The sequence below is a fragment of the Eleutherodactylus coqui genome, chromosome 1 (assembly GCF_035609145.1).
Source record: "Eleutherodactylus coqui strain aEleCoq1 chromosome 1, aEleCoq1.hap1, whole genome shotgun sequence".
In the NCBI taxonomy this organism is placed as follows: Eukaryota; Metazoa; Chordata; class Amphibia; order Anura; family Eleutherodactylidae; genus Eleutherodactylus; species Eleutherodactylus coqui.
Genome location: NC_089837.1, coordinates 159,870,056 through 159,942,144, shown reverse-complemented (window position 1 = coordinate 159,942,144; position 72,089 = coordinate 159,870,056). Strand labels below are relative to the sequence as shown.

The window sequence follows — 72,089 nt, the reverse complement described above, 5'->3', positions numbered from 1 at the left end:
ACAAGGCCAGCGTGCCAAATCCGTCCCGCTGCCTCATGTTATGTGGCCCGCAGTGTGCCAACTGCCACTCACCACTGAAGCAATTACCAGTTGCGGTGCCGCAGCTCCCCAGTGGTTATCACGCTGGCAGTGCTGATCCTGGCACACACTCTGACTTCAGTGTGCAGCCGGGATCCTCCTCCCCTGAGCCCCTTGCTCCTCAGTTACGCAGGAGAGGACTGATGATAGAGTGCATCTGGGGCTCAGCGCGAGCAGAGGAGGAGCGGCGTTGACAGCAAGGAGGAGGTAAGTATATGGGTTGGGGGGGAGAAACTATTATTACTGAGGGGGGTTATTATTACTGAGGGGGGGTTATTATTACTGAGGGGGGTTAATATTTCTGAGGGATGGGTTAATATTTCTGAGGGGGGGTCATATTACTGAGGGGGGTTAATATTACTGTGGGGGGTTAATATTACTGAGGGGTTAATATTGCTATGGGGTTAATATTACTGATGGGGATAATATTATTACTGAGGGAGTTTAATGTTACTGAGGGGGGTTACTATTACTGAAGGAGGTTAGTATTACTGTGGGGGGTTAATATTGCTATGGGGTTAATATTACTGACGGGGATAATATTATTACTGAGGGGGGTTAATATTACTATGGGAGGTTAATATTGCTGAGGGGGATAATATTACGGTGGGGTTATTACTACTGAGGGGGTTAATATTATTACTGTGGGGGTCGCTATTACTACTGAGGCCACTGTGGGGTACCCTGTTACTACTTGGGCCACTGTGGGGGTTGCTATTACTACTGGAGCCACTGTGGGAGTCACTATTACTACTGGGGCCACTGTGGGAGTCGTTATTACTATTGGGGCCACTGTGGGCGTCGCTAATACTACTAGGGCCACTGTGGGGGTCGCTATTACTACTGGAGCCATTGTGGGGGTCACTATTACTAATTGGGCCACTGTGGGGGTCCTATTACTAATTGGGCCACTGCGGGGGTCAATATTATTATTGGGGCCAATATGAGGGTCACTATTTTTACTGGGTCCAATATGAGAGTCACTATTTTTACTGGGACCACTATAAAAGTCACTATTACTACAGCGACCACTACAGGGATCACTATTACTACTGCGACCACTATAGGGATCGCTATTACTACTGCGACTACTATAGGGGTCACTATTACTATTGCGACCAATATAGGGGTCACTATTAGGGCTCGTTCACACGGGCGTAATCGTATTTCAGTCACACAAATATACTACGTATTTGCACAATCAAAAATTGCTTATGCCTGCATGTTTGGGCACACAAAAAAAACGCAGATGGGCCCACTGAAATGGTGAGCAAATATGCAGTGAATACATAGGTTTCCTGCGCATTCACCACGTATTTGCGCGGCCCATTCACTTCAATCACCTATGGGGGTGCGTAGTACGCAACAAAATAGGTCATGCTGTATGAAAATATACAGTCATGTGAATGAACATATTGAAATCAATGGCTTCTATTCACTGCATATTACGTACACAAATACGCTTGTGTGAACAAGCCCTTGCTATACTGTCCTAAAATCGGCCCTTTGAAGGTCACCATAAAGCTAATGTGGCCCTCGGTGAAAATGAGTTTGACACCCCTGCCTTATGGGTACGTTGACACAGTGGAATTTTCACATGTACAAATTACACCCCTAAAAACTGCAGCAAAATCTGTGGTTCCACACGCAGATTTACCCTGTCAATGGGCAAAATCCACATATGGAATTCTGACATGTTTCCTTATTTTGTATTTGTATTTAATGTGTGATCCAAGACAACTCTTCTTCTACTTCCAATGTAGCCCAGAGACGTGAAAAGGATGGACACCCCAGCTTATATTTTTTTGTTAATATTATATTGCAAACTCTGCTGTAGTACTAATATAGTGCATGGGGATTAATTATTAAAATCTTTGCATTATCCTCCAATGTGAAGTATTCTAACATTCTGTTCAGCCATTTTTAGTTACATCTTCTCTTAAGGAAGCTTCGTAACAAGTGAAAGGATTGCTGTTATAACTCAATTTGTAAATGTCACCAAACTTCCAGAAGCTCCTTAAAGGGGTTTTGTCATTAAAACAAAATACTGTCCACTCACTGACCCCATCATAGTGGCGCTCAGCATGTAAGCACTGATGCTGCCTCTTCTGTCTTAACAGTAGCTTGTGCCAGCCTGGCAGAGACTGTGAGCTGCATCCTGGGGCACCAGGAGAGGTGAGTATGTGCCATATTTGTATTTGAGGTAAAGCTCAGCGGGTGGAGTTTTTTTGTTTTAATGACAAAATCCCCTTAAATACAACAATGGAGCTCATTATTTAGCTCTGCATCCTTTGGTTGTACAGAGCATTGTACACACACATACATACACATCTATATATATAAAGACGAAAACCGTCACTGACTGACTCACTGACTGATTGACTGACTGACTCGCCACTAATTCTCCAACTTCCCGATGTCATAGAAACATGAAATTTGGCAGGAGCATAGATTATGTCATAAATAGGAAAAGTTAATGGGTCCCAACTAGATTATTCAATTCTAAGCACAAAAGAATTAGCGTCCAAAGTTTACGTACAGAATCTAATTTTCTCACTTTCCGATGTCATAGAAACTTGAAATTTGGCACGAGCATTGATTATGCCATAAATAGGAAAAGTTAATGGGTCCCAACTCGATTATTCAATGCTAAGCACAAAAGATTAGCGTCCAAATTTTACGTACGTAATCTAATTCTCTCACTTTATATGTCATTTTATATAACGGAAACGCCGCATGGTTACCTCCACATGGTGCTTCCTGGGTAATGCAAAGAACCATGCAAAATGGTGAACACATTTTTTTCCTCGGTATCTCTAAAGTAACCATGACTTCATAAGATTTTCCGTGTGAACACCAGATAAACACCAGTACCAAATTAACTCGGGCAAGGCCGGGTATATCAGCTAGTACATTATATATACAGTGAAACTTCTACAAAGAAAACACCTTTTTGGCAACCCCTTGGCCAGACCAGATTTTCTGTAACAGTTGTTCAGTTCCACCATGTGCATATTATACATCCTGGCCATCTTATTTGAGAAGACCACCATTATGAAAGACAACTATTCAATACAAATTTGGGTAGTCGTCTCAAAGCAGGTTCACTGTATATACTATACAGTATTTATGATAGAGACTGTCTCTTACCTTCAGCACAATACACGCCAGTGTAGCCAGGATTACAATCACATGCGTAACTTCCAGCGGTGTTATGGCATGTACCATGTCCACATATATTACTTGACGAACACTCGTCTACATCTGAGGACAAATTAAAAACAATATATTGTCATTTCCATGCATTCATTATGGTAGAAGCAAAAACACAGCAATAGCAGATTATTTCAGAAAATCAACCTGTACGTCTATGCACTGTAATTACTCAATTAAGCTTCCTGTAGAGTGTTTTCACACGGGTGGAATTATTCCACAAGAACGTTGCTGAATATGCCCCCTTGTGGAATATTCAGCACCAAAATCTGCACTGCTAAATTGCGAATTTTAATGCCGAAAATAGCAGAATTCTACTGGTAGTTCTGCATCAAAATCTGCAATTAGCCATTGTGGAATAATTCTGCCCATCTGAAAGCATACTTACATGTAGCCTCATACCCAGAGATTTGATGAACATTTCCATGCAGGTGAGACAAGAAGCTTCATTGGTGCCAACTGATGGCTCTTGCAAAATTTGTACATTATGTTGTAATGCCTTGTAGCAAATATTGCTATGAGTGGAATTAACAATTACTGATAGTGGCAAGGATAAGCATTCTTTTATCAGCACTGTTTATCAGTAAATAATAGGTTTATTCTATATCATCCTGAGTTTCCTCCTTGAGTGTGTTCCCCCTCTAGGAGCGGTACCATACAGATAACGTGGTCTGTAGGACCGATATCATCCTGAGTTTCCTCCCTGACCTAAAGTCTACTGTCCTACCTGCACTGGTGTGTCTTCTGTTGTACGGTGCTAAAGCTACAAGTAAAGTTTTGCCAGGCCCTAACTGTTCCCAGGGACTGAGGGACTAAAAAGTTAATTGTGTGCGTGAAGTTAATTTATTTCTCTGCCAAGGTTCACTCCGGTGAGTAAGGAACGGTGGCGTCACACGTGACATATCTACAGTTCACCGCACGTTTTCCCTATTCCAGGGTTGTCCGGAAGAGGCCTAGTGGTACTTTTGCCGAGGTCGCCTGTGTCCCTCCGGGAAGGAGTCTGGTAAGAGCTATCGTAACAAATGACAACTCTAACCCTCCCAGCTCCTCAGCGTGGGGCTCGTGTCCTAAGTGGCCTGCTGGGTCACCACAGGTCGGTATTAGATAGGTTTACCTTAGAGCGACATCTCTTTAAAAGAGCTAAGACTTTGCTGAGCTGATTTTCACACAATCCAAATTCTAGTAACATAATAGTTCCAGAACCTCCTATATATATTTAGTGATAGGGAGATTTAACAAAGTCTAACTTGACTATGAAAGCTTTCTTTGGCAATCTGTCTTATCTTAAGTCATTGAAAAGTTATTTTCACACATCTCAACATATACCATTGAAAAGCTATTGAAGTGGCAAATAAGAAGTGGCATAGAACATTTTCTTAACAATTAAGGCTTTGCTACATCTGTGTGAATCGGCATTAGAGGCGGCATGTTCCTCTCAAAACTGCAAGCAATTTGGATGCGGCACATGAGGGCTTTAGAACATGTGAAAGGATCTTTGTACTATTAGACACATTTACTGTAAGATGAAAAGGTGTCTATATTCTTGGTGTTATTTTGAAAAGTTATTAGCATTCTAGTGAGATATTTCCTAGTAATAGCATGCTATATGATGGCATCTTTTTAGAACCATCTGGTTCACTGCTATTATGAAGAAAATAATCAATGCACCTTCTGAAAAATAATAATACGGGGCAGGTGATAGATAGGTATATGGAGTATTGGAAAAAGGAAATCACCATTGCAGTCTTACCTGTATTACATGTCCCTCCAGTCCATCCTGGCTTACATTGACAAGTATAAGAGCCATAGGTGTTATGGCAGGTGCCACGAGAACTGCAGGGGTTGTTTCTAGCACATTCATCAATATCTATTGATAAAAATAGAAATACTGACTGAAGTATAGTACAAAATTATATAATAATCAAAGATCCAAGCTCCACTCGCCAGTGCCAGGTTACACAACAGTTATATACAGGGCATAGTGTCTCATTTCATTTAGAAGCACTTCAACTTTTTAACAGTACCTTGAGTACAGTTTGCTCCCTCCCATCCGCTGTAACAGAGGCAGGTGAATGCATATTTTCCATTCTGACAGAGGCCATTTACACACGTAGAATTCTTGCAAAAATCTTTTTCTAGTAAAGAATACAAAATGTTTTTTTATTTGCTATGACATTCTATAATAGCAGGAACAAGAGAAGAATATGGAAGCAGCATACATCAGAAGCTAGCTGGAGCAGGATATATGTATACCGTTGAATTTGTTCTAGGAAAGAGCACATTTTTATTGTGAGGAGTTGCTGACTATTAATAGTGGTATAACCATGTTCTGGTAACATGCAGAGTCTTTTTATCAGAATCACTAGGTTTTTCATGAATAACATAACTCTGTTCTACTCTCTACTAACAAGCTTCCTCCAAAACACTGCATTACCTTTTGCGGTATATCTTAGGGTTCAACCACCCATCACTGACTTGCTGCAGATTTTGGTGCAGAACTGCAGCAGATTTCACATCTTCAATTCGAATTTAATTGCAAGGGTTAAACTGCTGTAGATCTGCAAGAAAATCTACAACAAATTAGCAACATGTGAACGCACATTAGAGTAGTATTACCCAACCAGTTGGTTGGGAGCAACATGTGCCTCATGAACCCATACCATGCGGCTTGCCATAGGAGACCTCAGTTTTTACCACGCTCCCTGATTACACTACATTTTCTATATTAATATTACAAAGATGGGGGCGTGGCCTGGACGAGCTAGAAGATGGTGGCGCAGTTACTGCTCTCCGTGCCGAGCCCACCTAAAGCAACTAATATACCAGCTTTCAGCTTACTTTCTAGGCTCCAAAGCACCTTCAGTTTCTTCTCCTCCCAGCGGTGATGTCCCGACGCCGTCCCTCCCGCTCTCAGCCACGGCGCCTGGATGATTTCTTCCAGCCGACGGTGGTCCCGCGCGCTCGTGCAGACAGTCTCCCAGCCTCCCCCGCTTCGCTGTCAGAGAGCAGAGAGGAGGAAGCAGCTGGCTCAGATCCAGAACCAGCCGATGGCTCCCCACTGCATCAGATGCCGCAGGAACGGGTGAGTGATCGTCCTGGCTCCCCTACACAGAGCCAGACAGGGGGGGAAGAGACAGAACCCTGGCATACATACCCCTGCTAAAACGGCAGTGACCACCTCAGTTAAAGGGAAGCAGGGCACATCTCCATCAGCTAGCCCACTTAAACAGCGCCCCAGAACAGAGGAAGAAGATCCCTTAAAAAATCAAACAGCTTCACTGAGAAATTATATAACCTCCCTACCATCGTCTTCACAGCTAGCCTCAGAAACCTTTATTAACGAAATAGTAGTCGCTTTAAATGATTTTTTCCAAGCCAGTTTTAAGACTCTCAACACCTCCCTTAAAAATACTATTGAAGCTATTGGGGAAAGAGTGTCCCACACGGAGAATAAATTGGGAGAAATCACAAAATCGCATAATGCTCTAATCGATGCACATTATGATCTGGAAGAGGAAGTAACTCAAAACTAAACTCGCGAATATAGAAGATAGAAATAGACGCAACAACATAAAATTCCGAGGAATTCCCGAATCTATCACAACATCTGAAATCTCCAACTACCTGAAGAAACTGATGACTACTCTCCTCCCGGATGCTACCACACAAAATTTAATTATTGACAGAGCGCATAGACTACCTAAACCAAAATTCATACCCGACTCTACCCCAAGAGACACTATTACAAGGATCCACTTCTACCATACAAAGCTTTAATTTCAGCCGCTCGCAAAACAAATCAGCTTCCCACTCTTTACTCTGATATACGTCTCTACGCTGACCTATCGCAAACCACTATGAACGAAAGAAAAAAATTCCTTCTGGTCACCGCAGCCTTACGACAAGCTAAGATTCCCTATAGATGGGGTTTCCCAACTAAAATTCTAATCCACAAAGAAGATACCACCTATGTTCTTCAAAAACCTGAAGATGTTGAACACCTACCAAAACCCTGGGGGGTGAATGTTCCGACCTCACTGTTAAGAAAATTGTAGATCAATGTATCAGTTAATTATTCTATATTTCATTGTAGAGCCTGATACTGGTATGAGTAGTGAAGGAGTTAAACCAAACTCTTCTATAGGCCTGCATGTCTTCTGAGGAAGAAAGATTAGAAGATAAGACAGTCTACTAAATCACTCATGTATGTTTATAGAATAACATACACAGGGAGAAGTGACTAGACTGTAGGGCACCTTCCCAGGCCTTCCTTTCTCCTGAATTTATGACGGTCTTATTGTATGTAATAGATACACTTAAGGAGGTGTAACTTATGTTAATCATTTTTTGTTTTAGCCTATCATGTATTATTATTAATCTTGGAGGTATATACTTTTGCTGTGATGTCATTTATAGTATATAATCTTTGACCACCTTAGAATAAATTAGAAAAATCACTTTATACCACATAGCTGGTTTGATTTGAATTTCTCCTGGGCTCAGACTTCTGCACGGGATCTGGGATTGTCTTCTCTTTGATAAACACATAAATTCTCCTTACATTTTTGGTCCTTCGAGCCGGAATCACTCACTGCAGAGGGAGAGGACAGCCTGGCTGTGAAAAGGTGGGTCTGAAGTACTCTCCGATCATTAAAAGACCTCCGTCTTGCTTAGACGTAATTAGAGGCCAGTCGGGCATCCTGTCTGAAACAGTGACGTTTTTCCGAACTAGCCGGAGAATTTGGAAGCCTCCCAGATAACGTGTAGTAAGTATAACAATGGTTAAACTTCTCTTCTCTCTTCTTCTTCTTCTGTATACTTTAGTGTTAGTAGAATTTACAATGTGTATTGTAAATGAGAGGCAATCATAGACGAAGGGACAATAGCAGTAGTCTATGTGAAATGTGTAAGGTAAATGAGAAGTATAGACGAATGGGTTGCCAAAGGGGCAATAGCAGTAGTCTATGTGAGACCATAGCCATTGTGAGAAGGCTACAGGAAAGAATTAACTCCGTGCGACACGTAAAAAGTGGTTAGATGACGTCATGGGACACAGGGGTGTCCAGGAACTTTACTTCTTATCTTTCTATTACTTTCTCTTTGATATTGTGTTATAGAGTAACTAAGAATATGAAGAGGGCGGCCGCCTACTAACATAATGTACTATTTGTATTGCTGTCTTATATTGCATGAAGTGAATGTGTGAGTGATTGAGATGAGTGGAATAAATAAATAAATTAAAAGTCCTAGTTGTAAAGAATTATGTGATAAAATACGGACAAAATCAGCTAAAAGATCAGCAGAAATACGGATTATCCGCTGCTGAAGTCTGGTTAAAAGAAGCCCCAAACTGTCACGCCCGTATAAAAATAGACGCCCGACAGTTTGATGAACAATTCAAAGGGTTAATGAGGAGTTCCAATTGAATGAAAAATAGAGAGAGCAGATAGAAGAATTCTATGGCCAGATTGGAGTTCTGTAGAAGGCAATTGGAATGGGAGGGGAGGAGATGGTGGACCCCTTCCACATGATAATCAGGATTTAACAGAGAGAACAAACAATTTAATTCAAAGATGTAGGAACAGGTGGGCTAGAAGGACAAATTGGGTGGAAATAAATAGATGTACTCAGAGAGATGATGAGGATGTAGATCAGTATTATCACAGACTGAAGGAAGTATTTGATATCTATAGTGGACTAGAGGCACCAGAGGGAAATTAGGAAGAGAGAGATGATCCGAATGCTGCATATAATCAGCAGTTAAAGAATGCGTTTGTAAGTGGAGTGAAGAAGGGAATAGGAGGTTATATAGTGAGATACATGGTTACCTTGAGGATGGGATCGTTGCAGGATGTTTTGCAATATGCAAAACATGCAGAAAAGTGTTACAAAGAAAAGGGTGAGAAAGTGAGGTTTTTTTTTTATATGAGAAGAATGTGATATGATGGTTCAAGAAAGTCAGAGAGGTCATTGGACAGCGAGAGGATGTGAAAGTAGAGACAGAGGAAGAAGCAGAGGTGGGATGCAGCTCGGGGATTTAAATGTGTGTTGGAATTATGGGAAGTCTAGTGATTTTGCCCGAGAATGCCCTGAGAAACAATGTTCTCGGGCACCTTGGGGAAAAATGACTAGGAGGGGTCGATGTACAACACTTGGAGGATCTCATGGCAATTTCCACTGCCTGAGATAGATCTCCAGGTGAATGGGTGGATGATTACTTTCCTGGTGGGCTCAGGAGCCACTAGGACATTAATACATCCCAATGATGTACCTGATGTAAAATGTATTAATAGTCATATCCTGGTCAGAGGGGTTAATGGCCGGACCCACAGGGAATCCCTCTCTGAACCAGTTATAACAGACCTAGAGACAAATAAGCCTGTGAAATGTCAGATTATGTAGTCTTGAATATGTCCAGTAAATGTGTTGAGATGAGATATTATGATAGAATTAGGTATACCTTCACCAGAGTACCTCAGGGCTGCTGTGAATCTCCAACAATTTTCTCCCAGGCTATGTCAGCACACTTAGCCCAGTTCCAGCCTCTTAGAGGTAGTCAGCTACTACTGTATGTTGGTAGCCAGCAGCAGACAGTGGAGAGAATTGTGGGGGGGCACAGTTGCACTCTTGAGGTTTATTTATGAGCAAGGCCATAAAGTAAACATGTAGAAACTCCAATACGGTCAGCAAACGGTTAAATATTTGGGGTATAACCTGTCAGATGAAGGTAGGCAAGCAATTCTGGATGTCCCAAAACTATGAGCAAATGATGTCCTCTTTGGGAATGACAATGTTACGTGTGCTGCTGGGATTTGTTGTTCTATTGTGTTTCCAGCAGCACAGCACTCTCAGGGTTAATGATTGAGCTGGCTGGGTGTGGTACTGTCTGCTAGCCAATCCCCTGGTCAGTCTATATGGCCCCTCAGGCAAGCAGTCATGAATGCTTGTCTGGTGAGGGTTGCAGTGTGATCAGGTTCATGTCCATTTGTACGTTTATATTCTGTCAGTTTTGTGTTAGCTTGCTGTGTGTCCGGCAATCTGTGTCCTGTCCTGTTGCAGCGTGCGGTGTGAACGGTGTCCGGTTCTGTTGGACTCCTGGTTAGTGTAGGGACTAGCAGTATAACCAGGAGCCGTGAAGTGGCCTGCTAGTTTCAACATATTGTACAACATGTCAACTAATACCTGGTATTTATATTCAGCTTCCAATCTGGTACTAGTGGTTACATGTTGTATGTGGTATATTCTGGGTCTGTCATGTGGCATGTGAATGCATCCTGTTCTGGTGTGTGGCTCCTAGGATCAGCTAGGGCCCAGATCCGAAGACCGCTGGGCTGCCCTTATTAGGGCAATGTCCCCGCTTAGGTAGGGCCACTGTCATCCTCCCTTGTAGCACAGGGTCAGTTGCCTGAAACCGGTGTGAGTCCCGTGTGACCCTGATAGTACCAGTATGTGTCCCCTTTGGTCATGATCATGTGGGTTCCGTGCTTTGCCTGCCCACACGATCGTAACAGACAAACTTCTGCAGATCCTGGATCCCAAATTCTGCATCTCTGACAGCGCTTCTTACCAGACTCTGGTGGGCACATCAGTCTGGGGGGCTGCTGAACTACAGCAAGCCCTTTGTGCTAACTGTTGACTCAGGGGAAGGATATATCACCTCTGTGTTAACTCAGGAACACGGTGGGAAGCAGACTAGATCCAGTGGCCGAGCGCTCCCAGCCTGTGTACAAGTGGTAGTCAGACCTTCTGCCACTATAGTGCTGTCCCCACACACTGAGTACCGCACGCAGTTAGTTATACTCATATCTCAGTCCTCGTAGACATCCCCCTGCAGGACACTACTGCTCTCAGCCACACCTGACAACCGAGGGATGTACTACGCTCCATCCATCTACCTTACTGCCTATTTCTTCAGACGTTCCTCCATACAACTGTCTAGGAGAGATGGCACATGAGGTGTTACTCAGACCAGATCTACAGGATATACCTCTTGTAGATGCTGAATACACTCTTTGTAGATGGGCTGTACATCTCCGTTAAAAAAAAAAAAAAGCTATCTTACCTAAATTGTTCTTCAGATGTGCAGCAGTTTTGAGCCATGACCTGTGTCATGTCTCAACAGGGGGGATGGTAGCACTCATATGGACAGTATTCACAGCCTAGGGGTTTACAAACTACTCTAAAAAAAAATTTTTTGTCTTGTATTATTTGTGCTAAACAATGCAGAAGGGAGTATAAGACCAGGAGGGGGCGCCGTCCTACACATGGGGGATGCTGGGAGAGCTCTGAGTGTAACTTTTATAGAAGGAGTGACGAGCGCCATACTGGTAGATCTGCTCCCTGACCTACTGACTGCAATCCCTGCTAGCTGTCATAAACCGCTCCTGCAGTCATACTGTTTCTGCCGTCACACGGCTAAATGTCTGACCATTTTCTATGTGTATAGCATCTCTCACTCTCTACTCCGCCATACTGTGCACATCTCCAGCCCCTTTACCTCCTGTACCCCCCATTACCTGTAGTATGTAAGCTCGTTGGAGCAGGACCCTCACCCCTATTGTTCGCATCGCCTGATTACTATGTAACCGTGGTTCTGTGATGTTTGTCCTTCTGTCTTTCTGTATCCCCCCTGTCTATGTAAGCGCTGCGGGATATGTTGGCGCTATATACAAAGATTATTATAGATGTGTGTCAGATAAGGGACTTGTTGGCATTGCACACAAAGGGGTAAGGCGTGGCTAGATGCTTGCCTGGCTTGATCGTACTCCTAGTCAGGCCACGTCCCTGGCGGCCATCTTAGTGCTAGTCATGGCCTGCGGCCATTTTAGTACCTGCTGTAAGACCTTCAGCCGCCGCCCAGGCGCCATCTTGGCTCCTTACATCCCATAGCTGTACCTTCTACCTGGCATCCCAATGCTTGCACTTGTAGTACACAACACCAGTGATTAGAGCCTTCTCTGAACTGCATAGGAATAGTCAGCAGCCTCCATCACTGTCCTCTGTGTGTTGATGATATGTTGTCTACCTGAGGTGTGCGCTATAAGATGGGGTCAGTATGATACTGCGGGATATTTAGTCGTAGCAGAGGAATATGTAAGGTCTCCTTCAGATAAGTGTCAGGTAGTGAGGGGACAGGTTGCTATGGGTGACGGTAGTGAGGTGACAGGTTGCTATGGGTGACGGTGTTGCTGACAAGGACCAGGGATAGTAGGCAGCAGGACAGAAGGGATGATTACATGATGCAGACAGTCCTGGGATCACACAGTGAAGGAATGAAGGTTTACAGTAGTATTAGATGAAGATGACAGACAACGGCCTGAGTGCTGCTCTGTGTGCTGGGGTCAGCTCACAAATGGTTAAATCATCTGTTACATGGGAATGCTTCTTTCACCCTCACCCCCACCTTTCAGCTTTAGAGTTCCGTGAGAAAAAGGGAGGGGGGAGTGTGACTGACTAGCCATGCTCTGCTTGCTTGAAATGAATAGACTTGTAATGAAGATGATCAGGAATGAAATTTAGTATAAACCTGTGTGAATGGGGAATGTCCATTCTTGCTGTTATTTGTGTACATGTCAGTTCTGTGATTGGTTTGCAGTGATTTTGATTGTTAAATGGTGTTTTCAATGTGATAATGTCATGTAAGATATAATAATAATGAAGTTGTTGATAATGTGAGAGCTGAGTGTCCCTATTATGGGAAGGATAGCACAAGGATGCTGCAGTTAGCTGTAGGAGGCAGACACAGCTAAAGCTCTGTTTATCTTACTCATCACCTCTCCTTGATAAGAGAAATTCCTGAGGGGGGGGTTGTTAACGTTGGAGGATCAAGCGACTGCAGATGATTGGAGTAGTAGTAGTTGTGTAAATCTTAATGTTATGCAGTAAATATTGTGTATAGAGAATGTTAATAATAATTATAGGAGATAGGAAGACTTGACCCCACGATAGATAAAAGTTAATGACAAGTCCTCACGCTGTGATGAACGTAAAATGTGTGATTAAGCTTCTTCACTGTACCAACCCCCCACAGATAAGTGATCCATGTTATACATTGAGTTTGCTGTTTCCACCTGTGAGCAGGGACCAAATACCTGCTGTTGCCTCTGATCCTGGGGTCATGCTTGCTTCGCGCTACCTGGTAATGGGACTGAGGCAGACTACGGGAGACTGCCTGAGGGATGCTGTGCGGAGAGGAGAACCGTAAGGGCACGCTGTCTCTGGGATATGGCCTGAGCTACAGAGAGCACGCACAGACGTGTGATGGTTGTGTGGTGACCGGGCCTAGAACAGGTGCCAGGTACAGCCCCTAACAGGATTGTGCTTGGTACAACTGATAATGCCTGTGTACCTCATGACCTCCGAGGGCAACAGCAAAGGCCGTGTCCGGAGAACTAGGAACACCTCTCCCAAAGGTTCCTCTGACCCATCGGGGTCCCAAGGGGGGTACCGGACGAGTATGGGACGAGAAATCGGATGGCTGCAGGGGGTTTGAGTCTCTTCTCGTATGGTGGGTAACAGTGAATAAAGATGTAGACCGGATTAATTACACATACTATAACCAACAGAGATTTGTTAATTATACAAGAGATGCAATCAGGGGCCTAGAGGAACAACTAGGACACACCTTACACTTATTGCATGGCAAAATAGAATGGCTCTTGTTATGTTACTAGCAGAGTTTGTAAAATGATTGGAGGATATTGTTGTACTTTCATTCCTAATAACACAGCACCTGATGGTAGTGTTACTCGAGCACTGGAAGGGTTAAATGCATTGTCAAATGAACTAGCTGATAACTCTGGTATAGACAATCCATTCACAGACTGGTTGGAAAACTTGTTCGGACACTGGTCACAAGTCATATACTCCACATTAGTCTCTATGTCAGTATTTGCCTCCATTCTAGTGCTCTGCGGTTGCTGCTGTATCCGAGGACTGTTACAAAACCTTATTATTATTAACACTTCCATCACCAAAACTATGTTTCAAAATATACAAGATGACGAAGAACAAGATGGCTTACTGGGTCAGGTGACCACCTCTGTCTGACAAGTGATGGGTAAAAGTTCTACGAAGAAAGCGCCATTTTACTTTGATGATTTTGAAGTGTGACATTTTGATTCCAGTGCGTTCTGATTGTACCGGAGGATTGCTCTAAGTAACTGATGGACACTTCGATAAGTAAGATTTTATATCCTGATGGACAATCATTTATATATGAGGAAAGGAACATCAATCTCATAATAAATCAAGGCCAAGCTTCTCTTGGGGGGCGGGCCTAATTTTGAGTACAATTAGTGGAATGACTTCATATATATATATATCAATGTAATACTTTTATATGAAATAATTACATACTTAGTATTGAAGTGTGAACCCAGGCCTCCTGGTAATAAAGCTTCGGGCCGTAGCCAGGGGGTCTGTGGTAGAGTCATTATATATGTGTATTTACTGTGTTGACATATTGATCTAAAGTGGGGAATGTTAAGAAAATTGTAGATCAATGTATCAGTTAATTATTCTATATTTCATTGTAGAGCCTGATACTGGTATGAGTAGTGAAGGAGTTAAACCAAACTCTTCTATAGGCCTGCATGTCTTCTGAGGAAGAAAGATTAGAAGATAAGACAGTCTACTAAATCACTCATGTATGTTTATAGAATAACATACACAGGGAGAAGTGACTAGACTGTAGGGCACCTTCCCAGGTCTTCCTTTCTCCTGAATTTATGACGGTCTTATTGTATGTAATAGATACACTTAAGGAGGTGTAACTTATGTTAATCATTTTTTGTTTTAGCCTATCATGTATTATTATTAATCTTGGCGGTATATACTTTTGCTGTGATGTCATTTATAGTATATAATCTTTGACCACCTTAGAATAAATTAGAAAAATCACTTTATACCACATAGCTGGTTTGATTTGAATTTCTCCTGGGCTCAGACTTCTGCACGGGATCTGGGATTGTCTTCTCTTTGATAAACACATAAATTCTCCTTACACTCACAACGTTCCCAACCTCCCCCAAGGAAGCGACAAAAACAAACCCAAGATTGGATCCAAACTTGAGATATAATGCGGAACTGTTAAATTTTTCACATCAACCTTTTTTAGGTGCTTTCGGATGGCTCTCCATTAGGCGAACTTTCGGTCCCCCATCCATTTACCAGGCCTGAGCAGCCTACTAAACTAACTGGTTTTATTTTCTACTTTCAGTATAATTCTAAAAGAGAAATATTACTGTCTTTTTCCTTTGTTCTTCTTCTTTTCTCTTCAAGCCTTATACCTCCTTGCATTGCTATGCTACTGAAATTTGATCTCTGCATGATTGTTGGAAAGAAATGTCCTTTACATAATGAAGGAGATTTATCGTTCTTGTTTTTGTTTGCCTTTTCAATATGGTCCTTCTAAAATCTCCAGATTTTCCACATGTTTTTAAGCCTAACATAATCTACCACGATGTCAGTTAAAATACTGTCTTTAAATGTTAATGGGCTAAATTCACCATATAAGAGATCCTCACTATGGAGGGAAGCACTATCCACGGATGCTGAGATTGTGCCCAAGAGACCCACTTTGCTTCTGCTGCCTGCCCAAACTTTTCCCATAAAAAAATCCCAAAAGTTTTTATGGCATGCTCTCCAAAAAAACAATCCGGAGTTCTAATAGCTTTCAAAAACGCTCTACAAATAGATATCATTATAGATGAGTGAGTATACTTGCTAAAGGCAATTGCTCGAGCGAGACTGCAGGTTCGATTGCCGGCAGCAGGCACGGAGCTGCGGCGGAGAGCGGGGCGGAACGGAGGGGAGATCTCTCTCTCCCCCCCGCTCCCTCCTGCTGACAGCCGCTACTCACCACTCCCCCGCGCCGGCACCAGAACCTGCAGTCTCAAGCGGGGGAGATACTCGCTAAAGGCAATGCTCGCTCGAGCAATTGCCTTTAGCGAGTATACTCGCTCATCTCTAGATATCATCTTTCAGGAAGCTGATGCTAAAGGTAGATACTTGATTCTAACAGGCTTTCTTATCCATAAACCTTTTACCCTCGTCAATTTATATGCACCAAATAATGCCCAACTACGTTTCTTAAATAAGACCATTAAAAAAATAAGCTAACACGAGATGGTTACCCTCATAATTTGTGGGGATTTTAATGCTGTACCAGACAAACTGCTAGACTCCACTAGAGGCTCTCTGAGAACGACTCCCTCTCTACTCCCTTGGCTCCACAACAACGCATTATTCGATACCTTTAGATGCCTAAATGCGTCCTCTAAAGAGTTCTCTTTTTATTCACCAAGACACAAATCTTTCTTGAGAATAGATCTAATCTTGGTAAACAGAATAGCTCTCTCCCATATTAAATCGGCTCAGGTGGGGCTTGCCACCTGGTCCGACCACGCACCTATTTCTATTTCTATTCTTTTAGGGGAAGAGGAGGGGAGGCCCAAACCCTGGAGAAACAACGTGTCCTTAATAAAACTTCCAAAAAATCAGGCCATTATTTTATCCGCCATGAAAGAATACCTTGACCACAATTTAACTCCTGAAGTATCTCCAATAACTATCTGGAATGCCCATAAGGCCTTTATTAGAGGGATTTTAATTAAAATTAGCACTCGACATAAGAGAGAAAAATCCCAACAAATAAACAGCCTCCTAACTCTAATCTCTGTAAAAGAACATCAACTAAGTAGTACTCCATCTGATTCTCTCCACAACTAATTATTTACATTAAGACAGAAACCAACTTCTAGATAATTACGACAAAGAAATGAGATCTATGCGAGCAACCTTCTATACATCCAACAACAAACCCTCACGCATGATGGCCAATCTAGTCAAGAAAAAAGTACAAAGATCAAAAATCCCATATCTACTTAATCCTCAAAACCAATCTGTAAAAGTATATAATCCTTCACATATTATGGAAATATTTCGTCAATATTACCAAAAATTATATAATTTAAGAGATGATCCTACTACCCCTCAACTTAACGCCGACACCATCGAAGACTTCCTGAAAGGCGTAAATCTTCCTTCACTCACGCAAACTTAGCTCAACCTCCTTAACACCCCTTTAACGCCCTCTGAAATTATAGATACTATTAAGTCTCTGAAAACTCATAAGGCCCCAGGCCCTGACGGATTTTCTAACGACTATTATAAACACTTCCCAGCCCAGCTCACACCACTTCTAGCTCGAGCTTTCAACCAAGGTATTGAATCTGGTTCCTTCCCCTCAGAAATGCTGGAGGCCACAATAGTAACTATTTCCAAACCTGGAAAGGAACCCACCTCTCCCTCCAACTTTAGACCCATATCTCTCTTAACCCCTTAGTGACGAAGCCTGTTTGCGCCTTAGTGACAGAGCCAAATTTTGGAAATCTGACATGCGTCGTTCAACGTGGCATAACTCCGTAAAGGCTTTACATATCCCAGTGATTCTGACATTGTTTTTTCGCCACATGTTGTACTTCATTTAGATTGTAAAAAGAGACCGATATAATTTGTGTATATTTATTAAAAGTACCAATATTGGAAAAATTTTGAAAAAATTGTCATTTTTTCACATTTTCAACCGTAATATCTCAAATATGTCCAAACATACTGTACAAATTTTTGATAAGATGTGTATTTCCATCTGTTTACTTTATTCTGAATGCACACTTGAAAAACTTGTGTTTTTTTTAACCATTTAGAGGACGTACAAATTTAACATTACTTTTCAGCATTTTGAGGAGCACTTTGTTTTCCTGCACCAAGCCAAGTTTGCAGAGGCTCATAAGTGTCAGAATAATAGATACACCCACAAATGACCCCATTTTAAAAACTACACCCCTTAGTGTATTCACTGAGGGGTGTCATGAGTATTTTGACCCCACCAGTTCTTTTCAGGAATTAGTTCAATTTAGGGGACAAAAAATAAAATTTCATATTTTTGCAAATATGTCATTTTAAAGACATTTTTTTCCTATAGAGCCCATGAAAATGAGGATTTACACACCAAAATGGATACCCCCGTTTCTCCCGTGTTCAGAAATATACCCATTGTGGCCCTAATCTTATGTCTGGATGCATAACGGGAGCCAAAATGAAAGGAGTAGTCGGTGTCTTTCAGAACATAAATTTTGCTTGAAGGCGTTTTAGGCCCCATAGCAATTTGTAGAGCTCTTGAGTGGCCAAAACCAAAGAGAACCCCCACAAGTGACCCCATTTTGAAAACTAGACCCCTTAACGAATTTATCTAGGGGTGTACTGACCATTTTGACCCCACAGTTTTTGAATGAATTCAAGCCAAGCAAAAGGAAAAAATTGTGATTTTCATTTTTTTGTCAATTCTGTCATTTTAAAAACAGCTTTTTTTGTACAGCACACGCATGAATGAAGCCTTTCATCCCAAAATGGATACCCCTGTTTCTCCCGTGTTCAGAGACATACCCATTGTGGCCCTAATCTTATGTCTGGATGCACAATGGGGCCCAAAATGAAAGGAGTAGTCGGTGGCTTTCAGAACAGAAATTTAGCATGAAGGTGATTTAGACCCCATTGCACACTTGTAGAGCCCTTGAGCGGCCAAAACGACAGAGAATCCCCACAAATGATCCCATTTTGAAAACTAGACCCCCTAACGAATTTATCTAGGGGTGTACTGTGTATTTTTACCCTACAATTTTTGAATAAATCTAAGCAAAGCAGTAGGAAAAAAATTACAATTTTCATTTTTTTGGCAGTTGTATCAATTTAAAAACAGTTTTTTTTGTACAGCACACATAGGAATGAAGACTTTCACCCCAAAATGGATACCCCTGTTTGTCCCGTGTTCAGAACCATACCCCTTGTGGCCCTAATCTACTTAAAGGACGCATGGCTAGGCCTATAATGGAAGGAGCACCCGTTGGATTTTAGGGTACAATGGAATAAATTCCAGGCCCCATTGCCCACTTATAGAGTCATTGAGCGTCCAAAACTATAAAGACCCCCACAAATTACCCCATTTTAAAAACTAGACCCCTTAACGAATTCATCTAGGGGTGTACTGCGTATTTTGACCACACAGTATTTGAATAAATTTCAGCAAAGCAGAAGAAAAAAATTACAATTTTCATTTTTTTGGCAATTTTGTCAATTTAAAAACTTTTTTTTTGTACAGTTTACATAGGAATGAAGACGTTCACCCCCAAATGGATACCCCCGTTTGTCCCGTGTTCAAAAACATACCCATTGTGGCCCTAATCTACTTACAGGAAACATGGCAAGGCCTGTAATGGAGGGAACACCAGTTGGATTGCAGGGCATAACTGAATAAATTCCAGGCCCCATTGCTCATTTGTACGGAATAAAAATTGACTCCCTAAAATCCCCCCCCCCTCCATGCCCTTTTCGGCGTTCCCCAAATCTTAGATAAAAGTAATAATGTGAACTGTGTAGTATTTCCAAAGACGGGTAATTATGGAGGCTGGTTGGGATGGGCACATGGGGCAATAAAACCGGGTATTCCCCCTCCTCTCATGCTTTTTGGGAGTCATTTTTTGACCTCAGTGGCGGGGATGGGGTGTAAAAAGTTGCGCTCTGTGAGTCTCCGTAAGCTTGATGAGGTGCGGCGGTCTCACACAGAAGGCGCTCAACAAGCTGCTCCTGGAACTGCAGGAAGGCGAGCGTTCCCGGGGCTTCTTGTAAATTGCGTATTACAGGTAGCGGTCTGAATAACGCCGGGCTCACACAGCCGTAGGTGGATCCCGCCTGTGATCCCGGCTGTGACCCTGCGTACGGCCGCGTAATGTACTGTGCATAACTGCGTACTTACAGGGGTGGTCATGCGCAGTACACTTTTTTTTTGTTGTTTGTATTTCCCGCACCGTCGCTTAGCGATGACGGGGGTACCCGCAGCCCGTATACAACGTAGTTGCGTATGGGCTGCGGGTATATCCATGACCATGGAGCACAATGGGCTCTATGTTGCGGATATCCGCGGTAAAATAGAACCTGCTGCGTTCTCTTTTCTGCGAGTGGATTACGCAATTCCAACCCGCTAATGTGAGCGGAATTGTGTAATCCAATGCGATTGATCTGCGTATTACCGCTAATCAAACGCATGCGGAATCCGTAATTCCTATCCGGTCATGTGAGACCGGCCAAAGGTAGATCGCTACCATTTTTTCACGTGACCGGGGACCGCTCACCGAGGCCACCCGTCACTGCTCCAGGCTCTCGGTGACCGTTGGTCGCCGAGAGCAAGGAGATATTAAGTTTCCTGGGCTCCCCGACTCCTGCACATGTGTCCGGTGTTTTGCCAGCGGTCGCATGCGCAGAATACGGGAAAGTTCACGGAAGAAGATTGCGTCGGGGTGCAAATATGGAGGCCTCCGGTAAAAAATTTTATCTCCTCTCACCGATCGCATCAGTGAGGGGAGATGAAGCTTCACCTTTTTTTAACTTTTACGTGATCGCCATTATTCTTTGGATAACGGCGAACACGTGACCAGGAACCGCTCACCGCGGCCCCCCGTGAAATCTCCAGGCTCTTGGCTAAGTTTTGTAGCCAGGAGCAGGGAGATTTTAAAAAACCACGGCTTTTGCGCGTGCGCCTGCCACATTGGTGACGGGCACGTGTGCAGAAGCTGGGTTGAGGTCCGCGGATAAATCCGCAGGCCTTAGGTACGTCATTTCATCCTCCCTCACGGATATGATCCGTGGGGGGAGATGAAACGCAAGCTTTTTTTTAACTTTTTGCACTTTTTTTTTTTTACCTTTTACCCCTTTTTTTATTTTTTTTTTTTTACTTTTTGCACTTTTTTTTTTTACTTTACATGATCACTGTCATCCATTGGATGACAGTGATCATGTCCCTGGTGACATCCCTCTGCTCTTGGCTACACATGGCAGCCAGGAGCAGAGCAATTTTGAATTTCCCGGGGCTCGAGCCCCTCTGTGCACGCGCCCGATGTCAATCATCGGGCGCGCATGCGCAGACGGGGATTTCGGGTCCCGGGACATCGGGACATCGCAGAGGACCGGGGGTGAGTATCTTCACCTCCCCTCATGGATCCGATCCATGAGGGGAGGTGAAACTTTACTTTTGTTTTACTTTTTAAACTTTTTCGCGATCACCGCTATCGCAATGGATAGCGGTGATCGCGGGCCCGGGGACCGCTCACAGTGGTCCCCGGTAACACCTCCTGGTTCCCGGCTACCTTCAGGAGCCGGGAGCCAGGAGATTTTAAATTTGCCGGGGACACCCGGGCTTCTGCGCGTGCGCGTGACGTCATCGTCAGGCGCGCATGCGCAGAAGGCCGCCGGCGGGTCCGGGAGGACCAGATCTCCGGGGGACACCGCCGACAAGCCGTGTGAGTATTTTCAGCTGCCGTGATGGATCCAATCCATCAGAGCAGCTGAATTACTACTTTTTCACACTGTTTTATTTACTTTTTTGCGATCGGCGCTATTCATTTTATAGCGCCGATCGCAATGCCGGGGGGGACTGCCCGCATCCTGGGATGACAGCTCCATGCTGTCGGCTACCTGCGGGCACCGTCAGCATGGAGCTGTCACGTCCTCAGGCCAGTGGGCATCAATCCAAAGAGGATGCATAAAACTACGTCCTCTAGGATTAAGGCCCACTTTCTGAGGACGTAGTTTCCCGATGGGGCCGTCGTTAAGGGGTTAAACTGTGATATAAAATTATATGCTAAAACGCTAGCGCAAGGACTTTAAAATATTTTACCTGATATTGTCCATTCTGACCAGGTGGGCTTCATTAAGGGCAGACAGGCCTCGGACGGAACTAGAAGAATACTCAACCTCTTATACAAACTTGAAGCTACACATTCCCCATCAGTCCTGGTTGCCTTAGATGCTGAAAAAGCATTCGATAGGCTTCATTGGGAGTATGCTTTTGCCACTTTACATAAATTTGGATTCTCAGGCAATATATTTAAAGCTATACGTGCTCTTTATACCTCCCCTTCAGCAAAAATCTTGGCAGATGGTATGCTATCTGCTCCCTTTTTCATCTCCAATGGCACTCGCCAAGGATGCCCACTTTCTCCTTTATTATCAACCCTAGTTATGGAACCCCTAGCGGAACATATAAGAAATAACCCCAATATTCAGGGATCATATGCTGGCTCTAGACAACACAAAATCAGTTTATTCGCTGATGACATCTTACTCACATTATCAAATCCTATTTCTTCTTTAAGAGCAATCCAAAAAACGCTGCTTAAATTCTCTGAAATATCCTACTACAAATTAAATACTACCAAATCACAAATATTAGGTATCGAGGTTAAAGAAGATCTGAAAAATTATATACAAAAAGAATTCCCTTTTCAGTGGCAGTCTAGGAGTGTTCCGTACCTAGGTATAAATTTGTTTTCCCACTTCCCACCTCATCTCAGTAAATTTCCCTCTATTACTTGCAGACATCCAAAAAGAAATAGATTCTTTGCGCACCTCTTCTCTATCATTGCTAAGCCGGGTCACCACATACAAAATGTTGATACTACCAAAAATCCTCCACTACTTTCGAACTCTACCTATACCAATCCCAAAATCTTCTCTACATAGCTTTCAAAAACAACTATGCAATTTTGTATGGCAAAATAAAAAACCAAAAATTGCATTATCTAGCCTATCACTAAACAGATTTCAAGGAGGTTTAGGTCTCCCCAACCTAGAATCCTATCGTAAGTCAACTGTCCTCAGTAATTTAACTTCCTGGACAAGACACAATTCTAAAGTAAGTTGGCCTGCATTAGAACTTGACTTTAATAGACAAAAATCCTTCAAGCTTCTACTGATTGCCTCCATTATTGGAACTGCCTACCCTTCACTCCTGAAAGCTTTGTGTATTTTCAGACACTCTACCCCAATGAGAGCATCTGTAGAAGCTTGGATAGATCTGTTTCTTAAAGCTGAAAAAAAGATAACTAACCCCCTTTTAAAAATTCCCCTCGAAACTCTGGAATTTTTCATCCCCAACTTGTATTTGAGACCTTGGACTAACTATGGCCTAAAATATATTTCAGACCTCTTTTTCCCGTCTGGACTTCTCTCCTTTCGGGCCTTGCTAACAAGAAATCATCTCTCAAATCCAGATATCTATAAATATATTCAAATATCCTCCTTTCTACAATGTTTTCATCAGGAAAACTTTATTAAAGTCCCAGAGATAATCTACTCCTTTTTAGAGGGTTCCCAAGCTAAAACAAATACTCGACTATTTTATGATATTTTCTCTGGAGACTTGAAACCCTCCGGGAAATGCCACCTCATAAATTGGGGAAGGGATATAGGCCAAAAAATATCTACTGATCAATGGCTCAACGCATTTAGATGGGTTGGGCAATCTTCACAGGGTGCTAGTCTGATTGAAACCCATAAAAAGCTTCTAACACGATGGTATTACACCCCTTCTCTATTAGCTGAGAGGGGCTTGACCGCTAGCGTCAGATGCTGGAGAAACTGTAAAAAGCAGGTTCCCTCCTTCACATTTTTTGGTCATGCCCTTTTCTGACCCCTTTCTGGAGAGATGTTTATAACCTTATTCATAAGATATCGGGCCTTGCTCTCCCTTTCTCCCCCGACATAGCCTTATTGTTTCTGGCTACCGAAAAAATCTACCCCCCGTTGAAAAAATTAATAGGTCATATACTACTGGCAGCTAAATCCCTCATAGCTAGAAAATGGAAATCTGAAACAATACCGACCTTACAAGAACTCACTCATTTAGTGTCGGAACACAGCCTATATGAAAAGATCATAGCCCTTAGAAACAATAACATTGTAAGATATGATATAATGTGGAAACCATGGACAACTTTATTCTCTTGCTAATATAGAGATTTTGGTGGACCTCACAGTTAATGTTTAAGGATTCTCTGTTCTCAACCTTTCTGACTTACCCTACTAAATATGACATACATGAGGTAATAACCATATACACTATATGGACAAAAGTATTTGGTCACTGTATGTTTTTCAGAAAAACAGCTTTATTATTCTATCTAGTAACGTGTCGTCCGTCCTTTTCCTTGTATTACAGCGATAAAACGTCGGGACATACTTTCCACAAGTTTTCTGTAAGTCTGGGCAGGAATAGCCCATTCCTCCTGCAAGGCTGTGAGAAGAGATTGTTGTGAGGATGGGTGTGGGTGGTGGTGTCGTACCCATCGCTCCAGTTCGTTCCACAAGTGTTCGATTGGATGAATGAATGGTTATTACAAAATGAGCAGCTTTTTGCTTTACCTGTGCCCTTCCCAGCATGCTATTCGGCAAGCTCAGTATTTGCATATTTGCTGATTTTCTGCAGTGTCCAAATACTTTTGTCCATATATTGTATCTAATACATTGTATAAAACTTTTAAAGTCATTTTAGGTATTTCAATGATTATATTCTTAGAATTCACTTTATTTTATCAGTGTTCATTAAGGCTCATCTTACTGATGCATGTTGTAAGGCTGTTCGGATTTGGAGAATAACCATCTGTACATGAGCATGAATATCCACCAATGGAGTTGGCGCACGATTGTTCACACGTATACAGCAGCTGGCATTCATCGATATCTGTAAGACACCAAGGGGTAGATTTCAGCCAAAAGTTGAATGTAGATAGATTGATAAATAGATAGATAGATAGATAGTGTGTATACAGTGAATATTATATGTATGTGTCTGTAAAAAAAATAGATTAACTCACCAATACACATTCTCTCAGACTGCGCAGGATCGGGAATAAAGCCACTGTTGCACCTACATGCAGAGATCGTAGTTCCAGGCTTGAAGTAACACTGACCATGCTCACAAGAAAGATCGCAAGTGACAATTGCTATTAGAGGAAAATAATGAAAAAAAGCAAATATTTTTTGTTGATAATGTCCATCTAATCTCTTGTAGATACCTGTAAGCCATATTAAAATGGAAATTTCTTGCATATATCCTAACAAAGCAAGTTTCCCAATAACTGATATAAACTACCCACAACATTTAACATTGGACATTCAGGATTAATGGCAGAGCCTAATAGCGATACACAGAGTACATATATGTTAACATTCATTTTTGTGAATTTAGTATACATCATGTAATTGCCCCGTTTTCAAAGGACTGTGTGTAACATAAAAATAACTATAATATGCTTCTTTCTATATCAGTGGTCATCAGCTCTCTCCAGCTGTGATGAAACTACATCTGTCAGCATCTGTCAGCATGCCAGAATGGCTGATGGATTCAGGGCCGGCTTTTTAGCATGCTATGTTTGACTATGTAACTTATTGCTACTATTTTGTTCATACATTGTTCTGTAAATACTATGCAGCTATAACTTGACTCATAATTCTAAAATTAAATAACATACTTTATAGTTAACGCAACTTGTGAGCTTTAGGAATTGTAGTTTAAATATAATACTTACCAGCTGTAGTTCTGACCGTGGTTGTAGAGTTAGCCAACACAGATGGAGATGTTACGGGTCCAAAAGGTGTTGAAATGCTTGTGAACCTTGCGTCTGTTGATATGACTGGTCCGTCAGATGTTGTCAGAGCTGTATAAGATGTTACAGTGGTATTCACTTTGCTCACAGATGTTAATATGGTTGAGTATTTTGTGCTTAGACTAGGCAAGGTAGGTGCTGATGATGATACGGATGTTGCTGGCTTAAACGTACTCGTACTCAGCGCAGGTGTAGGCTCTATGGCTGTTGTGGTTATGATGGTGCTTGGTTTAGTTGTACTAGTAATATGTGTGCTTGTAGGGATGATGAAGGGTGGTGTTGTAGTAGATGTAGTTACTATCGTACTGACTGTATCCGGAGGTTTTCCTGTTATAGCTGTTGATGGTTTGATAGTTCTGATTGGTTGTGTAGTTACAGATACAGGTACACTTTCTGATGCAGAACTGGAGCTACTTTGATCTTTTGTTATTGAGGCTGATGTGTCCATGATATTAGGTGAAGATTTCTGTTCAGCTGTAAACCCAGGTGTAGTTGTTACTAGCTCAGGTTTAGTAACAGAACTTGTAGTAACTCCTCCTCCAGAACTAGTCGTGGTTGGTTCAGTCATTCCAGAAGTAGAACTTCCAACTACAGTTTTTCCTGTAGAGGTTGTAATTATAGCAGATGTTGATGTACTTTCAGCTGCACTCACTTTTGTAGTATTAGTGGTACTAATGAAAGATGTTGGTGTACTTTCAGTTGTACTCACTTTTGTGGTATTAGTGGTGCTAATGGAAGATGTTAATATACTTGCTGCTGTACTTAATTTTGTAGCATTCACAGTACTGATGGAAGATGTTAATATACTTGCAGCTGAACTTACTTTTGTTGGCTCAGCAGTACTTATGGAAAATGTTGACATACGCTCATCTGTGCTTACTTTTGTAGCATTTGTAATAGTAATGGAAGATGTTGGTATACTATCAGTTGTATGCCCTTTTGTAGCATCAGTAATGCTACTGGAAGATATTGAAATACTTGCAGCTGTACTCACTTTTACAGCATCAGTAGTACTTATGGAAGAAGTTGATATAAATTCAGCTGTGCTCACTTTTGCAGCAACAGTAGTGCTAATAGAAGATGTTGGTATACTTGCAGCTGTACTCATTTTTGTAGCATCAGTAGTACTTATGTAAGATGTTGATATACTTGCAGCTGTACTCAGTTTTGTAGCATTCACAGTAATTATAGAAGATGTTGATAAACTTTCAGTTGCACTCACTTTTGGAGTAGCAGTAGTACCTATGGAAGATGTTGGTGTACTTTCAGTTGTACTCACATTTGTAGCATCAGTATTGCTAAAGGAAGATATTGATATACTTGCTGCTGTACTCAGTTTTGTAGCATTCGTAGTAATTATAGAAGATGTTGATAAACTTTCAGTTGCACTCACTTTTGAAGAAGCAGTAGTACCTATGGAAGATGTTGATTTACTCTCAGCTGTGCTCACTCTTGTAGAATTCGTAGAACTTATTGAAGATGTTGTTATACTTGCAGCTGTACTCACTTTTGTTGGTTCAGTAGTTCTTATAGAAGATGTTGGTATACTTTCAGCTGTACTCACTTTTGTAGAATAAGTGGTAGTGATAAAAGATGTTGGTATACTCTCAACTGTGCTCGTTTTTGTAGCATTTGTAGTACTGATGGAGGATGATAATATATTTGCACCTGTACTCACTTTTGTTGGTTCAGTAGTACTTATAGAAGCATCAGTGGTACTTATGGAAGATGTTGATGTACTTTCAGCTGTACTCACTTTTGTAGCATCAGTAGTACTTATCAAAGATGTTGATGTACTTTCAGCTGTGCTCAGTTTTGTAGCATCAGTAACACTTCTGGAAGATGTTGGTATACGTTCAGTTGTACTCACTTTTGTTGGCTCAGTAGAACTTATAGAAGATGTTGATGTACTCTCAGCTGTACGCACTTTTGTAGCATCAGTAGTACTTACAGAAGACGTGGATATACTCTCAGTTGTGCTCACTTTTGCAGCATCAGTAGTACTGATAGAAGATGTTGATGTACTTTCAGCTGTACTCACTTTTGTAGCATCAGTAGTACTTACAGAAGACGTGGATATACTCTCAGTTGTGCTCACTTTTGTAGCATCAGTAACACCTAGAGATGTTGATAGTGTCTCAGCTGTGCTCACTTTTGTAGAATAAGTGGTAGTGATAAAAGATGTTGGAATACTCTCAACTGTGCTTGTTTTTGTAGCATTTGTAGTACTGATGGAGGATGGTAATATATTTGCAGCTGTACTCACTTTTGTTGGTTCAGTAGTACTTATAGAAGCATCAGTTGTACTTATGGAAGATGTTGATGTACTTTCAGCTGTGCTCAGTTTTGTAGCATCAGTAATACTTATGGAAGATGTTGGTGTACGTTCAGTTATGCTCACTTTTGTAGCATCAGTAGTACTTATGGAAGATGTTGATATACTCTCAGCTGTGCTTGCTTTTGTAGCATTCGTAGTACTTATGGAAGATGATATACTCTCAGTTGTGCTCACTTTTGCAGCATCAGTAGTACTGATAGAAGATGTTGTAATACTCTCAGATGTACTTAGTTTTGTAGCATCAGTAATACTTATGGAAGATGTTGATGTACTTTCAGCTGTGCTCAGTTTTGTAGCATCAGTAACACTTATGGACGATGTTGGTATACGTTCAGTTGTACTCACTTTTGTTGGCTCAGTAGAACTTATAGAAGATATTGATGTACTCTCAGCTGTACTCACTTTTGTAGCATCAGTAGTACTTACAGAAGACGTGGATATACTGTCAGTTGTGCTCACTTTTGTAGCATCAGTAACACCTAGAGATGTTGATAAAGTCTCAGCTGTGTTCACTTTTGTAGAATAAGTGGTAGTGATAAAAGATGTTGGTATACTCTCAACTGTGCTCGTTTTTGTAGCATTTGTAGTACTGATGGAGGATGGTAATATATTTGCAGCTGTACTCACTTTTGTTGGTTCAGTAGTACTTATAGAAGCATCAGTGGTACTTATGGAAGATGTTGATGTACTTTCAGCTGTACTCACTTTTGTAGCATCAGTAGTACTTATAAAAGATGTTGCTGTACTTTCAGCTGTGCTCAGTTTTGTGACATCAGTAATACGTATGGAAGATGTTGGTATACGTTCAGTTGTACTCACTTTTGTTGGCTCAGTAGAACTTATAGAAAATATTGATGTACTCTCAGCTGTACTCACTTTTGTAGCATCAGTAGTACTTACAGAAGACGTGGATATACTCTCAGCTGTGCTCACTTTTGCAGCATCAGTAACACCTACAGATGTTGATAGTGTCTCAGCTGTGCTTGCTTTTGTAGAATAAGTGGTAGTGAAAAAAGATGTTGGTATACTCTCAACTGTGCTCGTTTTTGTAGCATTTGTAGTACTGATGGAGGATGGTAATATATTTGCACCTGTACTCCCTTTTGTTGGATTAGTAGTACTTATAGAAACATCAGTGGTACTTATGGAAGATGTTGATGTACTTTCAGCTGTACTCACTTTTGTAGCATCAGTAGTACTTACAGAAGACGTGGATATACTCTCAGTTGTGCTCACTTTTGCAGCATCAGTAGTACTGATAGAAGATGTGGATGTACTTTCAGCTGTACTCACTTTTGTAGCATCAGTAGTACTTACAGAAGACGTGGATATACTGTCAGTTGTGCTCACTTTTGTAGCATCAGTAATACCTAGAGATGTTGATAAAGTCTCAGTTGTGCTCACTTTTGTAGAATAAGTGGTAGTGATAAAAGATGTTGGTATACTCTCAACTGTGCTTGTTTTTGTAGCATTTGTAGTACTGATGGAGGATGGTAATATATTTGCAGCTGTACTCACTTTTGTTGGTTCAGTAGTACTTATAGAAGCATCAGTGGTACTTGTGGAAGATGTTGATGTACTTTCAGCTTTACTCACTTTTGTAGCATCAGTAGTACTTATAAAAGATGTTGCTGTACTTTCAGCTGTGCTCAGTTTTGTAGCATCAGTAATACTTATGGAAGATGTTGGTGTACGTTCAGTTATGCTCACTTTTGTAGCATCAGTAGTACTTATGGAAGATGTTGATATACTCTCAGCTGTGCTTGCTTTTGTAGCATTCGTAGTACTTATGGAAGATGATATACTCTCAGTTGTGCTCACTTTTGCAGCATCAGTAGTACTGATAGAAGATGTTGTAATACTCTCAGATGTACTTAGTTTTGTAGCATCAGTAATACTTATGGAAGATGTTGATGTACTTTCAGCTGTGCTCAGTTTTGTAGCATCAGTAACACTTATGGAAGATGTTGGTATACGTTCAGTTGTACTCACTTTTGTTGGCTCAGTAGAACTTATAGAAGATATTGATGTACTCTCAGCTGTACTCACTTTTGTAGCATCAGTAGTACTTACAGAAGACGTGGATATACTGTCAGTTGTGCTCACTTTTGTAGCATCAGTAACACCTAGAGATGTTGATAAAGTCTCAGCTGTGCTCACTTTTGTAGAATAAGTGGTAGTGATAAAAGATGTTGGTATACTCTCAACTGTGCTTGTTTTTGTAGCATTTGTAGTACTGATGGAGGATGGTAATATATTTGCACCTGTACTCACTTTTGTTGGTTCAGTAGTACTTATAGAAGCATCAGTGGTACTTATGGAAGATGTTGATGTACTTTCAGCTGTGCTCAGTTTTGTAGCATCAGTAACACTTATGGAAGATGTTGGTATACGTTCAGTTGTACTCACTTTTGATGGCTCAGTAGAACTTATAGAAGATATTGATGTACTCTCAGCTGTATTCACTTTTGTAGCATCAGTAGTACTTACAGAAGACGTGGATATACTCTCAGTTGTGCTCACTTTTGTAGCATCAGTAACACCTAGAGATGTTGATAAAGTCTCAGCTGTGCTCACTTTTGTAGAATAAGTGGTAGTGATAAAAGATGTTGGTATACTCTCAACTGTGCTCGTTTTTGTAGCATTTGTAGTACTGATGGAGGATGGTAATATATTTGCATCTGTACTCACTTTTGTTGGTTCAGTAGTACTTATAGAAGCATCAGTGGTACTTATGGAAGATGTTGATGTACTTTCAGCTGTACTCACTTTTGTAGCATCAGTAGTACTTATCAAAGATGTTGCTGTACTTTCAGCTGTGCTCAGTTTTGTAACATCAGTAATACTTATGGAAGATGTTGGTATACGTTCAGTTGTACTCACTTTTGTTGGCTCAGTAGAACTTATAGAAGATATTGATGTACTCTCAGCTGTACTCACTTTTGTAGCATCAGTAGTACTTACAGAAGACGTGGATATACTCTCAGCTGTGCTCACTTTTGCAGCATCAGTAACACCTACAGATGTTGATAGTGTCTCAGCTGTGCTTGCTTTTGTAGAATAAGTGGTAGTGAAAAAAGATGTTGGTATACTCTCAACTGTGCTCGTTTTTGTAGCATTTGTAGTACTGATGGAGGATGGTAATATATTTGCAGCTGTACTCCCTTTTGTTGGATTAGTAGTACTTATAGAAACATCAGTGGTACTTATGGAAGATGTTGATGTACTTTCAGCTGTACTCACTTTTGTAGCATCAGTAGTACTTACAGAAGACGTGGATATACTCTCAGTTGTGCTCACTTTTGCAGCATCAGTAGTACTGATAGAAGATGTGGATGTACTTTCAGCTGTACTCACTTTTGTAGCATCAGTAGTACTTACAGAAGACGTGGATATACTGTCAGTTGTGCTCACTTTTGTAGCATCAGTAATACCTAGAGATGTTGATAAAGTCTCAGTTGTGCTCACTTTTGTAGAATAAGTGGTAGTGATAAAAGATGTTGGTATACTCTCAACTGTGCTTGTTTTTGTAGCATTTGTAGTACTGATGGAGGATGGTAATATATTTGCAGCTGTACTCACTTTTGTTGGTTCAGTAGTACTTATAGAAGCATCAGTGGTACTTGTGGAAGATGTTGATGTACTTTCAGCTTTACTCACTTTTGTAGCATCAGTAGTACTTATAAAAGATGTTGCTGTACTTTCAGCTGTGCTCAGTTTTGTAGCATCAGTAATACTTATGGAAGATGTTGGTGTACGTTCAGTTATGCTCACTTTTGTAGCATCAGTAGTACTTATGGAAGATGTTGATATACTCTCAGCTGTGCTTGCTTTTGTAGCATTCGTAGTACTTATGGAAGATGATATACTCTCAGTTGTGCTCACTTTTGCAGCATCAGTAGTACTGATAGAAGATGTTGTAATACTCTCAGATGTACTTAGTTTTGTAGCATCAGTAATACTTATGGAAGATGTTGATGTACTTTCAGCTGTGCTCAGTTTTGTAGCATCAGTAACACTTATGGAAGATGTTGGTATACGTTCAGTTGTACTCACTTTTGTTGGCTCAGTAGAACTTATAGAAGATATTGATGTACTCTCAGCTGTACTCACTTTTGTAGCATCAGTAGTACTTACAGAAGACGTGGATATACTGTCAGTTGTGCTCACTTTTGTAGCATCAGTAACACCTAGAGATGTTGATAAAGTCTCAGCTGTGCTCACTTTTGTAGAATAAGTGGTAGTGATAAAAGATGTTGGTATACTCTCAACTGTGCTTGTTTTTGTAGCATTTGTAGTACTGATGGAGGATGGTAATATATTTGCACCTGTACTCACTTTTGTTGGTTCAGTAGTACTTATAGAAGCATCAGTGGTACTTATGGAAGATGTTGATGTACTTTCAGCTGTGCTCAGTTTTGTAGCATCAGTAACACTTATGGAAGATGTTGGTATACGTTCAGTTGTACTCACTTTTGATGGCTCAGTAGAACTTATAGAAGATATTGATGTACTCTCAGCTGTATTCACTTTTGTAGCATCAGTAGTACTTACAGAAGACGTGGATATACTCTCAGTTGTGCTCACTTTTGTAGCATCAGTAACACCTAGAGATGTTGATAAAGTCTCAGCTGTGCTCACTTTTGTAGAATAAGTGGTAGTGATAAAAGATGTTGGTATACTCTCAACTGTGCTCGTTTTTGTAGCATTTGTAGTACTGATGGAGGATGGTAATATATTTGCATCTGTACTCACTTTTGTTGGTTCAGTAGTACTTATAGAAGCATCAGTGGTACTTATGGAAGATGTTGATGTACTTTCAGCTGTACTCACTTTTGTAGCATCAGTAGTACTTATCAAAGATGTTGCTGTACTTTCAGCTGTGCTCAGTTTTGTAACATCAGTAATACTTATGGAAGATGTTGGTATACGTTCAGTTGTACTCACTTTTGTTGGCTCAGTAGAACTTATAGAAGATATTGATGTACTCTCAGCTGTACTCACTTTTGTAGCATCAGTAGTACTTACAGAAGACGTGGATATACTCTCAGCTGTGCTCACTTTTGCAGCATCAGTAACACCTACAGATGTTGATAGTGTCTCAGCTGTGCTTGCTTTTGTAGAATAAGTGGTAGTGAAAAAAGATGTTGGTATACTCTCAACTGTGCTCGTTTTTGTAGCATTTGTAGTACTGATGGAGGATGGTAATATATTTGCAGCTGTACTCACTTTTGTTGGTTCAGTAGTACTTATAGAAGCATCAGTGGTACTTTTGGAAGATGTTGATGTACTTTCAGCTGTGCTCAGTTTTGTAGCATCAGTAATACTTATGGAAGATGTTGGTGTATGTTCAGTTATGCTCACTTTTGTAGCATCAGTAGTACTTATGGAAGATGTTGATATACTCTCAGCTGTGTTTGCTTTTGTAGCATTCGTAGTACTTATGGAAGATGTTGATATACTCTCAGTTGTGCTCACTTTTGCAGCATCAGTAGTACTGATAGAAGATGTTGTAATACTTTCAGATGTACTTAGTTTTGTAGCATCAGTAACACTTATGGACGATGTTGGTATACGTTCAGTTGTACTCACTTTTGTTGGCTCAGTAGAACTTATAGAAGATATTGATGTACTCTCAGCTGTACTCACTTTTGTAGCATCAGTAGTACTTACAGAAGACGTGGATATACTCTCAGCTGTGCTCACTTTTGCAGCATCAGTAACACCTACAGATGTTGAAAGTGGCTCAGCTGTGCTTGCTTTTGTAGAATAAGTGGTAGTGAAAAAAGATGTTGGTATACTCTCAACTGTGCTCGTTTTTGTAGCATTTGTAGTACTGATGGAGGATGGTAATATATTTGCACCTGTACTCACTTTTGTTGGATTAGTAGTACTTATAGAAACATCAGTGGTACTTATGGAAGATGTTGATGTACTTTCAGCTGTACTCACGTTTGTAGCATCAGTAGTACTTACAGAAGACGTGGATATACTCTCAGTTGTGCTCACTTTTGCAGCATCAGTAGTACTGATAGAAGATGTTGATGTACTTTCAGCTGTACTCACTTTTGTAGCATCAGTAGTACTTACAGAAGACGTGGATATACTGTCAGTTGTGCTCACTTTTGTAGCATCAGTAACACCTAGAGATGTTGATAAAGTCTCAGTTGTGCTCACTTTTGTAGCATCAGTAACACCTAGAGATGTTGATAAAGTCTCAGTTGTGCTCACTTTTGTAGAATAAGTGGTAGTGATAAAAGATGTTGGTATACTCTCAACTGTGCTTGTTTTTGTAGCATTTGTAGTACTGATGGAGGATGGTAATATATTTGCACCTGTACTCACTTTTGTTGGTTCAGTAGTACTTATAGAAGCATCAGTGGTACTTATGGAAGATGTTGATGTACTTTCAGCTGTGCTCAGTTTTGTAGCATCAGTAACACTTATGGAAGATGTTGGTATACGTTCAGTTGTACTCACTTTTGATGGCTCAGTAGAACTTATAGAAGATATTGATGTACTCTCAGCTGTATTCACTTTTGTAGCATCAGTAGTACTTACAGAAGACGTGGATATACTCTCAGTTGTGCTCACTTTTGTAGCATCAGTAACACCTAGAGATGTTGATAAAGTCTCAGCTGTGCTCACTTTTGTAGAATAAGTGGTAGTGATAAAAGATGTTGGTATACTCTCAACTGTGCTCGTTTTTGTAGCATTTGTAGTACTGATGGAGGATGGTAATATATTTGCAGCTGTACTCACTTTTGTTGGTTCAGTAGTACTTATAGAAGCATCAGTGGTACTTATGGAAGATGTTGATGTACTTTCAGCTGTACTCACTTTTGTAGCATCAGTAGTACTTATCAAAGATGTTGATGTACTTTCAGCTGTGCTCAGTTTTGTAGCATCAGTAACACTTATGGAAGATGTTGGTATACGTTCAGTTGTGCTCACTTTTGTTGGCTCAGTAGAACTTATAGAAGATATTGATGTACTCTCAGCTGTACTCACTTTTGTAGCATCAGTAGTACTTACAGAAGACGTGGATATACTCTCAGCTGTGCTCACTTTTGCAGCATCAGTAACACCTACAGATGTTGATAGTGTCTCAGCTGTGCTTGCTTTTGTAGAATAAGTGGTAGTGAAAAAAGATGTTGGTATACTCTCAACTGTGCTCGTTTTTGTAGCATTTGTAGTACTGATGGAGGATGGTAATATATTTGCAGCTGTACTCACTTTTGTTGGTTCAGTAGTACTTATAGAAGCATCAGTGGTACTTATGGAAGATGTTGATGTACTTTCAGCTGTACTCACTTTTGTAGCATCAGTAGTACTTATAAAAGATGTTGCTGTACTTTCAGCTGTGCTCAGTTTTGTAGCATCAGTAATACTTATGGAAGATGTTGGTGTACGTTCAGTTATGCTCACTTTTGTAGCATCAGTAGTACTTATGGAAGATGTTGATATACTCTCAGCTGTGCTTGCTTTTGTAGCATTCGTAGTACTTATGGAAGATGATATACTCTCAGTTGTGCTCACTTTTGCAGCATCAGTAGTACTGATAGAAGATGTTGTAATACTCTCAGATGTACTTAGTTTTGTAGCATCAGTAATACTTATGGAAGATGTTGATGTACTTTCAGCTGTGCTCAGTTTTGTAGCATCAGTAACACTTATGGAAGATGTTGGTATACGTTCAGTTGTACTCACTTTTGTTGGCTCAGTAGAACTTATAGAAGATATTGATGTACTCTCAGCTGTACTCACTTTTGTAGCATCAGTAGTACTTACAGAAGACGTGGATATACTGTCAGTTGTGCTCACTTTTGTAGCATCAGTAACACCTAGAGATGTTGATAAAGTCTCAGCTGTGCTCACTTTTGTAGAATAAGTGGTAGTGATAAAAGATGTTGGTATACTCTCAACTGTGCTTGTTTTTGTAGCATTTGTAGTACTGATGGAGGATGGTAATATATTTGCACCTGTACTCACTTTTGTTGGTTCAGTAGTACTTATAGAAGCATCAGTGGTACTTATGGAAGATGTTGATGTACTTTCAGCTGTGCTCAGTTTTGTAGCATCAGTAACACTTATGGAAGATGTTGGTATACGTTCAGTTGTACTCACTTTTGATGGCTCAGTAGAACTTATAGAAGATATTGATGTACTCTCAGCTGTATTCACTTTTGTAGCATCAGTAGTACTTACAGAAGACGTGGATATACTCTCAGTTGTGCTCACTTTTGTAGCATCAGTAACACCTAGAGATGTTGATAAAGTCTCAGCTGTGCTCACTTTTGTAGAATAAGTGGTAGTGATAAAAGATGTTGGTATACTCTCAACTGTGCTCGTTTTTGTAGCATTTGTAGTACTGATGGAGGATGGTAATATATTTGCAGCTGTACTCACTTTTGTTGGTTCAGTAGTACTTATAGAAGCATCAGTGGTACTTATGGAAGATGTTGATGTACTTTCAGCTGTACTCACTTTTGTAGCATCAGTAGTACTTATCAAAGATGTTGCTGTACTTTCAGCTGTGCTCAGTTTTGTAACATCAGTAATACTTATGGAAGATGTTGGTATACGTTCAGTTGTACTCACTTTTGTTGGCTCAGTAGAACTTATAGAAGATATTGATGTACTCTCAGCTGTACTCACTTTTGTAGCATCAGTAGTACTTACAGAAGACGTGGATATACTCTCAGCTGTGCTCACTTTTGCAGCATCAGTAACATCTACAGATGTTGATAGTGTCTCAGCTGTGCTTGCTTTTGTAGAATAAGTGGTAGTGAAAAAAGATGTTGGTATACTCTCAACTGTGCTCGTTTTTGTAGCATTTGTAGTTCTGATGGAGGATGGTAATATATTTGCAGCTGTACTCACTTTTGTTGGTTCAGTAGTACTTATAGAAGCATCAGTGGTACTTATGGAAGATGTTGATGTACTTTCAGCTGTGCTCAGTTTTGTAGCATCAGTAATACTTATGGAAGATGTTGGTGTACGTTCAGTTATGCTCACTTTTGTAGCATCAGTAGTACTTATGGAAGATGTTGATATACTCTCAGCTGTGTTTGCTTTTGTAGCATTCGTAGTACTTATGGAAGATGATATACTCTCAGTTGTGCTCACTTTTGCAGCATCAGTAGTACTGATAGAAGATGTTGTAATACTCTCAGATGTACTTAGTTTTGTAGCATCAGTAACACTTATGGAAGATGTTGGTATACGTTCAGTTGTACTCACTTTTGTTGGCTCAGTAGAACTTATAGAAGATATTGATGTACTCTCAGCTGTACTCACTTTTGTAGCATCAGTAGTACTTATAGAAGATGTGGATATACTCTCAGTTGTGCTCACTTTTGTAGCATTAGTAAAACCTAGAGATGTTGATAAAGTCTCAGCTGTGCTTGCTTTTGTAGAATAAGTGGTAGTGAAAAAAGATGTTGGTATACTCTCAACTGTGCTCGTTTTTGTAGCATTTGTAGTACTGATGGAGGATGGTAATATATTTGCACCTGTACTCACTTTTGTTGGATTAGTAGTACTTATAGAAACATCAGTGGTACTTATGGAAGATGTTGATGTACTTTCAGCTGTACTCACTTTTGTAGCATCAGTAGTACTTATCAAAGATGTTGATGTACTTTCAGCTGTGCTCAGTTTTGTAGCATCAGTAACACTTATGGAAGATGTTGGTATACGTTCAGTTGTACTCACTTTTGTTGGCTCAGTAGAACTTATAGAAGATATTGATGTACTCTCAGCTGTACTCACTTTTGTAGCATCAGTAGTACTTACAGAAGACGTGGATATACTCTCAGCTGTGCTCACTTTTGCAGCATCAGTAACACCTACAGATGTTGATAGTGTCTCAGCTGTGCTTGCTTTTGTAGAATAAGTGGTAGTGAAAAAAGATGTTGGTATACTCTCAACTGTGCTCGTTTTTGTAGCATTTGTAGTACTGATGGAGGATGGTAATATATTTGCACCTGTACTCACTTTTGTTGGATTAGTAGTACTTATAGAAACATCAGTGGTACTTATGGAAGATGTTGATGTACTTTCAGCTGTACTCACTTTTGTAGCATCAGTAGTACTTATCAAAGATGTTGCTGTACTTTCAGCTGTGCTCAGTTTTGTAACATCAGTAATACTTATGGAAGATGTTGGTATACGTTCAGTTGTACTCACTTTTGTTGGCTCAGTAGAACTTATAGAAGATATTGATGTACTCTCAGCTGTACTCACTTTTGTAGCATCAGTAGTACTTACAGAAGACGTGGATATACTCTCAGCTGTGCTCACTTTTGCAGCATCAGTAACATCTACAGATGTTGATAGTGTCTCAGCTGTGCTTGCTTTTGTAGAATAAGTGGTAGTGAAAAAAGATGTTGGTATACTCTCAACTGTGCTCGTTTTTGTAGCATTTGTAGTTCTGATGGAGGATGGTAATATATTTGCAGCTGTACTCACTTTTGTTGGTTCAGTAGTACTTATAGAAGCATCAGTGGTACTTATGGAAGATGTTGATGTACTTTCAGCTGTGCTCAGTTTTGTAGCATCAGTAATACTTATGGAAGATGTTGGTGTACGTTCAGTTATGCTCACTTTTGTAGCATCAGTAGTACTTATGGAAGATGTTGATATACTCTCAGCTGTGTTTGCTTTTGTAGCATTCGTAGTACTTATGGAAGATGATATACTCTCAGTTGTGCTCACTTTTGCAGCATCAGTAGTACTGATAGAAGATGTTGTAATACTCTCAGATGTACTTAGTTTTGTAGCATCAGTAACACTTATGGAAGATGTTGGTATACGTTCAGTTGTACTCACTTTTGTTGGCTCAGTAGAACTTATAGAAGATATTGATGTACTCTCAGCTGTACTCACTTTTGTAGCATCAGTAGTACTTATAGAAGATGTGGATATACTCTCAGTTGTGCTCACTTTTGTAGCATTAGTAAAACCTAGAGATGTTGATAAAGTCTCAGCTGTGCTTGCTTTTGTAGAATAAGTGGTAGTGAAAAAAGATGTTGGTATACTCTCAACTGTGCTCGTTTTTGTAGCATTTGTAGTACTGATGGAGGATGGTAATATATTTGCACCTGTACTCACTTTTGTTGGATTAGTAGTACTTATAGAAACATCAGTGGTACTTATGGAAGATGTTGATGTACTTTCAGCTGTACTCACTTTTGTAGCATCAGTAGTACTTATCAAAGATGTTGATGTACTTTCAGCTGTGCTCAGTTTTGTAGCATCAGTAACACTTATGGAAGATGTTGGTATACGTTCAGTTGTACTCACTTTTGTTGGCTCAGTAGAACTTATAGAAGATATTGATGTACTCTCAGCTGTACTCACTTTTGTAGCATCAGTAGTACTTACAGAAGACGTGGATATACTCTCAGCTGTGCTCACTTTTGCAGCATCAGTAACACCTACAGATGTTGATAGTGTCTCAGCTGTGCTTGCTTTTGTAGAATAAGTGGTAGTGAAAAAAGATGTTGGTATACTCTCAACTGTGCTCGTTTTTGTAGCATTTGTAGTACTGATGGAGGATGGTAATATATTTGCACCTGTACTCACTTTTGTTGGATTAGTAGTACTTATAGAAACATCAGTGGTACTTATGGAAGATGTTGATGTACTTTCAGCTGTACTCACGTTTGTAGCATCAGTAGTACTTACAGAAGACGTGGATATACTCTCAGTTGTGCTCACTTTTGCAGCATCAGTAGTACTGATAGAAGATGTTGATGTACTTTCAGCTGTACTTACTTTTGTAGCATCAGTAGTACTTACAGAAGACGTGGATATACTGTCAGTTGTGCTCACTTTTGTAGCATCAGTAACACCTAGAGATGTTGATAAAGTCTCAGTTGTGCTCACTTTTGTAGCATCAGTAACACCTAGAGATGTTGATAAAGTCTCAGTTGTGCTCACTTTTGTAGAATAAGTGGTAGTGATAAAAGATGTTGGTATACTCTCAACTGTGCTCGTTTTTGTGGCATTTGTAGTACTGATGGAGGATGGTAATATATTTGCACCTGTACTCACTTTTGTTGGTTCAGTAGTACTTATAGAAGCATCAGTGGTTCTTATGGAAGATGTTGATGTACTTTCAGCTGTACTCACTTTTGTAGCATCAGTAGTACTTATCAAAGATGTTGATGTACTTTCAGCTGTGCTCAGTTTTGTAGCATCAGTAACACTTATGGAAGATGTTGGTATACGTTCAGTTGTGCTCACTTTTGTTGGCTCAGTAGAACTTATAGAAGATATTGATGTACTCTCAGCTGTACTCACTTTTGTAGCATCAGTAGTACTTACAGAAGACGTGGATATACTCTCTGCTGTGCTCACTTTTGCAGCATCAGTAACACCTACAGATGTTGATAGTGGCTCAGCTGTGCTTGCTTTTGTAGAATAAGTGGTAGTGAAAAAAGATGTTGGTATACTCTCAACTGTGCTCGTTTTTGTAGCATTTGTAGTACTGATGGAGGATGGTAATATATTTGCACCTGTACTCACTTTTGTTGAATTAGTAGTACTTATAAAAACATCAGTGGTACTTATGGAAGATGTTGATGTACTTTCAGCTGTACTCACTTTTGTAGCATCAGTAGTACTTACAGAAGACGTGGATATACTCTCAGTTGTGCTCACTTTTGCAGCATCAGTAGTACTGATAGAAGATGTTGATGTACTTTCAGCTGTACTCACTTTTGTAGCATCAGTAGTACTTACAGAAGACGTGGATATACTGTCAGTTGTGCTCACTTTTGTAGCATCAGTAACACCTAGAGATGTTGATAAAGTCTCAGCTGTGCTCACTTTTGTAGCATCAGTAACACCTAGAGATGTTGATAAAGTCTCAGTTGTGCTCACTTTTGTAGAATAAGTGGTAGTGATAAAAGATGTTGGTATACTCTCAACTGTGCTCGTTTTTGTGGCATTTGTAGTACTGATGGAGGATGGTAATATATTTGCACCTGTACTCACTTTTGTTGGTTCAGTAGTACTTATAGAAGCATCAGTGGTACTTATGGAAGATGTTGATGTACTTTCAGCTGTACTCACTTTTGTAGCATCAGTAGTACTTATCAAAGATGTTGATGTACTTTCAGCTGTGCTCAGTTTTGTAGCATCAGTAACACTTATGGAAGATGTTGGTATACGTTCAGTTGTGCTCACTTTTGTTGGCTCAGTAGAACTTATAGAAGATATTGATGTACTCTCAGCTGTACTCACTTTTGTAGCATCAGTAGTACTTACAGAAGACGTGGATATACTCCCAGCTGTGCTCACTTTTGCAGCATCAGTAACACCTACAGATGTTGATAGTGTCTCAGCTGTGCTTGCTTTTGTAGAATAAGTGGTAGTGAAAAAAGATGTTGGTATACTCTCAACTGTGCTCGTTTTTGTAGCATTTGTAGTACTGATGGAGGATGGTAATATATTTGCACCTGTACTCACTTTTGTTGGATTAGTAGTACTTATAGAAACATCAGTGGTACTTATGGAAGATGTTGATGTACTTTCAGCTGTACTCACTTTTGTAGCATCAGTAGTACTTACAGAAGACGTGGATATACTCTCAGTTGTGCTCACTTTTGCAGCATCAGTAGTACTGATAGAAGATGTTGATGTACTTTCAGCTGTACTCACTTTTGTAGCATCAGTAGTACTTACAGAAGACGTGGATATACTCTCAGTTGTGCTCACTTTTGTAGCATCAGTAACACCTAGAGATGTTGATAAAGTCTCAGCTGTGCTCACTTTTGTAGAATAAGTGGTAGTGATAAAAGATGTTGGTATACTCTCAACTGTGCTTGTTTTTGTAGCATTTGTAGTACTGATGGAGGATGGTAATATATTTGCAGCTGTACTCACTTTTGTTGGTTCAGTAGTACTTATAGAAGTATCAGTGGTACTTATGGAAGATGTTGATGTACTTTCAGCTGTACTCACTTTTGTAGCATCAGTAGTACTTATAAAAGATGTTGCTGTACTTTCAGCTGTGCTCAGTTTTGTAGCATCAGTAATACTTATGGAAGATGTTGGTGTACGTTCAGTTATGCTCACTTTTGTAGCATCAGTAGTACTTATGGAAGATGTTGATATACTCTCAGCTGTGCTTGCTTTTGTAGCATTCGTAGTACTTATGGAAGATGATATACTCTCAGTTGTGCTCACTTTTGCAGCATCAGTAGTACTGATAGAAGATGTTGTAATACTCTCAGATGTACTTAGTTTTGTAGCATCAGTAATACTTATGGAAGATGTTGATGTACTTTCAGCTGTGCTCAGTTTTGTAGCATCAGTAACACTTATGGAAGATGTTGGTATACGTTCAGTTGTACTCACTTTTGTTGGCTCAGTAGAACTTATAGAAGATATTGATGTACTCTCAGCTGTACTCACTTTTGTAGCATCAGTAGTACTTACAGAAGACGTGGATATACTGTCAGTTGTGCTCACTTTTGTAGCATCAGTAACACCTAGAGATGTTGATAAAGTCTCAGCTGTGCTCACTTTTGTAGAATAAGTGGTAGTGATAAAAGATGTTGGTATACTCTCAACTGTGCTTGTTTTTGTAGCATTTGTAGTACTGATGGAGGATGGTAATATATTTGCACCTGTACTCACTTTTGTTGGTTCAGTAGTATTTATAGAAGCATCAGTGGTACTTATGGAAGATGTTGATGTACTTTCAGCTGTGCTCAGTTTTGTAGCATCAGTAACACTTATGGAAGATGTTGGTATACGTTCAGTTGTACTCACTTTTGATGGCTCAGTAGAACTTATAGAAGATATTGATGTACTCTCAGCTGTATTCACTTTTGTAGCATCAGTAGTACTTACAGAAGACGTGGATATACTCTCAGTTGTGCTCACTTTTGTAGCATCAGTAACACCTAGAGATGTTGATAAAGTCTCAGCTGTGCTCACTTTTGTAGAATAAGTGGTAGTGATAAAAGATGTTGGTATACTCTCAACTGTGCTCGTTTTTGTAGCATTTGTAGTACTGATGGAGGATGGTAATATATTTGCAGCTGTACTCACTTTTGTTGGTTCAGTAGTACTTATAGAAGCATCAGTGGTACTTATGGAAGATGTTGATGTACTTTCAGCTGTACTCACTTTTGTAGCATCAGTAGTACTTATCAAAGATGTTGCTGTACTTTCAGCTGTGCTCAGTTTTGTAACATTAGTAATACTTATGGAAGATGTTGGTATACGTTCAGTTGTACTCACTTTTGTTGGCTCAGTAGAACTTATAGAAGATATTGATGTACTCTCAGCTGTACTCACTTTTGTAGCATCAGTAGTACTTACAGAAGACGTGGATATACTCTCAGCTGTGCTCACTTTTGCAGCATCAGTAACACCTACAGATGTTGATAGTGTCTCAGCTGTGCTTGCTTTTGTAGAATAAGTGGTAGTGAAAAAAGATGTTGGTATACTCTCAACTGTGCTCGTTTTTGTAGCGTTTGTAGTACTGATGGAGGATGGTAATATATTTGCAGCTGTACTCACTTTTGTTGGTTCAGTAGTACTTATAGAAGCATCAGTGGTACTTTTGGAAGATGTTGATGTACTTTCAGCTGTGCTCAGTTTTGTAGCATCAGTAATACTTATGGAAGATGTTGGTGTATGTTCAGTTATGCTCACTTTTGTAGCATCAGTAGTACTTATGGAAGATGTTGATATACTCTCAGCTGTGTTTGCTTTTGTAGCATTCGTAGTACTTATGGAAGATGATATACTCTCAGTTGTGCTCACTTTTGCAGCATCAGTAGTACTGATAGAAGATGTTGTAATACTCTCAGATGTACTTAGTTTTGTAGCATCAGTAACACTTATGGACGATGTTGGTATACGTTCAGTTGTACTCACTTTTGTTGGCTCAGTAGAACTTATAGAAGATATTGATGTACTCTCAGCTGTACTCACTTTTGTAGCATCAGTAGTACTTACAGAAGACGTGGATATACTGTCAGTTGTGCTCACTTTTGTAGCATCAGTAACACCTAGAGATGTTGATAAAGTCTCAGCTGTGTTCACTTTTGTAGAATAAGTGGTAGTGATAAAAGATGTTGGTATACTCTCAACTGTGCTCGTTTTTGTAGCATTTGTAGTACTGATGGAGGATGGTAATATATTTGCAGCTGTACTCACTTTTGTTGGTTCAGTAGTACTTATAGAAGCATCAGTGGTACTTATGGAAGATGTTGATGTACTTTCAGCTGTACTCACTTTTGTAGCATCAGTAGTACTTATCAAAGATGTTGCTGTACTTTCAGCTGTGCTCAGTTTTGTAACATCAGTAATACTTATGGAAGATGTTGGTATACGTTCAGTTGTACTCACTTTTGTTGGCTCAGTAGAACTTATAGAAGATATTGATGTACTCTCAGCTGTACTCACTTTTGTAGCATCAGTAGTACTTACAGAAGACGTGGATATACTCTCAGCTGTGCTCACTTTTGCAGCATCAGTAACACCTACAGATGTTGAAAGTGTCTCAGCTGTGCTTGCTTTTGTAGAATAAGTGGTAGTGAAAAAAGATGTTGGTATACTCTCAACTGTGCTCGTTTTTGTAGCATTTGTAGTACTGATGGAGGATGGTAATATATTTGCAGCTGTACTCACTTTTGTTGGTTCAGTAGTACTTATAGAAGCATCAGTGGTACTTATGGAAGATGTTGATGTACTTTCAGCTGTGCTCAGTTTTGTAGCATCAGTAATACTTATGGAAGATGTTGGTGTACGTTCAGTTATGCTCACTTTTGTAGCATCAGTAGTACTTATGGAAGATGTTGATATACTCTCAGCTGTGTTTGCTTTTGTAGCATTCGTAGTACTTATGGAAGATGATATACTCTCAGTTGTGCTCACTTTTGCAGCATCAGTAGTACTGATAGAAGATGTTGTAATACTCTCAGATGTACTTAGTTTTGTAGCATCAGTAACACTTATGGACGATGTTGGTATACGTTCAGTTGTACTCACTTTTGTTGGCTCAGTAGAACTTATAGAAGATATTGATGTACTCTCAGCTGTACTCACTTTTGTAGCATCAGTAGTACTTACAGAAGACGTGGATATACTCTCAGCTGTGCTCACTTTTGCAGCATCAGTAACACCTACAGATGTTGATAGTGTCTCAGCTGTGCTTGCTTTTGTAGAATAAGTGGTAGTGAAAAAAGATGTTGGTATACTCTCAACTGTGCTCGTTTTTGTAGCATTTGTAGTACTGATGGAGGATGGTAATATATTTGCACCTGTACTCACTTTTGTTGGATTAGTAGTACTTATAGAAACATCAGTGGTACTTATGGAAGATGTTGATGTACTTTCAGCTGTACTGACTTTTGTAGCATCAGTAGTACTTACAGAAGACGTGGATATACTCTCAGTTGTGCTCACTTTTGCAGCATCAGTAGTACTGATAGAAGATGTTGATGTACTTTCAGCTGTACTCACTTTTGTAGCATCAGTAGTACTTACAGAAGACGTGGATATACTCTCAGTTGTGCTCACTTTTGTAGCATCAGTAACACCTAGAGATGTTGATAAAGTCTCAGCTGTGCTCACTTTTGTAGAATAAGTGGTAGTGATAAAAGATGTTGGTATACTCTCAACTGTGCTTGTTTTTGTAGCATTTGTAGTACTGATGGAGGATGGTAATATATTTGCAGCTGTACTCACTTTTGTTGGTTCAGTAGTACTTATAGAAGCATCAGTGGTACTTATGGAAGATGTTGATGTACTTTCAGCTGTACTCACTTTTGTAGCATCAGTAGTACTTATAAAAGATGTTGCTGTACTTTCAGCTGTGCTCAGTTTTGTAGCATCAGTAATACTTATGGAAGATGTTGGTGTACGTTCAGTTATGCTCACTTTTGTAGCATCAGTAGTACTTATGGAAGATGTTGATATACTCTCAGCTGTGCTTGCTTTTGTAGCATTCGTAGTACTTACGGAAGATGATATACTCTCAGTTGTGCTCACTTTTGCAGCATCAGTAGTACTGATAGAAGATGTTGTAATACTCTCAGATGTACTTAGTTTTGTAGCATCAGTAATACTTATGGAAGATGTTGATGTACTTTCAGCTGTGCTCAGTTTTGTAGCATCAGTAACACTTATGGAAGATGTTGGTATACGTTCAGTTGTACTCACTTTTGTTGGCTCAGTAGAACTTATAGAAGATATTGATGTACTCTCAGCTGTACTCACTTTTGTAGCATCAGTAGTACTTACAGAAGACGTGGATATACTGTCAGTTGTGCTCACTTTTGTAGCATCAGTAACACCTAGAGATGTTGATAAAGTCTCAGCTGTGCTCACTTTTGTAGAATAAGTGGTAGTGATAAAAGATGTTGGTATACTCTCAACTGTGCTTGTTTTTGTAGCATTTGTAGTACTGATGGAGGATGGTAATATATTTGCACCTGTACTCACTTTTGTTGGTTCAGTAGTACTTATAGAAGCATCAGTGGTACTTATGGAAGATGTTGATGTACTTTCAGCTGTGCTCAGTTTTGTAGCATCAGTAACACTTATGGAAGATGTTGGTATACGTTCAGTTGTACTCACTTTTGATGGCTCAGTAGAACTTATAGAAGATATTGATGTACTCTCAGCTGTATTCACTTTTGTAGCATCAGTAGTACTTACAGAAGACGTGGATATACTCTCAGTTGTGCTCACTTTTGTAGCATCAGTAACACCTAGAGATGTTGATAAAGTCTCAGCTGTGCTCACTTTTGTAGAATAAGTGGTAGTGATAAAAGATGTTGGTATACTCTCAACTGTGCTCGTTTTTGTAGCATTTGTAGTACTGATGGAGGATGGTAATATATTTGCAGCTGTACTCACTTTTGTTGGTTCAGTAGTACTTATAGAAGCATCAGTGGTACTTATGGAAGATGTTGATGTACTTTCAGCTGTACTCACTTTTGTAGCATCAGTAGTACTTATCAAAGATGTTGCTGTACTTTCAGCTGTGCTCAGTTTTGTAACATCAGTAATACTTATGGAAGATGTTGGTATACATTCAGTTGTACTCACTTTTGTTGGCTCAGTAGAACTTATAGAAGATATTGATGTACTCTCAGCTGTACTCACTTTTGTAGCATCAGTAGTACTTACAGAAGACGTGGATATACTCTCAGCTGTGCTCACTTTTGCAGCATCAGTAACATCTACAGATGTTGATAGTGTCTCAGCTGTGCTTGCTTTTGTAGAATAAGTGGTAGTGAAAAAAGATGTTGGTATACTCTCAACTGTGCTCGTTTTTGTAGCATTTGTAGTACTGATGGAGGATGGTAATATATTTGCAGCTGTACTCACTTTTGTTGGTTCAGTAGTACTTATAGAAGCATCAGTGGTACTTATGGAAGATGTTGATGTACTTTCAGCTGTGCTCAGTTTTGTAGCATCAGTAATACTTATGGAAGATGTTGGTGTACGTTCAGTTATGCTCACTTTTGTAGCATCAGTAGTACTTATGGAAGATGTTGATATACTCTCAGCTGTGTTTGCTTTTGTAGCATTCGTAGTACTTATGGAAGATGATATACTCTCAGTTGTGCTCACTTTTGCAGCATCAGTAGTACTGATAGAAGATGTTGTAATACTCTCAGATGTACTTAGTTTTGTAGCATCAGTAACACTTATGGAAGATGTTGGTATACGTTCAGTTGTACTCACTTTTGTTGGCTCAGTAGAACTTATAGAAGATATTGATGTACTCTCAGCTGTACTCACTTTTGTAGCATCAGTAGTACTTATAGAAGATGTGGATATACTCTCAGTTGTGCTCACTTTTGTAGCATTAGTAAAACCTAGAGATGTTGATAAAGTCTCAGCTGTGCTTGCTTTTGTAGAATAAGTGGTAGTGAAAAAAGATGTTGGTATACTCTCAACTGTGCTCGTTTTTGTAGCATTTGTAGTACTGATGGAGGATGGTAATATATTTGCACCTGTACTCACTTTTGTTGGATTAGTAGTACTTATAGAAACATCAGTGGTACTTATGGAAGATGTTGATGTACTTTCAGCTGTACTCACTTTTGTAGCATCAGTAGTACTTATCAAAGATGTTGATGTACTTTCAGCTGTGCTCAGTTTTGTAGCATCAGTAACACTTATGGAAGATGTTGGTATACGTTCAGTTGTACTCACTTTTGTTGGCTCAGTAGAACTTATAGAAGATATTGATGTACTCTCAGCTGTACTCACTTTTGTAGCATCAGTAGTACTTACAGAAGACGTGGATATACTCTCAGCTGTGCTCACTTTTGCAGCATCAGTAACACCTACAGATGTTGATAGTGTCTCAGCTGTGCTTGCTTTTGTAGAATAAGTGGTAGTGAAAAAAGATGTTTGTATACTCTCAACTGTGCTCGTTTTTGTAGCATTTGTAGTACTGATGGAGGATGGTAATATATTTGCACCTGTACTCACTTTTGTTGGATTAGTAGTACTTATAGAAACATCAGTGGTACTTATGGAAGATGTTGATGTACTTTCAGCTGTACTCACGTTTGTAGCATCAGTAGTACTTACAGAAGACGTGGATATACTCTCAGTTGTGCTCACTTTTGCAGCATCAGTAGTACTGATAGAAGATGTTGATGTACTTTCAGCTGTACTCACTTTTGTAGCATCAGTAGTACTTACAGAAGACGTGGATATACTGTCAGTTGTGCTCACTTTTGTAGCATCAGTAACACCTAGAGATGTTGATAAAGTCTCAGTTGTGCTCACTTTTGTAGCATCAGTAACACCTAGAGATGTTGATAAAGTCTCAGTTGTGCTCACTTTTGTAGAATAAGTGGTAGTGATAAAAGATGTTGGTATACTCTCAACTGTGCTCGTTTTTGTGGCATTTGTAGTACTGATGGAGGATGGTAATATATTTGCACCTGTACTCACTTTTGTTGGTTCAGTAGTACTTATAGAAGCATCAGTGGTACTTATGGAAGATGTTGATGTACTTTCAGCTGTACTCACTTTTGTAGCATCAGTAGTACTTATCAAAGATGTTGATGTACTTTCAGCTGTGCTCAGTTTTGTAGCATCAGTAACACTTATGGAAGATGTTGGTATACGTTCAGTTGTGCTCACTTTTGTTGGCTCAGTAGAACTTATAGAAGATATTGATGTACTCTCAGCTGTACTCACTTTTGTAGCATCAGTAGTACTTACAGAAGACGTGGATATACTCTCTGCTGTGCTCACTTTTGCAGCATCAGTAACACCTACAGATGTTGATAGTGGCTCAGCTGTGCTTGCTTTTGTAGAATAAGTGGTAGTGAAAAAAGATGTTGGTATACTCTCAACTGTGCTCGTTTTTGTAGCATTTGTAGTACTGATGGAGGATGGTAATATATTTGCACCTGTACTCACTTTTGTTGAATTAGTAGTACTTATAAAAACATCAGTGGTACTTATGGAAGATGTTGATGTACTTTCAGCTGTACTCACTTTTGTAGCATCAGTAGTACTTACAGAAGACGTGGATATACTCTCAGTTGTGCTCACTTTTGCAGCATCAGTAGTACTGATAGAAGATGTTGATGTACTTTCAGCTGTACTCACTTTTGTAGCATCAGTAGTACTTACAGAAGACGTGGATATACTGTCAGTTGTGCTCACTTTTGTAGCATCAGTAACACCTAGAGATGTTGATAAAGTCTCAGTTGTGCTCACTTTTGTAGCATCAGTAACACCTAGAGATGTTGATAAAGTCTCAGTTGTGCTCACTTTTGTAGAATAAGTGGTAGTGATAAAAGATGTTGGTATACTCTTAACTGTGCTCGTTTTTGTGGCATTTGTAGTACTGATGGAGGATGGTAATATATTTGCACCTGTACTCACTTTTGTTGGTTCAGTAGTACTTATAGAAGCATCAGTGGTACTTATGGAAGATGTTGATGTACTTTCAGCTGTACTCACTTTTGTAGCATCAGTAGTACTTATCAAAGATGTTGATGTACTTTCAGCTGTGCTCAGTTTTGTAGCATCAGTAACACTTATGGAAGATGTTGGTATACGTTCAGTTGTGCTCACTTTTGTTGGCTCAGTAGAACTTATAGAAGATATTGATGTACTCTCAGCTGTACTCACTTTTGTAGCATCAGTAGTACTTACAGAAGACGTGGATATACTCCCAGCTGTGCTCACTTTTGCAGCATCAGTAACACCTACAGATGTTGATAGTGTCTCAGCTGTGCTTGCTTTTGTAGAATAAGTGGTAGTGAAAAAAGATGTTGGTATACTCTCAACTGTGCTCGTTTTTGTAGCATTTGTAGTTCTGATGGAGGATGGTAATATATTTGCAGCTGTACTCACTTTTGTTGGTTCAGTAGTACTTATAGAAGCATCAGTGGTACTTATGGAAGATGTTGATGTACTTTCAGCTGTGCTCAGTTTTGTAGCATCAGTAATACTTATGGAAGATGTTGGTGTACGTTCAGTTATGCTCACTTTTGTAGCATCAGTAGTACTTATGGAAGATGTTGATATACTCTCAGCTGTGTTTGCTTTTGTAGCATTCGTAGTACTTATGGAAGATGATATACTCTCAGTTGTGCTCACTTTTGCAGCATCAGTAGTACTGATAGAAGATGTTGTAATACTCTCAGATGTACTTAGTTTTGTAGCATCAGTAACACTTATGGAAGATGTTGGTATACGTTCAGTTGTACTCACTTTTGTTGGCTCAGTAGAACTTATAGAAGATATTGATGTACTCTCAGCTGTACTCACTTTTGTAGCATCAGTAGTACTTATAGAAGATGTGGATATACTCTCAGTTGTGCTCACTTTTGTAGCATTAGTAAAACCTAGAGATGTTGATAAAGTCTCAGCTGTGCTTGCTTTTGTAGAATAAGTGGTAGTGAAAAAAGATGTTGGTATACTCTCAACTGTGCTCGTTTTTGTAGCATTTGTAGTACTGATGGAGGATGGTAATATATTTGCACCTGTACTCACTTTTGTTGGATTAGTAGTACTTATAGAAACATCAGTGGTACTTATGGAAGATGTTGATGTACTTTCAGCTGTACTCACTTTTGTAGCATCAGTAGTACTTATCAAAGATGTTGATGTACTTTCAGCTGTGCTCAGTTTTGTAGCATCAGTAACACTTATGGAAGATGTTGGTATACGTTCAGTTGTACTCACTTTTGTTGGCTCAGTAGAACTTATAGAAGATATTGATGTACTCTCAGCTGTACTCACTTTTGTAGCATCAGTAGTACTTACAGAAGACGTGGATATACTCTCAGCTGTGCTCACTTTTGCAGCATCAGTAACACCTACAGATGTTGATAGTGTCTCAGCTGTGCTTGCTTTTGTAGAATAAGTGGTAGTGAAAAAAGATGTTGGTATACTCTCAACTGTGCTCGTTTTTGTAGCATTTGTAGTACTGATGGAGGATGGTAATATATTTGCACCTGTACTCACTTTTGTTGGATTAGTAGTACTTATAGAAACATCAGTGGTACTTATGGAAGATGTTGATGTACTTTCAGCTGTACTCACTTTTGTAGCATCAGTAGTACTTATCAAAGATGTTGCTGTACTTTCAGCTGTGCTCAGTTTTGTAACATCAGTAATACTTATGGAAGATGTTGGTATACGTTCAGTTGTACTCACTTTTGTTGGCTCAGTAGAACTTATAGAAGATATTGATGTACTCTCAGCTGTACTCACTTTTGTAGCATCAGTAGTACTTACAGAAGACGTGGATATACTCTCAGCTGTGCTCACTTTTGCAGCATCAGTAACATCTACAGATGTTGATAGTGTCTCAGCTGTGCTTGCTTTTGTAGAATAAGTGGTAGTGAAAAAAGATGTTGGTATACTCTCAACTGTGCTCGTTTTTGTAGCATTTGTAGTTCTGATGGAGGATGGTAATATATTTGCAGCTGTACTCACTTTTGTTGGTTCAGTAGTACTTATAGAAGCATCAGTGGTACTTATGGAAGATGTTGATGTACTTTCAGCTGTGCTCAGTTTTGTAGCATCAGTAATACTTATGGAAGATGTTGGTGTACGTTCAGTTATGCTCACTTTTGTAGCATCAGTAGTACTTATGGAAGATGTTGATATACTCTCAGCTGTGTTTGCTTTTGTAGCATTCGTAGTACTTATGGAAGATGATATACTCTCAGTTGTGCTCACTTTTGCAGCATCAGTAGTACTGATAGAAGATGTTGTAATACTCTCAGATGTACTTAGTTTTGTAGCATCAGTAACACTTATGGAAGATGTTGGTATACGTTCAGTTGTACTCACTTTTGTTGGCTCAGTAGAACTTATAGAAGATATTGATGTACTCTCAGCTGTACTCACTTTTGTAGCATCAGTAGTACTTATAGAAGATGTGGATATACTCTCAGTTGTGCTCACTTTTGTAGCATTAGTAAAACCTAGAGATGTTGATAAAGTCTCAGCTGTGCTTGCTTTTGTAGAATAAGTGGTAGTGAAAAAAGATGTTGGTATACTCTCAACTGTGCTCGTTTTTGTAGCATTTGTAGTACTGATGGAGGATGGTAATATATTTGCACCTGTACTCACTTTTGTTGGATTAGTAGTACTTATAGAAACATCAGTGGTACTTATGGAAGATGTTGATGTACTTTCAGCTGTACTCACTTTTGTAGCATCAGTAGTACTTATCAAAGATGTTGATGTACTTTCAGCTGTGCTCAGTTTTGTAGCATCAGTAACACTTATGGAAGATGTTGGTATACGTTCAGTTGTACTCACTTTTGTTGGCTCAGTAGAACTTATAGAAGATATTGATGTACTCTCAGCTGTACTCACTTTTGTAGCATCAGTAGTACTTACAGAAGACGTGGATATACTCTCAGCTGTGCTCACTTTTGCAGCATCAGTAACACCTACAGATGTTGATAGTGTCTCAGCTGTGCTTGCTTTTGTAGAATAAGTGGTAGTGAAAAAAGATGTTGGTATACTCTCAACTGTGCTCGTTTTTGTAGCATTTGTAGTACTGATGGAGGATGGTAATATATTTGCACCTGTACTCACTTTTGTTGGATTAGTAGTACTTATAGAAACATCAGTGGTACTTATGGAAGATGTTGATGTACTTTCAGCTGTACTCACGTTTGTAGCATCAGTAGTACTTACAGAAGACGTGGATATACTCTCAGTTGTGCTCACTTTTGCAGCATCAGTAGTACTGATAGAAGATGTTGATGTACTTTCAGCTGTACTTACTTTTGTAGCATCAGTAGTACTTACAGAAGACGTGGATATACTGTCAGTTGTGCTCACTTTTGTAGCATCAGTAACACCTAGAGATGTTGATAAAGTCTCAGTTGTGCTCACTTTTGTAGCATCAGTAACACCTAGAGATGTTGATAAAGTCTCAGTTGTGCTCACTTTTGTAGAATAAGTGGTAGTGATAAAAGATGTTGGTATACTCTCAACTGTGCTCGTTTTTGTGGCATTTGTAGTACTGATGGAGGATGGTAATATATTTGCACCTGTACTCACTTTTGTTGGTTCAGTAGTACTTATAGAAGCATCAGTGGTTCTTATGGAAGATGTTGATGTACTTTCAGCTGTACTCACTTTTGTAGCATCAGTAGTACTTATCAAAGATGTTGATGTACTTTCAGCTGTGCTCAGTTTTGTAGCATCAGTAACACTTATGGAAGATGTTGGTATACGTTCAGTTGTGCTCACTTTTGTTGGCTCAGTAGAACTTATAGAAGATATTGATGTACTCTCAGCTGTACTCACTTTTGTAGCATCAGTAGTACTTACAGAAGACGTGGATATACTCTCTGCTGTGCTCACTTTTGCAGCATCAGTAACACCTACAGATGTTGATAGTGGCTCAGCTGTGCTTGCTTTTGTAGAATAAGTGGTAGTGAAAAAAGATGTTGGTATACTCTCAACTGTGCTCGTTTTTGTAGCATTTGTAGTACTGATGGAGGATGGTAATATATTTGCACCTGTACTCACTTTTGTTGAATTAGTAGTACTTATAAAAACATCAGTGGTACTTATGGAAGATGTTGATGTACTTTCAGCTGTACTCACTTTTGTAGCATCAGTAGTACTTACAGAAGACGTGGATATACTCTCAGTTGTGCTCACTTTTGCAGCATCAGTAGTACTGATAGAAGATGTTGATGTACTTTCAGCTGTACTCACTTTTGTAGCATCAGTAGTACTTACAGAAGACGTGGATATACTGTCAGTTGTGCTCACTTTTGTAGCATCAGTAACACCTAGAGATGTTGATAAAGTCTCAGCTGTGCTCACTTTTGTAGCATCAGTAACACCTAGAGATGTTGATAAAGTCTCAGTTGTGCTCACTTTTGTAGAATAAGTGGTAGTGATAAAAGATGTTGGTATACTCTCAACTGTGCTCGTTTTTGTGGCATTTGTAGTACTGATGGAGGATGGTAATATATTTGCACCTGTACTCACTTTTGTTGGTTCAGTAGTACTTATAGAAGCATCAGTGGTACTTATGGAAGATGTTGATGTACTTTCAGCTGTACTCACTTTTGTAGCATCAGTAGTACTTATCAAAGATGTTGATGTACTTTCAGCTGTGCTCAGTTTTGTAGCATCAGTAACACTTATGGAAGATGTTGGTATACGTTCAGTTGTGCTCACTTTTGTTGGCTCAGTAGAACTTATAGAAGATATTGATGTACTCTCAGCTGTACTCACTTTTGTAGCATCAGTAGTACTTACAGAAGACGTGGATATACTCCCAGCTGTGCTCACTTTTGCAGCATCAGTAACACCTACAGATGTTGATAGTGTCTCAGCTGTGCTTGCTTTTGTAGAATAAGTGGTAGTGAAAAAAGATGTTGGTATACTCTCAACTGTGCTCGTTTTTGTAGCATTTGTAGTACTGATGGAGGATGGTAATATATTTGCACCTGTACTCACTTTTGTTGGATTAGTAGTACTTATAGAAACATCAGTGGTACTTATGGAAGATGTTGATGTACTTTCAGCTGTACTCACTTTTGTAGCATCAGTAGTACTTACAGAAGACGTGGATATACTCTCAGTTGTGCTCACTTTTGCAGCATCAGTAGTACTGATAGAAGATGTTGATGTACTTTCAGCTGTACTCACTTTTGTAGCATCAGTAGTACTTACAGAAGACGTGGATATACTCTCAGTTGTGCTCACTTTTGTAGCATCAGTAACACCTAGAGATGTTGATAAAGTCTCAGCTGTGCTCACTTTTGTAGAATAAGTGGTAGTGATAAAAGATGTTGGTATACTCTCAACTGTGCTTGTTTTTGTAGCATTTGTAGTACTGATGGAGGATGGTAATATATTTGCAGCTGTACTCACTTTTGTTGGTTCAGTAGTACTTATAGAAGTATCAGTGGTACTTATGGAAGATGTTGATGTACTTTCAGCTGTACTCACTTTTGTAGCATCAGTAGTACTTATAAAAGATGTTGCTGTACTTTCAGCTGTGCTCAGTTTTGTAGCATCAGTAATACTTATGGAAGATGTTGGTGTACGTTCAGTTATGCTCACTTTTGTAGCATCAGTAGTACTTATGGAAGATGTTGATATACTCTCAGCTGTGCTTGCTTTTGTAGCATTCGTAGTACTTATGGAAGATGATATACTCTCAGTTGTGCTCACTTTTGCAGCATCAGTAGTACTGATAGAAGATGTTGTAATACTCTCAGATGTACTTAGTTTTGTAGCATCAGTAATACTTATGGAAGATGTTGATGTACTTTCAGCTGTGCTCAGTTTTGTAGCATCAGTAACACTTATGGAAGATGTTGGTATACGTTCAGTTGTACTCACTTTTGTTGGCTCAGTAGAACTTATAGAAGATATTGATGTACTCTCAGCTGTACTCACTTTTGTAGCATCAGTAGTACTTACAGAAGACGTGGATATACTGTCAGTTGTGCTCACTTTTGTAGCATCAGTAACACCTAGAGATGTTGATAAAGTCTCAGCTGTGCTCACTTTTGTAGAATAAGTGGTAGTGATAAAAGATGTTGGTATACTCTCAACTGTGCTTGTTTTTGTAGCATTTGTAGTACTGATGGAGGATGGTAATATATTTGCACCTGTACTCACTTTTGTTGGTTCAGTAGTATTTATAGAAGCATCAGTGGTACTTATGGAAGATGTTGATGTACTTTCAGCTGTGCTCAGTTTTGTAGCATCAGTAACACTTATGGAAGATGTTGGTATACGTTCAGTTGTACTCACTTTTGATGGCTCAGTAGAACTTATAGAAGATATTGATGTACTCTCAGCTGTATTCACTTTTGTAGCATCAGTAGTACTTACAGAAGACGTGGATATACTCTCAGTTGTGCTCACTTTTGTAGCATCAGTAACACCTAGAGATGTTGATAAAGTCTCAGCTGTGCTCACTTTTGTAGAATAAGTGGTAGTGATAAAAGATGTTGGTATACTCTCAACTGTGCTCGTTTTTGTAGCATTTGTAGTACTGATGGAGGATGGTAATATATTTGCAGCTGTACTCACTTTTGTTGGTTCAGTAGTACTTATAGAAGCATCAGTGGTACTTATGGAAGATGTTGATGTACTTTCAGCTGTACTCACTTTTGTAGCATCAGTAGTACTTATCAAAGATGTTGCTGTACTTTCAGCTGTGCTCAGTTTTGTAACATTAGTAATACTTATGGAAGATGTTGGTATACGTTCAGTTGTACTCACTTTTGTTGGCTCAGTAGAACTTATAGAAGATATTGATGTACTCTCAGCTGTACTCACTTTTGTAGCATCAGTAGTACTTACAGAAGACGTGGATATACTCTCAGCTGTGCTCACTTTTGCAGCATCAGTAACACCTACAGATGTTGATAGTGTCTCAGCTGTGCTTGCTTTTGTAGAATAAGTGGTAGTGAAAAAAGATGTTGGTATACTCTCAACTGTGCTCGTTTTTGTAGCGTTTGTAGTACTGATGGAGGATGGTAATATATTTGCAGCTGTACTCACTTTTGTTGGTTCAGTAGTACTTATAGAAGCATCAGTGGTACTTTTGGAAGATGTTGATGTACTTTCAGCTGTGCTCAGTTTTGTAGCATCAGTAATACTTATGGAAGATGTTGGTGTATGTTCAGTTATGCTCACTTTTGTAGCATCAGTAGTACTTATGGAAGATGTTGATATACTCTCAGCTGTGTTTGCTTTTGTAGCATTCGTAGTACTTATGGAAGATGATATACTCTCAGTTGTGCTCACTTTTGCAGCATCAGTAGTACTGATAGAAGATGTTGTAATACTCTCAGATGTACTTAGTTTTGTAGCATCAGTAACACTTATGGACGATGTTGGTATACGTTCAGTTGTACTCACTTTTGTTGGCTCAGTAGAACTTATAGAAGATATTGATGTACTCTCAGCTGTACTCACTTTTGTAGCATCAGTAGTACTTACAGAAGACGTGGATATACTGTCAGTTGTGCTCACTTTTGTAGCATCAGTAACACCTAGAGATGTTGATAAAGTCTCAGCTGTGTTCACTTTTGTAGAATAAGTGGTAGTGATAAAAGATGTTGGTATACTCTCAACTGTGCTCGTTTTTGTAGCATTTGTAGTACTGATGGAGGATGGTAATATATTTGCAGCTGTACTCACTTTTGTTGGTTCAGTAGTACTTATAGAAGCATCAGTGGTACTTATGGAAGATGTTGATGTACTTTCAGCTGTACTCACTTTTGTAGCATCAGTAGTACTTATCAAAGATGTTGCTGTACTTTCAGCTGTGCTCAGTTTTGTAACATCAGTAATACTTATGGAAGATGTTGGTATACGTTCAGTTGTACTCACTTTTGTTGGCTCAGTAGAACTTATAGAAGATATTGATGTACTCTCAGCTGTACTCACTTTTGTAGCATCAGTAGTACTTACAGAAGACGTGGATATACTCTCAGCTGTGCTCACTTTTGCAGCATCAGTAACACCTACAGATGTTGAAAGTGTCTCAGCTGTGCTTGCTTTTGTAGAATAAGTGGTAGTGAAAAAAGATGTTGGTATACTCTCAACTGTGCTCGTTTTTGTAGCATTTGTAGTACTGATGGAGGATGGTAATATATTTGCAGCTGTACTCACTTTTGTTGGTTCAGTAGTACTTATAGAAGCATCAGTGGTACTTATGGAAGATGTTGATGTACTTTCAGCTGTGCTCAGTTTTGTAGCATCAGTAATACTTATGGAAGATGTTGGTGTACGTTCAGTTATGCTCACTTTTGTAGCATCAGTAGTACTTATGGAAGATGTTGATATACTCTCAGCTGTGTTTGCTTTTGTAGCATTCGTAGTACTTATGGAAGATGATATACTCTCAGTTGTGCTCACTTTTGCAGCATCAGTAGTACTGATAGAAGATGTTGTAATACTCTCAGATGTACTTAGTTTTGTAGCATCAGTAACACTTATGGACGATGTTGGTATACGTTCAGTTGTACTCACTTTTGTTGGCTCAGTAGAACTTATAGAAGATATTGATGTACTCTCAGCTGTACTCACTTTTGTAGCATCAGTAGTACTTACAGAAGACGTGGATATACTCTCAGCTGTGCTCACTTTTGCAGCATCAGTAACACCTACAGATGTTGATAGTGTCTCAGCTGTGCTTGCTTTTGTAGAATAAGTGGTAGTGAAAAAAGATGTTGGTATACTCTCAACTGTGCTCGTTTTTGTAGCATTTGTAGTACTGATGGAGGATGGTAATATATTTGCACCTGTACTCACTTTTGTTGGATTAGTAGTACTTATAGAAACATCAGTGGTACTTATGGAAGATGTTGATGTACTTTCAGCTGTACTCACTTTTGTAGCATCAGTAGTACTTACAGAAGACGTGGATATACTCTCAGTTGTGCTCACTTTTGCAGCATCAGTAGTACTGATAGAAGATGTTGATGTACTTTCAGCTGTACTCACTTTTGTAGCATCAGTAGTACTTACAGAAGACGTGGATATACTCTCAGTTGTGCTCACTTTTGTAGCATCAGTAACACCTAGAGATGTTGATAAAGTCTCAGCTGTGCTCACTTTTGTAGAATAAGTGGTAGTGATAAAAGATGTTGGTATACTCTCAACTGTGCTTGTTTTTGTAGCATTTGTAGTACTGATGGAGGATGGTAATATATTTGCAGCTGTACTCACTTTTGTTGGTTCAGTAGTACTTATAGAAGCATCAGTGGTACTTATGGAAGATGTTGATGTACTTTCAGCTGTACTCACTTTTGTAGCATCAGTAGTACTTATAAAAGATGTTGCTGTACTTTCAGCTGTGCTCAGTTTTGTAGCATCAGTAATACTTATGGAAGATGTTGGTGTACGTTCAGTTATGCTCACTTTTGTAGCATCAGTAGTACTTATGGAAGATGTTGATATACTCTCAGTTGTGCTCACTTTTGCAGCATCAGTAGTACTGATAGAAGATGTTGTAATACTCTCAGATGTACTTAGTTTTGTAGCATCAGTAATACTTATGGAAGATGTTGATGTACTTTCAGCTGTGCTCAGTTTTGTAGCATCAGTAACACTTATGGAAGATGTTGGTATACGTTCAGTTGTACTCACTTTTGTTGGCTCAGTAGAACTTATAGAAGATATTGATGTACTCTCAGCTGTACTCACTTTTGTAGCATCAGTAGTACTTACAGAAGACGTGGATATACTGTCAGTTGTGCTCACTTTTGTAGCATCAGTAACACCTAGAGATGTTGATAAAGTCTCAGCTGTGCTCACTTTTGTAGAATAAGTGGTAGTGATAAAAGATGTTGGTATACTCTCAACTGTGCTTGTTTTTGTAGCATTTGTAGTACTGATGGAGGATGGTAATATATTTGCACCTGTACTCACTTTTGTTGGTTCAGTAGTACTTATAGAAGCATCAGTGGTACTTATGGAAGATGTTGATGTACTTTCAGCTGTGCTCAGTTTTGTAGCATCAGTAACACTTATGGAAGATGTTGGTATACGTTCAGTTGTACTCACTTTTGATCGCTCAGTAGAACTTATAGAAGATATTGATGTACTCTCAGCTGTATTCACTTTTGTAGCATCAGTAGTACTTACAGAAGACGTGGATATACTCTCAGTTGTGCTCACTTTTGTAGCATCAGTAACACCTAGAGATGTTGATAAAGTCTCAGCTGTGCTCACTTTTGTAGAATAAGTGGTAGTGATAAAAGATGTTGGTATACTCTCAACTGTGCTCGTTTTTGTAGCATTTGTAGTACTGATGGAGGATGGTAATATATTTGCAGCTGTACTCACTTTTGTTGGTTCAGTAGTACTTATAGAAGCATCAGTGGTACTTATGGAAGATGTTGATGTACTTTCAGCTGTACTCACTTTTGTAGCATCAGTAGTACTTATCAAAGATGTTGCTGTACTTTCAGCTGTGCTCAGTTTTGTAACATCAGTAATACTTATGGAAGATGTTGGTATACGTTCAGTTGTACTCACTTTTGTTGGCTCAGTAGAACTTATAGAAGATATTGATGTACTCTCAGCTGTACTCACTTTTGTAGCATCAGTAGTACTTACAGAAGACGTGGATATACTCTCAGCTGTGCTCACTTTTGCAGCATCAGTAACATCTACAGATGTTGATAGTGTCTCAGCTGTGCTTGCTTTTGTAGAATAAGTGGTAGTGAAAAAAGATGTTGGTATACTCTCAACTGTGCTCGTTTTTGTAGCATTTGTAGTACTGATGGAGGATGGTAATATATTTGCAGCTGTACTCACTTTTGTTGGTTCAGTAGTACTTATAGAAGCATCAGTGGTACTTATGGAAGATGTTGATGTACTTTCAGCTGTGCTCAGTTTTGTAGCATCAGTAATACTTATGGAAGATGTTGGTGTACGTTCAGTTATGCTCACTTTTGTAGCATCAGTAGTACTTATGGAAGATGTTGATATACTCTCAGCTGTGTTTGCTTTTGTAGCATTCGTAGTACTTATGGAAGATGATATACTCTCAGTTGTGCTCACTTTTGCAGCATCAGTAGTACTGATAGAAGATGTTGTAATACTCTCAGATGTACTTAGTTTTGTAGCATCAGTAACACTTATGGAAGATGTTGGTATACGTTCAGTTGTACTCACTTTTGTTGGCTCAGTAGAACTTATAGAAGATATTGATGTACTCTCAGCTGTACTCACTTTTGTAGCATCAGTAGTACTTATAGAAGATGTGGATATACTCTCAGTTGTGCTCACTTTTGTAGCATTAGTAAAACCTAGAGATGTTGATAAAGTCTCAGCTGTGCTTGCTTTTGTAGAATAAGTGGTAGTGAAAAAAGATGTTGGTATACTCTCAACTGTGCTCGTTTTTGTAGCATTTGTAGTACTGATGGAGGATGGTAATATATTTGCACCTGTACTCACTTTTGTTGGATTAGTAGTACTTATAGAAACATCAGTGGTACTTATGGAAGATGTTGATGTACTTTCAGCTGTACTCACTTTTGTAGCATCAGTAGTACTTATCAAAGATGTTGATGTACTTTCAGCTGTGCTCAGTTTTGTAGCATCAGTAACACTTATGGAAGATGTTGGTATACGTTCAGTTGTACTCACTTTTGTTGGCTCAGTAGAACTTATAGAAGATATTGATGTACTCTCAGCTGTACTCACTTTTGTAGCATCAGTAGTACTTACAGAAGACGTGGATATACTCTCAGCTGTGCTCACTTTTGCAGCATCAGTAACACCTACAGATGTTGATAGTGTCTCAGCTGTGCTTGCTTTTGTAGAATAAGTGGTAGTGAAAAAAGATGTTTGTATACTCTCAACTGTGCTCGTTTTTGTAGCATTTGTAGTACTGATGGAGGATGGTAATATATTTGCACCTGTACTCACTTTTGTTGGATTAGTAGTACTTATAGAAACATCAGTGGTACTTATGGAAGATGTTGATGTACTTTCAGCTGTACTCACGTTTGTAGCATCAGTAGTACTTACAGAAGACGTGGATATACTCTCAGTTGTGCTCACTTTTGCAGCATCAGTAGTACTGATAGAAGATGTTGATGTACTTTCAGCTGTACTCACTTTTGTAGCATCAGTAGTACTTACAGAAGACGTGGATATACTGTCAGTTGTGCTCACTTTTGTAGCATCAGTAACACCTAGAGATGTTGATAAAGTCTCAGTTGTGCTCACTTTTGTAGCATCAGTAACACCTAGAGATGTTGATAAAGTCTCAGTTGTGCTCACTTTTGTAGAATAAGTGGTAGTGATAAAAGATGTTGGTATACTCTCAACTGTGCTCGTTTTTGTGGCATTTGTAGTACTGATGGAGGATGGTAATATATTTGCACCTGTACTCACTTTTGTTGGTTCAGTAGTACTTATAGAAGCATCAGTGGTACTTATGGAAGATGTTGATGTACTTTCAGCTGTACTCACTTTTGTAGCATCAGTAGTACTTATCAAAGATGTTGATGTACTTTCAGCTGTGCTCAGTTTTGTAGCATCAGTAACACTTATGGAAGATGTTGGTATACGTTCAGTTGTGCTCACTTTTGTTGGCTCAGTAGAACTTATAGAAGATATTGATGTACTCTCAGCTGTACTCACTTTTGTAGCATCAGTAGTACTTACAGAAGACGTGGATATACTCTCTGCTGTGCTCACTTTTGCAGCATCAGTAACACCTACAGATGTTGATAGTGGCTCAGCTGTGCTTGCTTTTGTAGAATAAGTGGTAGTGAAAAAAGATGTTGGTATACTCTCAACTGTGCTCGTTTTTGTAGCATTTGTAGTACTGATGGAGGATGGTAATATATTTGCACCTGTACTCACTTTTGTTGAATTAGTAGTACTTATAAAAACATCAGTGGTACTTATGGAAGATGTTGATGTACTTTCAGCTGTACTCACTTTTGTAGCATCAGTAGTACTTACAGAAGACGTGGATATACTCTCAGTTGTGCTCACTTTTGCAGCATCAGTAGTACTGATAGAAGATGTTGATGTACTTTCAGCTGTACTCACTTTTGTAGCATCAGTAGTACTTACAGAAGACGTGGATATACTGTCAGTTGTGCTCACTTTTGTAGCATCAGTAACACCTAGAGATGTTGATAAAGTCTCAGTTGTGCTCACTTTTGTAGCATCAGTAACACCTAGAGATGTTGATAAAGTCTCAGTTGTGCTCACTTTTGTAGAATAAGTGGTAGTGATAAAAGATGTTGGTATACTCTCAACTGTGCTCGTTTTTGTGGCATTTGTAGTACTGATGGAGGATGGTAATATATTTGCACCTGTACTCACTTTTGTTGGTTCAGTAGTACTTATAGAAGCATCAGTGGTACTTATGGAAGATGTTGATGTACTTTCAGCTGTACTCACTTTTGTAGCATCAGTAGTACTTATCAAAGATGTTGATGTACTTTCAGCTGTGCTCAGTTTTGTAGCATCAGTAACACTTATGGAAGATGTTGGTATACGTTCAGTTGTGCTCACTTTTGTTGGCTCAGTAGAACTTATAGAAGATATTGATGTACTCTCAGCTGTACTCACTTTTGTAGCATCAGTAGTACTTACAGAAGACGTGGATATACTCCCAGCTGTGCTCACTTTTGCAGCATCAGTAACACCTACAGATGTTGATAGTGTCTCAGCTGTGCTTGCTTTTGTAGAATAAGTGGTAGTGAAAAAAGATGTTGGTATACTCTCAACTGTGCTCGTTTTTGTAGCATTTGTAGTACTGATGGAGGATGGTAATATATTTGCACCTGTACTCACTTTTGTTGGATTAGTAGTACTTATAGAAACATCAGTGGTACTTATGGAAGATGTTGATGTACTTTCAGCTGTACTCACTTTTGTAGCATCAGTAGTACTTACAGAAGACGTGGATATACTCTCAGTTGTGCTCACTTTTGCAGCATCAGTAGTACTGATAGAAGATGTTGATGTACTTTCAGCTGTACTCACTTTTGTAGCATCAGTAGTACTTACAGAAGACGTGGATATACTCTCAGTTGTGCTCACTTTTGTAGCATCAGTAACACCTAGAGATGTTGATAAAGTCTCAGCTGTGCTCACTTTTGTAGAATAAGTGGTAGTGATAAAAGATGTTGGTATACTCTCAACTGTGCTTGTTTTTGTAGCATTTGTAGTACTGATGGAGGATGGTAATATATTTGCAGCTGTACTCACTTTTGTTGGTTCAGTAGTACTTATAGAAGTATCAGTGGTACTTATGGAAGATGTTGATGTACTTTCAGCTGTACTCACTTTTGTAGCATCAGTAGTACTTATAAAAGATGTTGCTGTACTTTCAGCTGTGCTCAGTTTTGTAGCATCAGTAATACTTATGGAAGATGTTGGTGTACGTTCAGTTATGCTCACTTTTGTAGCATCAGTAGTACTTATGGAAGATGTTGATATACTCTCAGCTGTGCTTGCTTTTGTAGCATTCGTAGTACTTATGGAAGATGATATACTCTCAGTTGTGCTCACTTTTGCAGCATCAGTAGTACTGATAGAAGATGTTGTAATACTCTCAGATGTACTTAGTTTTGTAGCATCAGTAATACTTATGGAAGATGTTGATGTACTTTCAGCTGTGCTCAGTTTTGTAGCATCAGTAACACTTATGGAAGATGTTGGTATACGTTCAGTTGTACTCACTTTTGTTGGCTCAGTAGAACTTATAGAAGATATTGATGTACTCTCAGCTGTACTCACTTTTGTAGCATCAGTAGTACTTACAGAAGACGTGGATATACTGTCAGTTGTGCTCACTTTTGTAGCATCAGTAACACCTAGAGATGTTGATAAAGTCTCAGCTGTGCTCACTTTTGTAGAATAAGTGGTAGTGATAAAAGATGTTGGTATACTCTCAACTGCGCTTGTTTTTGTAGCATTTGTAGTACTGATGGAGGATGGTAATATATTTGCACCTGTACTCACTTTTGTTGGTTCAGTAGTATTTATAGAAGCATCAGTGGTACTTATGGAAGATGTTGATGTACTTTCAGCTGTGCTCAGTTTTGTAGCATCAGTAACACTTATGGAAGATGTTGGTATACGTTCAGTTGTACTCACTTTTGATGGCTCAGTAGAACTTATAGAAGATATTGATGTACTCTCAGCTGTATTCACTTTTGTAGCATCAGTAGTACTTACAGAAGACGTGGATATACTCTCAGTTGTGCTCACTTTTGTAGCATCAGTAACACCTAGAGATGTTGATAAAGTCTCAGCTGTGCTCACTTTTGTAGAATAAGTGGTAGTGATAAAAGATGTTGGTATACTCTCAACTGTGCTCGTTTTTGTAGCATTTGTAGTACTGATGGAGGATGGTAATATATTTGCAGCTGTACTCACTTTTGTTGGTTCAGTAGTACTTATAGAAGCATCAGTGGTACTTATGGAAGATGTTGATGTACTTTCAGCTGTACTCACTTTTGTAGCATCAGTAGTACTTATCAAAGATGTTGCTGTACTTTCAGCTGTGCTCAGTTTTGTAACATTAGTAATACTTATGGAAGATGTTGGTATACGTTCAGTTGTACTCACTTTTGTTGGCTCAGTAGAACTTATAGAAGATATTGATGTACTCTCAGCTGTACTCACTTTTGTAGCATCAGTAGTACTTACAGAAGACGTGGATATACTCTCAGCTGTGCTCACTTTTGCAGCATCAGTAACACCTACAGATGTTGATAGTGTCTCAGCTGTGCTTGCTTTTGTAGAATAAGTGGTAGTGAAAAAAGATGTTGGTATACTCTCAACTGTGCTCGTTTTTGTAGCGTTTGTAGTACTGATGGAGGATGGTAATATATTTGCAGCTGTACTCACTTTTGTTGGTTCAGTAGTACTTATAGAAGCATCAGTGGTACTTTTGGAAGATGTTGATGTACTTTCAGCTGTGCTCAGTTTTGTAGCATCAGTAATACTTATGGAAGATGTTGGTGTATGTTCAGTTATGCTCACTTTTGTAGCATCAGTAGTACTTATGGAAGATGTTGATATACTCTCAGCTGTGTTTGCTTTTGTAGCATTCGTAGTACTTATGGAAGATGATATACTCTCAGTTGTGCTCACTTTTGCAGCATCAGTAGTACTGATAGAAGATGTTGTAATACTCTCAGATGTACTTAGTTTTGTAGCATCAGTAACACTTATGGACGATGTTGGTATACGTTCAGTTGTACTCACTTTTGTTGGCTCAGTAGAACTTATAGAAGATATTGATGTACTCTCAGCTGTACTCACTTTTGTAGCATCAGTAGTACTTACAGAAGACGTGGATATACTGTCAGTTGTGCTCACTTTTGTAGCATCAGTAACACCTAGAGATGTTGATAAAGTCTCAGCTGTGTTCACTTTTGTAGAATAAGTGGTAGTGATAAAAGATGTTGGTATACTCTCAACTGTGCTCGTTTTTGTAGCATTTGTAGTACTGATGGAGGATGGTAATATATTTGCAGCTGTACTCACTTTTGTTGGTTCAGTAGTACTTATAGAAGCATCAGTGGTACTTATGGAAGATGTTGATGTACTTTCAGCTGTACTCACTTTTGTAGCATCAGTAGTACTTATCAAAGATGTTGCTGTACTTTCAGCTGTGCTCAGTTTTGTAACATCAGTAATACTTATGGAAGATGTTGGTATACGTTCAGTTGTACTCACTTTTGTTGGCTCAGTAGAACTTATAGAAGATATTGATGTACTCTCAGCTGTACTCACTTTTGTAGCATCAGTAGTACTTACAGAAGACGTGGATATACTCTCAGCTGTGCTCACTTTTGCAGCATCAGTAACACCTACAGATGTTGATAGTGTCTCAGCTGTGCTTGCTTTTGTAGAATAAGTGGTAGTGAAAAAAGATGTTGGTATACTCTCAACTGTGCTCGTTTTTGTAGCATTTGTAGTACTGATGGAGGATGGTAATATATTTGCAGCTGTACTCACTTTTGTTGGTTCAGTAGTACTTATAGAAGCATCAGTGGTACTTATGGAAGATGTTGATGTACTTTCAGCTGTGCTCAGTTTTGTAGCATCAGTAATACTTATGGAAGATGTTGGTGTACGTTCAGTTATGCTCACTTTTGTAGCATCAGTAGTACTTATGGAAGATGTTGATATACTCTCAGCTGTGTTTGCTTTTGTAGCATTCGTAGTACTTATGGAAGATGATATACTCTCAGTTGTGCTCACTTTTGCAGCATCAGTAGTACTGATAGAAGATGTTGTAATACTCTCAGATGTACTTAGTTTTGTAGCATCAGTAACACTTATGGACGATGTTGGTATACGTTCAGTTGTACTCACTTTTGTTGGCTCAGTAGAACTTATAGAAGATATTGATGTACTCTCAGCTGTACTCACTTTTGTAGCATCAGTAGTACTTACAGAAGACGTGGATATACTCTCAGCTGTGCTCACTTTTGCAGCATCAGTAACACCTACAGATGTTGATAGTGTCTCAGCTGTGCTTGCTTTTGTAGAATAAGTGGTAGTGAAAAAAGATGTTGGTATACTCTCAACTGTGCTAGTTTTTGTAGCATTTGTAGTACTGATGGAGGATGGTAATATATTTGCACCTGTACTCACTTTTGTTGGTTCAGTAGTACTTATAGAAGCATCAGTGGTACTTATGGAAGATGTTGATGTACTTTCAGCTGTATTCAATTTTGTAGCATCAGTAGTACTTATAAAAGATGTTGATGTACTTTCAGCTGTGCTCAGTTTTGTAGCATCAGTAATACTTATGGAAGATGTTGGTATATGTTCAGTTGTACTCACTTTTGTTGGCTCAGTAGAACTTATAGAAGATATTGATGTACTCTCAGCTGTACTCACTTTTGTAGCATCAGTAGTACTTACAGAAGACGTGGATATACTCTCAGTTGTGCTCACTTTTGTAGCATTAGTAACACCTAGAGATGTTGATAAAGTCTCAGCTGTGCTCACTTTTGTAGAATAAGTGGTAGTGATAAAAGATGTTGGTATACTCTCAACTGTGCTTGTTTTTGTAGCATTTGTAGTACTGATGGAGGATGGTAATATATTTGCACCTGTACTCACTTTTGTTGGTTCAGTAGTACTTATAGAAGCATCAGTGGTACTTATGGAAGATGTTGATGTACTTTCAGCTGTACTCACTTTTGTAGCATCAGTAGTACTTATCAAAGATGTTGATGTACTTTCAGCTGTGCTCAGTTTTGTAGCATCAGTAATACTTATGGAAGATGATGGTGTACGTTCAGTTATGCTCACTTTTGTAGCATCAGTAGTACTTATGGAAGATGTTGATATACTCTCAGCTGTGCTTGCTTTTGTAGCATTTGTAGTACTTATGGAAGATGATATACTTTCAGTTGTGCTCACTTTTGCAGCATCAGTAGTACTGATAGAAGATGTTGACATACTCTCAGATGTACTTAGTTTTGTAGCATCAGTAACACTTATGGAAGATGTTGATGTACTTTCAGCCGTGCTCAGTTTTGTAGCATCAGTAACGCTTATGGAAGATGTTGGTATACGTTCAGTTGTACTCACTTTTGTTGGTTCAGTAGTACTTATAGAAGCATCAGTGGTACTTATGGAAAATGTTGATGTACGTTCAGCTGTGCTTAGTTTTGTAGCATCAGTAATACTTATGGAAGATGTTGGTATACGTTCAGTTATGCTCACTTTTGTAGCATCAGTAGTACTTATGGAAGATGTTGATATACTCTCAGCTGTGCTTGCTTTTGTAGCATTCGTAGTACTTATGGAAGATGATATACTCTCAGCTGTGCTCACTTTTGCAGCATCAGTAGTACTGATAGAAGATGTTAGTATACTCTCAGATGTACTTAGTTTTGTAGCATCAGTAACACTTATGGAAGATGTTGATGTACTTTCAGCCGTGCTCAGTTTTGTAGCATCAGTAACACTTATGGACGATGTTGGTATACGTTCAGTTGTACTCACTTTTGTTGGCTCAGTAGAACTTATAGAAGATATTGATGTACTCTCAGCTGTACTCACTTTTGTAGCATCAGTAGTACTTACAGAAGACGTGGATATACTCTCAGTTGTGCTCACTTTTGCAGCATCAGTAACACCTACAGATGTTGATTCAGTCTCAGCTGTGTTCACTTTTGTAGAATAAGTGGTAGTGATAAAAGATGTTGGTATACTCTCAACTGTGCTAGTTTTTGTAGCATTTGTAGTACTGATGGAGGATGGTAATATATTTGCACCTGTACTCACTTTTGTTGGTTCAGTAGTACTTATAGAAGCATGAGTGGTACTTATGAAAGATGTTGATGTACTTTCAGCTGTGCTCAGTTTTGTAGCATCAGTAATACTTATGGAAGATGTTGGTATACGTTCAGTTATGCTCACTTTTGTAGCATCAGTAGTACTTATGGAAGATGTTGATATACTCTCAGCTGTGCTTGCTTTTGAAGCATTCGTAGTACTTATGGAAGATGATATACTCTCAGTTGTGCTCACTTTTGCAGCATCAGTAGTACTTATGGAAGATAGTGATATGCTCTCAGTTGTGCTTCCTTTCATAGCATTAGTAGTACTGATAAAAGATGTATGTATGCTCTCAGCTGTGCTTGTTTTTGTAGCATTTGCAGTACTGATGGAGGATGTTAATATACTTGCAGCTGTACTCACTTTTGTTGGTTCAGTAGTACTTATATAGGATGTTGATATGCTCTCAGCTGTGCTCACTTTTGTAGAATAAGTGTTAGTGATAAAAGATGTTGATATACTCTCAGCTGTACTCGTTTTTGTAGCATTCGTAGTACTGATGGAGGATGGTAATATATTTGCCCTTGTACTCACTTTTGTTGTTTCAGTAGTACTTATAGAAGATCCTGATATACTCTCAGTTGTGCTTACTTTTGCAGCATCAGTAGTACTTATGGAGGAGGTTACTTTACTTGCAGTTGTACTCACTTTGGTTGGCTCAGTAGTACTTATAGAAGATGTTGACATACTCTCAGCTGTGCTTATTTTCATAGCATCAGTAGTATTTATGGAAGATGTTGGTATACTCTCAGCTGTATTCACTTTTGTGGCTTCAGTAGTACTTAAACAACATGTTGATATACTCTCAGCTGTACTATCTTTTGTTGGCTCAGTAGTACTTATGGAAGATGATGATATACTCTCAGCTGTGCTTAGTTCTTCAGCATCAGTTGTACTTACAGTGGATGTTGATGTACTCTCAGCTGTACTCACTTTTGCAGCATCATTAGTACTGATAGAAAATGTTGATATACTTTCAATTGCACTCACTTTTGTAGCATCAGTATTTTCCATGGAAGATGCTTGCATACTCTCAGCTGAACTGACTTTTGTAGCATCGGTAGTACTAATGGAAGATGTTGACATACTCTCAGCTGAACTCTCTTTTGTAGCATCAGTAGTACTTATGGAAGATGTTGATATGCTCTCAGTTGTGCTCATGTTTGTGGTATCTGTCATCATAATAATTTTATTAGCTTGTTATGATGAATAATAGAAGGCAGAATATTACAAAACGCTGCATATACAGGCGATCCAATTATTGCACTAATTGTATACTAATATTATAATAAGCACCTTTATTTCTACCAGATTTCTCCACCTAATATTTACTTTGACATGCACACACATTCCTAGGTAATCTCGTACTGTTATGTTTGCATTGTAGACTGATATTAAGTAATGCTATTGTAATGACTAAAACGTAGCGCTAGGTATACATTTGATAAGTGTTGAATATCTTTAACGCACGTCTTAGCCCAAATCATGGTGAGATCTAAAAGGGGTTTCCAGAACCTTTTTTTCTATTTTTTCTATTAATGACCTTCTCAGAATAGATCATCAATAGATGAATGGGGGGTTTCTCTGCTTGGGATACCTACTGATCAACCGATCAATACCTGATAGTCTGCAAAGCAGACATGGTCACCATAGGCACGATCGCCATAAGGCAGGCACAATCGCCACCGGCACAATCGCCAAAGGGCAGGCGCAACTGCTATAAGCCCTAAAGATATGCAGTCAGCCGAATATGCAGTCAGTGAATAGGGACTCCCGCTGATCATTTATTGTAGACATCTCCTAAACACACAGGTCATCTCATCAATAGAAAAAAAATTCAAAAAGTCTTACACAGCCCTTTTAAATGGAAAAGTATAACTGAAACTTTTCACATCTCATCTTCTTTGAACTAGACTTTGGTACTAAAGCAGTCTGTTGAGGAATACTCATAATCTTGTTCATTTTATTTTTTACCTATTGTTGTAATCTACATAAAAATGTTTTCTGCAACAAATTCTATTCCTATCATGTACTGATTTTGAGCCTGTATTGTACCCATCCATGATGGATAGGGCTGCAGAGCTGAAGTCTCCATATATTTTTTGCTGTTCAACTTTTGCACAGAACTTATTCTTGCTATTTGCATTATTGAAGATATAACCTTAACCCTTTCCAATCCAATGTCTGTCCCGACATCATCATTTTCCTCCACAGCTCCAATGTCAGGACAGGCCCGACACTGCAGTGCAGAAGTGCATCTGCACCCGATCATCAGACACATCGGGTGCAGATACACTCCTGCACTGGTCCTCATCAAGGACCCCCGAGGTGAAGGCAGAAAGGGTTTTTAACCCTTTCTGCCTTCTCCTTTACACATTACATAGCGCTCAATTAGCTCTATGTAATGCACAAAGATTCCGGCCGGCGATCATTTGACCGCCGGTGTCAGCTGACCCCCAGGGATCACATGAACACCGAGCCGGGAGCCTGCACCGTGGGGGGGGGGGGGCTGCTTACCTTTCCGGCATCTTCCGCATTCTCCTTTCTGTCTCCCGACTCGGCGATCATGTGACCGCTGGGTGCCACCTGATCCCAGCGGTCACATGATCGCCGAGCCGGGAGGCAGAAGGGAT

The 72,089-nt window shown here is 39.4% G+C and overlaps 1 protein-coding gene and 1 long non-coding RNA gene across 2 annotated transcripts; both read right to left on the bottom strand.

Moving 5' to 3' along the window:
* Positions 1-3,253: 3,253 nt before the first annotated feature.
* On the bottom strand, positions 3,254-5,374 carry LOC136610972 (uncharacterized). Its single transcript, XR_010790204.1, has 3 exons — positions 5,316-5,374; positions 5,042-5,158; positions 3,254-3,342 (listed from the first exon to the last, which is right to left on the bottom strand). It is a non-coding gene; the product is annotated as an uncharacterized lncRNA (long non-coding RNA).
* A 19,342-nt stretch (positions 5,375-24,716) lies between these two features.
* Positions 24,717-70,617, bottom strand: LOC136631499 (mucin-3B-like). Its single transcript, XM_066605822.1, has 24 exons — positions 68,349-70,617; positions 64,923-67,640; positions 64,167-64,757; positions 60,099-61,454; positions 59,454-59,687; positions 56,085-58,994; positions 55,329-55,919; positions 53,439-53,561; positions 51,375-52,616; positions 50,259-51,026; positions 46,665-48,020; positions 45,966-46,253; positions 42,597-45,314; positions 41,841-42,431; positions 37,887-39,128; positions 36,183-37,538; positions 35,124-35,771; positions 34,536-34,775; positions 32,529-33,887; positions 30,465-32,117; positions 27,873-30,053; positions 25,713-27,353; positions 24,999-25,127; positions 24,717-24,865 (listed from the first exon to the last, which is right to left on the bottom strand). The coding sequence occupies exons 1-24, from the start codon at positions 70,615-70,617 to the stop codon at positions 24,717-24,719; spliced, it is 28,353 nt and encodes a 9,450-aa protein (XP_066461919.1).
* Between the last annotated feature and the right edge of the window lie 1,472 nt (positions 70,618-72,089).

Coding starts and splice junctions, on each gene's coding strand:
- LOC136631499 (XM_066605822.1), bottom strand. CDS start 70,617: ATGAGCACAACTGAGAGCATATCAACATCTTCCATAAGTACTACTGAT. Junction 48,021..50,258: donor AAAAGTGAGTACAGCTGAGA/GTACATCAATAT, acceptor ATTCTACAAAAG/CAAGCACAGCTGAGACTTTA. Junction 34,776..35,123: donor AAAAGTGAGTACAGCTGAGA/GTACATCAATAT, acceptor ATTCTACAAAAG/TGAGCACAGCTGAGACTTTA.